At 37.4% G+C, this 72089-nt stretch overlaps 1 pseudogene; it reads right to left on the reverse strand.

Moving 5' to 3' along the window:
• Positions 1–3657: 3657 nt before the first annotated feature.
• Positions 3658–48557, reverse strand: LOC125121931 (eukaryotic translation initiation factor 3 subunit E-like; annotated as a pseudogene).
• Between the last annotated feature and the right edge of the window lie 23532 nt (positions 48558–72089).

Here is a 72089-nt window from a genome sequence, read left to right on the forward strand (position 1 = left end):
TGGAAAGTAGACAGATAATACATTGGTGTATTTACTGTAGGAGGTGGGGTTTCCATGGTGAGAAGCCTGTACGTGTGAATCCCCAGAAGCTGATGGTATTGGAGTTCAAGGTGGGATTGAGGGATTGAGAAGAAGGAGAGTGAAAAATACTGGGGAGGAAGGGTCAGATCAGGCTGAACAGGACAGTTCTTGTTGAAGGGTCTGGCTTCAGTTTTGCAGGCGCTAGAAAGCCAAGATGTGTGTTTAGAAAGGTAATTATGTGATTGGATTGTGAACCTTAAAAAAAAAAAAAAATCATCCTGGCAGCTATGCCCTGAGAAAATCAGTTCAAATTGTTTATTTTTTCTTCTAGGTTAAGATCTGCCCAAGGATGAGAACTAGGTTTTACTCAATTCCAGATGTCTAATGAGAAGAGAAGTGCCTATAGCTGACATGCACCCCCCACGTTAATGGATAACATATTAAAACAGGAAATCTCTTCTACTTGCCACTAAACTATGTGTCAAGGTCATCATTGAAGGTCTAAGCAGTGCAGACCTCTTATCTCCAGCTAGACAGACCATTGCCTTTTTAAAAGATAACTATCATACCATGGCTTATTACCAAATCAAACAATATTTCTTGGGAGCCTTCTCTGTAACAGAGACTTTTTCAAGGGCTGAAGACACAGGGAGTGAGAGAGATGAAAGAACCATTCACACAGCACTCGTAAACAGGAGACAGTGACTAATTCTATCATTCTTTAAAGAATAATTGAGCAGCTGTTCTTATACAAAATTAACGATTTTTTTAATGCATACACTCCTTAGTGTTGTTAGACCTTGGTCCGAATGATCTTCGCCTAGCATGCCTATTCATCTAAAGACCAAGAATGCCTCTTTTCCCTGGCCCAAGCACAGCCTTTAATTAGTTAGCCTCTGGATGTGCTAATTTTGATATATTTTGAAGTAACTTGATGGATCTTGAAAAGTAACACTCTGGCTTGTTTTCATAATTAAATTTGTGGCATCTGTTTCTCCTGCAAATATTGTGCTAACCTAAAACCTAAGCAGGGAAGAGAAAATAGAGCAACTTCTGTTTAGAACCATTTTCCTTAGAATATCAATTAATAATTCACTTATTATATCAGAGTGAAGTTTGTTCCAATATATTATTAATGAATTACTGTGTTTTGTGTTGATGCGCAAAACCTGTCTCCAGCAATTACAGAATATCAGAGCCCTAGTATAAGTTATAGTGAAGGCCACATGGGGTGAAGACTCCTATAGTAATATATATTTAGATCCACGATCATGGGGAAATTTTTTATTAAGCAGTTAACTGTGTATGACAATGTGCAAGAAAAGCACAGAAGCCAGTGTCTGTGCTCTCGAGTGCTGGATCCCAAAATTTTCTGTTACTCAATAAATACTCTGAGCACCATTACAGATACTGTACTAAAGCTTCAGTAGGAATACAGATCCGTCTTTGAGTTGCCTTCAATCCGATGAAGGGAAACAATGCTTAGAACATAACAGTACTGAAGTGTGACCACTTTGCCCCCCCCCACCTTCCTAACCTTAGCCATGTAGGTGGTAATTTCCCTTGGTAGCTGGGAAAGCCTGCAGGAGACCTTATTGCCCAGCTGGATGCCTCACCTTAGCATCTCCCAGGCATGTCCTCCTCTTAGCTGTGGTTTTCCATAAAAGAGCAGTAATTACCATGTACAAGAAGTCAAGCCGTAAGACCATTCTCTATTTCTATCAACCCACCAAGTCATAGGCAGGCACAATAAGAGGCTTCTAACTATCCAGAGCCAGCAAGATAACTTGAACAAATTATATAAAACATGACTCTTGACCATCTCCCAGATGAAGGGAACAAACTTTAGCTGAAACTTCTTCACTTAGTTTACTATTGACATTTCCATGTGGCTTTATATTCTAGAGCATCTTATTAGCTTTTTGTTTTTGCACATAGGTGTACAAGTAAATGGTGTGTGGGTGAGAGAGAGAGAGAGAGAGAGAGAGAGAGAGAGAGATGAGTTTCATCACTGAGAGAAAGAGTGTAAAGAGGAATTAACTAAGAGGAGAGGATGCAAACAACCATTCTGAACAAGCTACAAGGAACAGATCTGAGGAGAAAGAGGAGCCAGCAGCAGATGAATGCAGCATTTGGAGAGAATAAAGGGAAGGGAAGAGTGTGTGTCACAGCCCCATGTGCAGAGGTTGGAGAGGGTAGGTTGTTTTCTGCTGTGTCAGGTGGTTTGAGAGAAATGACACAGGAAAATATGCCCAAAGTTTTAGTTTCAAGGGGAAGGAATAATTCCTAATGTTGGCACCTTGATGCCTCAAAGCCAAACAAACAAATTAGACTTATAGCCCTAAGAGAGACCTTCACCCTCTGGCTGTCTTCTTTCATTTTCAAGAGACAAGTCAGGATAAAAGAGACAAGTGAGGTTTGAAACACTGGCCTCAGGGAATTCAAGACAAGGCTTGCACATGTGGGAGCAGGTTGGATCTGGGCAGTCCTAGAAGAGGTTGGGTTTGTGATCATGAATAGAATTATCAAACTGAGTATTGATGAGCGACTCAGTGACTGAACAAAGGCAAATGAGGTGCAGTTGTATTTTCCAGGAATGAGTATTTCCTGAAGGATCTACCAAGGAATGTTGGCCTTGTCTTGATATTTATTAGCCTAGAAGGAGGAAAAATGTTCTCCATCCAGGAACTGATTAGCGCAGGGACAAGACAGTGTCTTCATTCTAGTCCTCATTGAATATTGGAGGGGTTTCAGACATGATGTGAGGATGGCACAGTATGAAAAAGTAAATGGGCTCAAACTTCCATATATTTAAGGGACCTAAGATTTGAAGAGGCAGGTTCTCCTTCGCTGATTTTATTTCTACTCCCCATCTGTGATTTCTGGAAGCTCCTCAATATTTCTCTTTCCCTGTGAACTGATGCAAAGATGGTTTTCACTGTGTCAGTGGAGGGAGTGGTTTCACTCCTGTGGGGACTCAGTCTGCCCTTATGTGATGGAAGAAGAGTCACAGTCAGCCTCCTTCACAACTACTGCCTCATCAATATCAGCCTTGGGGCTTCCCAAAGCCCCAGCCTTTATGCATTTATCTCTTCCTGTTCCATGTCAATTTCAACAGTAGGGGATGCCCTGGGGCTAGAAGAGACACAAGATCCAAATGAATCAATGTCCTATAAGCCAAGTGCTCTGCCTGCAAGCAAGGCAGAGCAATTATTACCCAACACGGGTGCCCTGCTGCTTCTCAAGGACAAGCAGGAGAAGTGAATCCATCACAGCCCTGCCAATTCGGATGCATTTTAAACTGCAGAGGCCTCTTTCATTTGTGCTTGGCGTCATTCTCAGCATTCTTTCAAGACTGGCAATTTGCATGAAGGGAAAGAAGAAGAAAAAGCACAGGGATGATGGCTTTGAAATTGAAATGGAGACAGGGATGAAACTGCTCTTCTTGAGGAAAGACACATTCTGTGTGAGAGTTTGGGGAGGGGAGATTTCTAGTTAACTGTAATCTTTCAGCCCAGCCTGGCACTGATAATTCAAGTGTGTATATGTGTGCGTGTGTGTGTGGCTTTTCATATTGAGAGCTAAAAATCACAAGTCCTGGAAATGGCAACCTGCAGAAAGAAGAAAATATGGTCACTAGCCTGCTGGGTGAGACTCTTGATCTGCTCCCAGACCCGTGGGATCTGGGAGACTTCCAGGGCCTACCTCAGAGAAGCCATGGTGGGTTTTCAGAATGTAGACCAAGAGGACTGGGGAGATCCCAGCAGTGCTCATGAGATCTTTGGGTTGAGCTTGAAGCAGAAAATCCTTGGGAAACCTCCCTTTTGAACAGTCAGTTAATGAAAATTAGAATTGGATAAAAGGATGGAAATAAGATATAAAGGTTATAATTGTGTGAAGCTGGAGTCATAGTCCAGAGGTGCTAAATTGAACAGAAATTAATGATCTTAATTCAGTCTGAGCTGAAGTAAGGTTAAGGCACCAAGACTCAGAGAAATTAAGAAATTAGAACCTTGAAAACTTGGACAAAATTTAAGTGCCCCAACTTACGATGCCAGAAATGAAGGTGGGCCAACTGCCACGTGATGCTCGCAGGAGTGTTTGCAGGCCATGTGCAGATTATGGAAAGGAGACAGGGTCCTATACTGCAAAATACTCTAGACTGAAAATGCTGAAACAGGCAATAACTGTCATATTTTCAAAATTTTATTGAAATATAGATGACTTACAATAACGTGTTAGTTTCAGGTATATAGCAAAGTGAATCAGCCATACATCTATATATATATTCTTTTTCAGATTCTTTTCCCATATAGGTTATCACAGAATATTGACTAGATTTCCCTGTGCTCTATAGTAGGTCCTTCTTGATTATCTATTTTATATGCAGTAGAGTATATCTGAAAATCCAAGCTTCCTAATTTATCCTTATCATTGACTATCATTTCACTATAAAATGTCTAAATTTCTCTCTCCTTTCCATTAAATAGTATGTAAAGTGAGAGAAAATAGACTTTGATAGGGATTCTGAAGATGGGAAAAATAGTATTGTTTTCTCTTTTCTAGATGGGCAGTGGGGTTTAAGTGTCTGTTGTACAGTCACCAGTCAAATTTCTAGGATGTTAAGCATCATGAACAGGATAGTGTGGTATGTATCACCAGAGCCATCTTCCATGGTAGATAGCAGGGATGAAGAACCATGGTATTTGATTTCAGTCATTAGGGTATTGGTGGTAGGGGTGGGGTTCACAAGAGCTACCTCTATTGGCAGAACAGATTAGAAAAATTTTCTGCTATGGTCTGAGGTTGCTCTGGTGGCTGCAGTAGGAATTCTGGCCTGTTAGAAAAGAGTAGCTCAGATTTCCTGTGCAGCTATGTGAAGGGAAGGACCCTCTCTGGATCTTGATTGTCTTCCCCTGACAACAGTGCCCTCCAAAGGTCGATCAGTCAATTGCAGGCACATGGGATTATTCCAAGATTGAAATTCAGGTGCTCTAAATTACGTCTTTTTAAAAAGTCGAATATTAAAAGCCATGGGGTCACACTTAGAAAATTTAGCAAAGTATAAAACAGAAAAAATTGCAATCACCATTTAGAAATAACAACTTGGTATTTAAACAAATATTTCTTTAAACCTATGTATGCTTTCCTTGTATATAAGCAGTCATACATGCTTAAATTTGTATGTACTAAGTGTTGTGGTCCGTGTGTGTGTTGGAAAAGAATTTTCAGACTCAGAGCATGGAGAACTGATCCTGAACATGTGGTTGTGTCTGTTATTACAGCCCAGGGACAAAGGAGAGGGGTGAGGTCTTATGACACACTTGCTGACCCGCTGATTGGTTAGGGAAAGAGGGGACTCACCATACACTTGCTGGCGTTTTGGGTGTATATTTCCCCTATAGGAGTGGGGTGAGGAGTAGGCCATATACTTTTCCTAGTATAGGGCAGGTGGGCCGGGTTGCTGAAGGAGGGAGGGTGCTTAAAAACTTTACAACAGTTGTCATGAGACTGGTGGGGTTAAGGTTCTGGTAATTTTTATCCCAGTCAGAATTTATCTCATTGGAGAGGCCTTGAAGTCCCACATTAAGTTGGGGTTGTGCCATTCTTTTCGCTCAGAAAGTATCTTTTGGTGAATGCTCTTTATACTTAGGGAGAAAATAAAAATTGTAGCATTTGACAAGAGCTATACTAGAAGTAAACAGGGTGCTGTAGCAGTATGTGAGAATGTCCAGCCCTGTCTGATTGAAAGTTGTTAATTTAAAAATAAATTATACATTGTAAGAATTCTAATGGATTAGTTGAAACTGTTCAGGTCAGGGATAGGAGGGAGAAGACAACTTTTGAGTGGCAAGAGTAAGTTGTACAGTGTTACAAAGCTAAACCTTTGTTGAAGCATGTTAGAGAAACTACTTGACTGAAGTATAGTGTAGGGGTTGATATGGAATGGTGAATGAATTAAGAGGGAAATCAATTTAATGGAGTGTCAGATACCCCTGTGTGGTCAAAAGTTTGTGGAATCTGTGTATAGTTAACAGAAATATTGTCTTAAAAATCCAAAACTTGATGGGAGAGTGGTTGTCAGTGAAAATGCCAAACTAAGAACCTCTAAGAACCCAGAAATGTGCTTCATAAAAAGCAACAAGAAAACTGGAAAAAATTGTCAGAATAATGTTTAAGAATTCTGAAAATTAAACAAAGTCTTGCAGCAGTCCAGGGAATGTTTATTCAAAAAAAGTGGCCAAATCAGGAATGAGAATGAAGTGTGTGGCATTTTAACTTGTAAATTTTCATTCCACAGCTCCACGGTAGCCTTAAAGATGAAGAGCCAACAATCATGGCTAAACCAGCAGAACTGCCACTGGAGGAGGCAAAATGGAATTGGTCCTCCTTCAAAGCCTCATTTTCAAGAATTCTTACTATTATTGTCCTCTCCTGCAGTTCCCCTTCTTCAAGGCTGCCTTATTCTGTCCTAACTTGGCACTCCCCCAATGGCAATAGCCTCTTACTTGGCATATTTGTTTAAAAAAGAAGTGGCAATTCTTGAACATTACAGATGCCTTAAACAGTGATGGTAGTTTGAACAAATAATTGCTACCCAAGAATCTTTAAAGGAAAAACCGGGAAATGAGATATTCCTAGGAGCTTTTAAACATCTCTACCACTTTACTGGGACTCAGAAGGCCACGTGCACATGTGGGGTAATGCATTTGCTCAGGGCTTTGCACATGGTCAAAAGGTGCCTGAGATATTCTCAGCTTGCACTTCTGCTGAACTCAAGGCTCTATACAAGCAGGAAATAAAGGTAGAATTGTCAAGTGCATGACTTAGTGTTTAAAGGGTGCCTTAAAATAGACACATACAGAGCTGATTGACAAAGACTGGGGGACTTGCTAAATCCAGGTATTTAAGGAAATTTCCACCCAATCATTAGGTGACACTAAGAGACTTAATTATACATAGACTATAAAGAATACTGACTTCACAGATTAGTTCAGGAAAGTTACTAAACAACAAAAAAATAGCACAACAATAAATAGAAATAACAAATCATGAGTAGAGGAGAGAATTTTATTTCCAAAGTTACTACTACATGTTATTTAAAATGACCTAATTCAGAAAAAAAAGGAAGATTAAAAAATAAGAAAGCACGACAAACAAAAAACCCTCATTGAATTGTACATATTATTTATATTTATTCTTTGTCTTTTTTTTTTTTTGTCTTTTCTAGGGCTGCACCTGCAGCATATAGATGTTCCCAGGCAAGGGGTTTAATTGGAGTTGTAGCCTCTGGCCTATGCCAGAGCCACAGCAATGCAGGATCCGAGCCATGTCTGTGACCGACTCCACAGCTCACGGCAATGCCAGATCCTTGACCTACTGAGGGAGGCCAGGGATCGAACCCACAACCTCATGGTTCCTAGTTGGTTTCATCAACCACTAAGCCACAATAGGAACTCCAAATTGCACATTTTAAAAGCATGACTTGTTTGGTACATGCATGGGTATAAATATACCAATGGAAACTACCTCTTAGGATGTCCAGGACATTAGAAAATTAATAGACAAAGATTCTCAATCAGCCTTTTTAAATACATTCAAAGAAATAAAATAAATTATATCAACAGAATAAAAGGAACGTATAACTGATATCTAATCAAAGTGAGCATATCAATGAAAGGGTAGGAATTATAAAAACAAATCAAATAAAATTAACTAGAGTAGAAAATTAAAATAATTGAAATGAAAAATGCACTAAAGGATATCTGTAGCAGATTCAAACAGGCTGGAAAATGATTCAGAAAAGTTGAAAATAGATCAACTGAGATTATCTAGCATGAGGAACAAGAAGAAAAAGAAAGTTGACCCAAACCTCAGAAAACTGTGGGACTATCAAGCGTACCAACATGCAAATAATGGGAATCCTAGACAGGAGAGGTGGGGCAAGGAGAAATTCAATAAATAGTGGCAGAAAACTCCAAATTTGATGAAAAGGCTAATCTGTACATCCGATAAGCTCAACACATTCTACATTGGGTAACTTCAAAGAGCGCTATGCCTAGACAATCAATAAAACAAAGGAGAATCTCTAAGCAAAAAAGAAAGAAATGGCTATTCCCATATAAGGGCTCTTCGATAAGATTACCCACTAATTTCACTTCAGAAACAGGAGGCCAAAGGTAATCAGATCATATATTCAAAGTGATAAAAGTGAAAGAATGCTAACAAAACCTTCTAGATCTATCAAAACTCTCCTTTGAAAATGATGAATAAATTCAAGCACACAATGACTTTTTTAAAAAACAGAAAATTTGCCAGCAGCAAACTTTCCTTTGAGCGATAATAAACGGTGATCTTCAGGATGAAATGAAAGAACAGTAGATAGTTCTTAAAGTGACATGAAGAACCCTCTAGCAGGGGGGAAAGTTGAGTGAGAATCAAACCTCATCCTACCAGCCCTAGCAGGGCAATTCTTACAGAGCACTATACTTCTCCCTACCATCTCCACTCTCTGGTCATCTTTGTAAGAGAGCTGAAAGAAGAAGGCAGAGCTTTGCCTTGTTTGGCCTCAGCTGGGAATATGCAGGTTGGGTGACTCAATCCTTGTGCCATCATAGGCATGTCCTCAAGTCACCACAGAATAGCCACTACTATTGCTTTTGGAGTTACAAATATATTTTAGCAAGCAGAGAAATTTGCAAGTATACAGTCCATAAATAATTAGTTGCCTGATAATAAGCCCCCCAAAAGGTAAAGAGAGATAGCTGGATAGGAGAAATGTATTTATATTCTTCTGAAATCATGGTGATATTTAAGCAAACTAGATTGCTATCAATTAAGATAATAATTGTAATCTCCAGGGAAACCACTGAGAAAATAATTAAACAATAATAAGAGAAAAAAGTAAAAGAATGGCAAAGTAATAAATATGATGCAATTTTATTTAACCCAAAATAATATAATAGTAAAAGAATATAGAAATAACAAAAACAAAAGAAAAATGGTGTAAGACATACAGTTAACAAATAGCTAGCTACGTGGCAGATGTAAATCCTCCCTTATTGGTAATTACATTAAATGTAAATACATTAATTATTCCAATTAAAAAGGAGAGTGGAAAAGGGATTAAAAAGAAAACAAAACTTGATCAAAACTAATTGTTGCCTACAAGAACCACACTCTAGATCCAAAAACAAATACATTGAAAGTAAAAGGAGTGAAAAAAGATATCCTAGGCAAACAGTAACCAAAAAAAGAGGTGGAGTGTCTATACGATATTAGGAAAAAAAAATAGACCTTAAAACAAAACTTATTTATTAGAGATGGAGAATGAAACTTATAAAACTTGTGTAATTTTTGAGGAAGATATAACCATATCAATGTGTACCTAACAAGAAAGCCCCAAAGGAAATGAAATAAAGACAGAAAGAAGTAGGTAAATAGACAACTCGGCGATGAGAGATGGAGAGTTTGATGCCCCACATTCAGTGATGATAATGTGTTAGATAATGTTAGATTTCACAAGGATGGATGAGCTCTAAACTTGCTTTCATCCTCGGGGTCTCTACTCATTTCCCAGGTCCTGCCTCAGCAGCTCTTGCACAAAGTCAGACCTTAGTGGCACTGATTTTTCTCCAGCATCCATTGGACTTTTGTCTTGACTCAAAATATTTTTGGTTCAGTCACCATAAGGTATCTTGTCTGTGCTTCTCAGCCAAGAAAATGAGCTCCCTGAATAGAAAGCTTGTTTTGGAGCATAGCTTCTAGGGTAAGTGTATGTTTTCAAAACACATTGGAAGAATGGAGTGAATATCCATTAATTTTTATTCAGTTGTCACTAAAAGGTGAGAAAGCCTGTGTTATATAAAGATTAACACAAGTTTGAAGAGATAATACTAAGAAGTTTGAAAACAATTCTGGAAATAGGCATTAACTTTTAGGGCTTTAGTGGCTGTAGTGTAGGCCTGCAGCTGCAGCTCCAATTTGACCCCTAGCCTTGTAACTTCAATAAGCCACAGGCGCAGCCCTAAAAATAAAATAATAATAATAATAATAATAAGGGATAAATAAACTGTATTCTCCAGAAATTATTGACAATAACTTTACTGCAACTTCCCTCATCTAACAGTTGGTGTTTTATTTAAATTCCTCCATATCTTTTTTTTTCAATAGCTGTGAAGTCAGAAATTAATAAATGAAAATATAGGGGAGAGGCTATTTGCCTTTTTTCTTCCCAGATGAAAATTTACAAAGCTTTGTTTTCAAAAGTAACGAGAGTTGAAAAAAACAGATGTAAGAAATCTTATAGAAAAATAGAGTGATATAAAAAATTTCTGTAATTCTCTTCATCAAAATCACTTATGAGTGTTTGTGTGTGTGTGTGTATATGTGTGTGTGTAAAACTCAGTGACAAATAGAAAGGATTTTATACCTAATTGGATTTAAGTGATAAAGGATAAGGGTTTGAAACAGCTGCACGAAGAATAGAAACATTATGTTTACTTGGGTAATAACAAAACAGGTCAACTATAGATGAATAAAATTTCCTTATCTTTTTTTTCCCCATGGTTTATTTCTCCTTTCTGTTGGTGATAAGACCTGCCATTCTTCTCCTAGACCAGTTTTTGCAGACATTTTCAGTGGAATATAGTTAGTGAAAGGAAACCAAATCAGTTTCTGTATGGGGAAGGGTTTCAATTGTATTGTAGATAGATTGGGAAGAAGGGCAGGTGAGATGGACAACACTGCATTTATCTGCCAATCATATTTAATCATTGTGGGCCAAGGGGCAGTAATTAGAGCTCTGATTTGTTTTCCATCAAAGACTACTAAGAGGGCATCCCCATTGTCCAAAGATAGATGGCATTTTGGTGTGTGTGTGTGTGTGTGCACACGTGTGCGCGCACGCACACGCATATGCGCATGCAGGAGCTCACACATGCATTCTGTTTCACACCGTGTTTTTTGTTTGTTTATTTCAGAATGTTTGAAGATACTATGCGTAAGACATAGGTTGAGTTTCTGAATGCTTGACAATTGCAGGGTTTTAATGAAAAGCAATGCAAATTATATTCATTCTTTCAATGACAATTTATTGAGCAATTTTTTCTTTCTTTTTTTTTTTAAAGCTAGTTCCTTGGTTCTACATTCTCTCTCATAATACAAGGGAAGTTTTGGCCCAAAACTGCTATATAAAACAATATATTCCATTCAGAAAACTTTATTTTTGATAAAGGATTGGTGGAAGCGGCTCTTTTGCTTCTCCATCTCATCTGTCTTCCTATCCTCTTGTTCCCTAGCAAGTAGAAAAGAACTCTGCTTGTAGTTCCTCTTAAGTGCTGAGGAAAGGGAGAGACAGGGGTAGCCTGAGGCAGAGGAAAACTAGGAAGAGAAGAAGCCCTCAGTGTATTCAAGAGCATCCAATGCTATGACATCCGGCAGCACTGAGGACTGAGGGGACTTGAGTGGTCCACCGAGAGCTTGACTTTCCTTCCAAGGATGATACCTGGGGTGTACAGAGCGTGTTGACTTCCAAAGCATATCCCTATCTCTTCCCTGCTGTCCTACTGGCTGTGAGCAAGGGGATGGGGCTGCGGAGGGGAGATCTCGGGCCCCTTGAGGCCTGTGCCTGGGACAGAACCCACAGTGGCCCCTTTCCATGCTGTGCAGCCCGAGGTCATCAAGTTAGGGTTGCAATAAGGAAAAGTCTTTTTCTGAGCCTTTGCTGCAATCTGAACACTGTGCTAGAGACTCAAGAGGCATGTCATCCTCACTCTAACCTCACGAAATGTGAGTTTCGGTCCCTGTTCTGACTGAGGAGGCTGAATGTCAGGAGGGTCAAGTAAAGTGCTCAAAGTCATGCAGCCAAAAAAACCCCAGGACTGAGACCCACACTTGGACAAGCCTGTGTATTTTGATTGTTTCATGCTGCTTTCAGTAAGCAGCCTGGGTTTCTGCTGAAAACCATCGAGTTTGCAAAACTGGGAAATATAGATGAGGATTGTAAAATTTTTGGACAAGTGGTAATTCTTCTCCGAACTATGTGAACTTTCCCAACATTAGGGGGTTTTGAAGGCATCATTATATACATATGCAAGTATTATACATGCATATAATGTATACTTAGTGTATATTTATATTATGCAAAATTAATCTGCATAACATACACCTCCCTATAATACACATATAATAAATGTAAATATACATGTACACATGCACACAGAGACATTGCTGATACCCTGACCGGCTGTCCCCTCTGGCTGACCAGGGAAAGCCTGCAGAAAAAAGTTCAGTAAGTTTGGAGGGTCAGAGCAGCAGCAGGGGGAGGTGAAGGTGTTCACTTTGGTTAAGACCTTAACTGGTGGCTCTGGGTGTCCTTTGAAGCAGGAGATAGATGAGTCCCAGGCTGAGCTGCTGGAATCTGTTCGCTGTGGGCAGACACTTCAAGATAAAGAAGAGGCAGGAACAAGGAGGAGCTGGGTCCTGCTTGGATAAAAGATAGAGAGACCACATATTTCTCATTCTTAAGGTCAGGGAGACCTCCCATTCCACACATGGGCAGAAAGTTCCTCAGGAGTCAGAGAAGGGAAGGGAGACAGGCACATCTTGTCAACTTTCCAGAGACCTTTGTGTTAGAATCCATTCTGGTTAAAAGATGCACATGCACAGGGAAAGCCCTGAGTCCGGCCAAAGCCAGACGAAGCAAGATGATTGGCCAGAGGAAGCCCAGAAGGACTGCCCCCATGCAAGTGATTTGATCCACCCCCAAGTGCATGGCACTCTCTTCCTCTCTGTCTCTGTCTCTCTCTCTCCTAGCTGCCCCTCCTGCCACCAGAGCCTTCCTGTTCTTTCTCCACACCTATTTCCTCTCCCTTCTCTCTTAATAAAGAGTTATTTGCCTCACACCTCTCAATCTCTTTGCTGAACTCTTTCTCCAAAGGGACAAGTTCTGGGGACCAAAATCATGTGATTAGGGTTCAGCATTCTGGCCCCTACTGAAACACTACTACATCAAAAGTTGTGTGTCTGTGTCTATGTGTGTTGAGGGCCATAGCAAGGAGTCGAGTAAATGCAGATTCCAGAGGCCTCCAGTAACACAGAGGATGATGCTTAAAGTTGATTTGTTAGGGAGTTTGCTTGTGGAAATGCGTTAAATTAGAAAGGTGACTACAGAAATGCAGCCACACAACTTAATATTACATGTGAATGTCTCCGAAAGTTAAATCAGCACTTTCCTTGCCTTCAGCATATATTTGAAAGGAGCTCATGCCCTTTCAGAGCAAACGCATAAATTTAAGCAATAAAGCAAAGATATCTTTCTAGGAGGACATAATATATAAAGACAAAAACATCAGCTATAAATCAATGCATATTGATTTAAATAAATAGGATCATTGCCCTCTGGTAAACCTAGCTCAGAGGCTGAGCAGAGTGGATCCTCTGCTCAGAAACCTAGTGGCTTTTTGCATTTCTTTTTTTTAGTTTTTTTTTTTTCCCACTGTACAGCAAGGGGGTCAGGTTATCCTTACATGTATACATTACAATTACATTTTTCCCCCAGCCTTTCTTCTGTTGCAACATGAGTATCTAGACAAAGTTCTCAATGCTACTCAGCAGGATCTCCTTGTAAATCTATTCTAAGTTGTGTCTGATAAGCCCAAGCTCCCGATCCCTCCCACTCCCTCCCCCTCCCATCAGGCAGCCACAAGTCTTTTCTCCAAGTCCATGATTTTCTCTTCTAAGGAGATGTTCATTTGTGCTGGATATTAGATTCCAGTTACAAGTGATAGCATATGGTGTCTCTCTTTATCTTTCTGGCTCATTTCACTCAGTATGAGATTCTCTAGTTCCATCCATGTTGCTGCAAATGGCATTATGTCATTCCTTTTTATGGCTGAGTCGTATTCCATTGTGTATATATACCATGTCTTCCGAATCCAATCATCTGTCGATGGACATTTGGGTTGTTTCCATGTCCTGGCTATTGTGAATAGTGCTGCAATGAACATGCCGGTGCATGTGTCTCTTTTAAGTAGAGTTTTGTCCGGATAGATGCCCAAGAGTGGGTTGTGGGGTCATATGGAAGTTCTATGTCTAGATTCCTAAGGTATCTCCAAACTGTTCTCCATAGTGGCTGTACCAGTTTACATTCCCACCAACAGTGCAGGAGGGTACCCTTTTCTCCACAGCCCCTCCAGCACTTGTTATTTGTGGATTTATGAATGATGGCCATTCTGACTGGTGGGAGGTGATATCTCATGGTAGTCTTGATTTGCATTTCTCTTATGATCAGCGATGTTGAGCATTTTTTCATGTGTTTGTTGGCCATCTGTATATCTTCTTTGGAGAAATGTCTATTCAGGTCTTCTGCCCATTTTTCCATTGATTGATTGGCTGTTTTGCTGCTGGGTTGTATAAGTTGTTTATATATTCTAGAGATTAAGCCCTTGTCAGTTGCATCATTTGAAACTATTTTATCCCATTCTGTAAGTTGTCCTTTTGTTTTCTTTTGGGTTTCCTTTGCTGTGCAAAAGCTTTTCAGTTCGATGAGGTCCCATGGGTTTATTTTTGCTCTAATTTCGACTGCTTTGGGGGACTGACCTGAGAAAATATTCATGATGTTGATGTCAGAGAGTGTTTTGCCTATGTTCTCTTGTAGGAGTTTGATGGTGTCCTGTCGTATATTTAAGTCTTTCAGCCATTTTGAGTGTATTTTTGTGCATGGTGTGAGGGTGTGTTCTAGTTTCATTGCTTTGCATGCAGCTGTCCAGGTTTCCCAGTAATGCTTGCTGAATAGACTTTCTTTTTCCCATTTGATGTTCTTGCCTCCCTTGTCAAAGATGAATTGACCATAGGTGTCAGGGTTTATTTCCAGATTCTCTATTCTATTCCATTGGTCTGTCTGTCTGTTTTGATACCAGTCCCACACTGTTTTGATGACTGTGGCTTTGTAGTATTTCTTGAAGTTTGGGAGAGTTATGTCTCCTGCTTGGTTTTTGTTTCTCAGGATTGCTTTGGCGATTCTGGGTCTTTTGTGGTTCCATATAAATGTTTGGATTGTTTGTTCTAGTTCTGTGAAAAAAGTCCTGGGTCATTTGATAGGGATTGCATTGAATCTGTAGATTGCTTTGGGTAGTATGGCCATTTTTAGAATATTGATTTTCCCAATCCAGGAACATGGAATAGCTTTCGATTTCTTTACATCTTCTTTGATTTCTTTGATGAAAGTTTTATAGTTCTCGGCATAGAGGTCCTTTACCTCCTTGGTCAGGTGTATTCTGAGGTATTTGATTTTGTGTGGTGCAATTTTAAAAGGTATCGTATTTTTGTATTCCTTTTCTAATATTTCATTGCTGGTATACAGAAATGCAACTGACGTCTGAATGTTAATCTTATAGCCTGCTACTTTGCTGAATTTATGAATCAGTTCAAGTAGTTTTGGGGTTGAGTCCTTAGGGTTTTGTATGTATAGTATCATGTCATCTGCATACAGTGACAGTTTGATCTCTTCTCTTCCTATATGGATGCCTTGTATTTCTTTGGTTTGTCTAATTGCTGTGGCTAGGACTTCCAAAACGATGTTGAAGAGCAGTGGTGAGAGTGGGCATCCCCGTCTTGTTCCAGATTTGAGTGAGAAGGCTTTCAGTTTTTCCCCATTGAGGATTATGTTTGCTGTGGGTTGATCATAAATGGCTTTGATTATATTCAGGAATGTTCCCTCTATCCCCACTTGGGCGAGGGTCTTGATCATGAATGGATGTTGGACTTTGTCAAATGCTTTTTCTGCATCTATTGAGATGATCATATGATTTCTGACTTTTTCTTTGTTAATGTGGTGTATGATGCTGATTGATTTGCGTATGTTGAACCATCCTTGTGAACCTGGGATGAACCCCACCTGGTCATGGTGTATAATTTTTTTGGTATGTTGTTGGATTCGGTTGGCTAAGATTTTGTTGAGAATTTTTGCATCTATATTCATCAATGATATTGGGCAATAGTTTACTTTTTTGGTGGTATCTCTGTCTGGTTTTGGAATGAGGGTGATGGTGGCATCATAGAATATCTTTGGGAGTATTCCTTCTTCTTCAACCTTTTGAAAGAGTTTAAGGAGAATGGGCACCAGTTCCTCTTTATATGTGTGATAGAATTCGCCTGTGAAGCCATCTGGTCCTGGACTTTTATTTGTAGGGAGTGATTTTATGACCTATTCAATTTCATTTCTAGTGATCAGTCTGTTCAGTTGGTCTGTTTCTTCTTGATTCAGTTTTGGCAGGCTGTAAGATTCTAGAAAATTGTCCATATCTTCCAGATTGTCAAACTTGTTGCCATATAGTTGTTCATAGTATTCTCTTATGGTTTTTTGTATTTCTGCTGTATCCGTTGTGATTTCTCCTTTTTCATTTCTAATTTTGGTTATTTGGGTTCTTTCTCTCCTCTTTTGAGTGAGTCTGGCCAGGGGTTTGTCCATTTTGTTCACCTTTTCAAAGAACCAGCTCTTGGTTTTATTAATTTTCTCTATTGTTTTTTGAGTCTCTATTTGATTGATTTCTTCTTTGATCTTTATCATTTCCTTCCTTCTGCTGACTTTAGGCCTTTTTTGTTCTTCTTTTTCTAATTCGTTTAGGTGGAGGGTTAAGTTGTCCATTTGGGATCTTTCTTCTTTTTGGAGAAAGGCCTGTATTGCTATAAATTTCCCCCTGAGTACTGCTTTTGCAGCATCCCATAGCTTTTGAGCGGTTGTGTCTTCATTATCATTTGTTTCAAGGTAGTTTTTAATTTCCTTCTTGATTTCCTCATGGACCCATTGGTTTTTTAGTAGCATGTTGTTTAGTCTCCATGCAGTAGGTTTTTTCTCTTTCCTTTTCCCATGGTTGATCTCTAATTTCATGGCATTGTGGTCAGAGAAGATACTTGGGATAATTTCTATGCTCCTAAATTTATTGAGATTAGCTTTGTGTCCCAAGATGTGGTCGATTCTTGAGACTGTTCCATGAGCATTTGAGAAGAATGTGTGCTTTTTTTGGATGTAGTGTCCTGAAGATATCAATTAAGTCTAACTTTCCTATTGTTTCCTTTAGGATCTCTGTTGCTTTATTGGTTTTCTGTCTAGAGGATCTGTCCATTGATGTGAGGGGGTATTAAGGTCTCCCACTATGATTGTATTCCCATCAATATCTCCCTTTATGTCTGTTCATATTTGTTGTATGTATCTGGGTGCTCCTGTATTTGGGGCATATATGTTGATGATAGTAACATCCTCTCCTTGGATGGATCCCTTAATCATTAAGGAGTGTCCTTCTTTGTCTTTCTTTATGTCTTTTGTTTTAAAGTCTATTTTGTCTGATATGAGCATTGCGACTCCTGCTTTTCTGTCTTGTCTACTGGCGTGAAATATTTTTCCCCACCCTTTCACTTTCAATCTATATGTATCTTTTGTCCTAAGGTGAGTTTCTTGTAGGCAGCATATTGAAGGTTTTTGCCTTTTATCCACTCAGCCACTCTGTGTCTTTTGATTGGGGCGTTCAGTCCTTTGACATTTAAGGTGATAATTGATAGATGATTATTTATTGCCATTTGAACCTCATGTTCCAGTTGATTCCATGGTTCTCCATTCTTCCTTTCTTTTTTTTTTTTTTTTTGGTTGGATGGTCTCCTGTTATTATCTTCTTGAGTGTATTTTTTTTTCATTTTTTGCAAATGCAATATTTGGTTTTGGCTTGTGGTTGCCCTGTTTTTTAAGTATGCTAACCCCTTCCCATAATTGTGTGTTTTAGCCTGATGGTCCTGTAGGTTCAAACACTTCATTACTATATTAAGATTAAGAAGAGAAACACACAAAAAAAAAACAAACAAAATGGGTTATTTTCTTCCTAACATCCCTTGCCCACATTTTATGGTTTTGATGACTCTTTTTTATTTTTTTATTTTTAATTTTATTTTGTTTGAGTCCTGTTCATGATTAAATCTGTATGCTGGCTTATTTGAGTGACTGCTCTCTGATTGTGGTTTCCTCAGTTCTAGTTCTTCCTCTTCTTCTTCTTTTTTTTTATCTTTTCTTTTTTCTTCCCTTTTCTTCCTTTCTTTTTGGTTTAGAGAAGCCCTTTCAATATTTCCTTTAACCTGGGTTTTGTGTTGCAGTATTCTTTAAGTTTTTGTTTGTTGGAAAAAAATTTTATTTCCCCTTCTATTTTAAATGATAGTCTTGCTGGATAGAGTATTCTAGGTTGCATATTTTTTCCTTTGAGCACTTTAAATATCTCTTGCCATTCCCTCCTGGCCTGTAGTGTTTCTGTAGAGAAGTCAGCTGATATTCTTATGGGGGTTCCCTTGTAGGTAACATTCTGTTTTTCTCTTGCTGCCTTTAGGGTCCCCTCTTTATCACTAACTTTTGCCATTTTTATTATGATGTGTCTTGCTGTGGGTCTATTTGGGTTCAGTTTGTTTGGGGCCCTCTCTGCTTCCTGTATCTTGAACCCAGCATCCTTTAGATTTGGGAAGTTTCCAGTGATAATTTCGTCAATTATATTTTCCATCCCCTTATCTTTTTCTACTCCTTCTGGAGTTCCTACTATGCGTAGATTGGCCCACTTTGTATTATCCCATAGGTCTCTTATATTGCTTTCCAGTTTTTTGATTTGGTTTTCTGTCTGTTGACCGGATTGAGTGATTTCCATTATTCTATCTTCCCTATCACTGATTCGTTCTTCTGCATTATTCATTCTTGTTTTTACCGCCCTTAGTTCCGTTTGCTTCTCTGCAAATGAATGTTCTAGTTTTTCTTGGCTCCTCCTTATATTTTCTAGTTCCTTGCTGAGGGTGTCTGCATTACTATTCATATCTTCTCTTAATTCCTTCAGTATTTGCACTATTTCTCTTTTGAACTCCAGGTCTGTCAGACTGCCGAGATCTGTTTCCTTGTTGACTGTTTTAGGTGAGTTCTCCTGTTGGTTTGACTGGGGGTGGTTTCTCAGCTTCTTCATCTTGCTTGTTGTTTTCTTTCTCCTGAGGGAGTTGTACTCTCCATGATCAGGCAGTGTTTGCTTGTCACTGCTGTGGAATATTTCCTGAGGGCTGGCGTTGTTGGTCAATCTTTTTTGAGGCAGTGTGGCTTTTCTGGAGTGTTGATGGGGCTAACAGTGTTTCTTTGAAGCAAAGGAGGACTTCCTGAGGGCAGACAGGACTGGGAGGTCCACACCACGATGGTAGCAGATTTCCCTTGGTCATGCAGAGCTTGCTCTGGTGTTTTTAGGGGGTTGGCGGTTGCCTTGGGGCAGCCCGACTCAGAAAAATCGTCCGGGAATAAGGCAGATCTATTCACTGCCTGGCTAGGCTTGTTCTAGGTTGTCTGGGCTGCAGGCCTTTTCTCGGGGGCTTGTGGTGTTTGGTGCTACTCTGCGGAAGTGTAGCCCCTCCAAAGGGCAAGCAGGCCTGTGCAGGGACAGCCCCTGTGGTGGTAGGCTTCAGGCAATGTTGAGGCCAGCGGTCCTGGATGGCAGGCAGCCCCAGGTTCGGCGAGAGTGTAGGGGGTGGCAGGGGTGGGGGGAGGGGATGCACTGGGAAGCACAGCTTTCAGCTAGCTAGGGGGCCTGTAAGCTTGCTGTGGTGTGGGGGGTATTCTATGGGGACCCACCCCTTCTTCCCTCCCCAGCACGGGCAGCAGACCAGGCTCTTTTCCCAGGTTCCCTCTGATGCGGCTTTCCACTTCCCTGCCCCTAGAGTATTGCTCCCTTCCTCTGGAACAGCTTTGTTTTCTATTCTCCCAGGCAGTCCTCTGCCCCGTCAAATGTTTTCTAGACCTCCCAGGCAGTTTCCACTCCGCCCCGACCCCCCATCCCGGGGACTATCCTCTGGAGCCTAGGTCTTCGGTGCCCAGCCCCCACCCAGGCGTCTCAATTTTTGGTGACTGTGCCCGTAGTTCAGATGGTCCGTTCGGTTCTTGATCAGCTTTTCCATACTCCAACTTACTGCTACACTCTTCTCTGCATCTGGAGATTCCTCCGGTTCGTTTGATCTTTACCCCGTGTAGGTGACTTTCCAGGGTGCGGGATCCCTTTCTCCTCCGCAGTTCCCTTTCGGGAGCGCCCGATCCCGCTCGGATTCACCTTCTCTCACTCTCCTCTTTTCTCCCATTCTGCCCCGTAATGTCACGAACTTCTTGCCGTTATTGGAGTTTAGGTTCCTCCTGCCAGCGATTGGTTGCTGTTCTGTGCGAGTCATTTATTCTGTAGATGTGCTTTTTTTTTGTTGTGTTTGTGGGAGAGGGCGAGCGTGTCCCCCTACTCCTCCGCCATCTTTTCCTCTCCTCGCTTTTTGCATTTCTAAGCAGAAACTCAAAGGGGCATTTCCTCCAAGACCTGTTGCCTCCTGTACTATCTTAATGGTTTCAGATTTTATCCAGCTGCTATGAATATGCCAAAGAACGCTGCACAGAGACATCAGGGATCGAGATAGAGCTTTGCTGAAAGGCATCATGTCTGTTGTAAATCAAAATGAGGTACTAATGAGAAGCTCCCCAGAGGAATTAAGGCAGTTGCTCCAGGAAGTACAAACCAGGGGTATGTCTGTGTCACTGTTCTGCTTGTCCCAAAGCCAGCACCACACCGGCTCCCAGTGTGGTCCCAGATATCGTGATAAGAGATTTACCTATATTAATTTTCAATTAAATCTTTATGCTAACGACCTGATGAGGTAGGTTATTATTATAACCCTCTTACACTGTGCACCTGGCCAGCAAAGTCAAAGAATATATTGTGACATATGACCACTTCATTCACAAACCCAAAAGTCACCCAGCTCCCGACAGGAAGGACCTGCCATGAATGAGACTGAGGTCTGGTGTTCCAGTGTGAATCCTCATTATTACCAGCTCTGGGGTCTGTCATTGACTAGCTGGATGCTCTTTAGCAAATCTGTTTTTGCATCTGGGCCACAGACACTTTAACTGAAATGTAAGGATGTCATTTTCTGGCTCAAAATTTCCCCATATGTCCTTGATTTGGGAAAAAAGATAAAACCTAGCAGCAGGGAGGCTTTGGGGTTTTGGAGCAAGAGACTTAGATTCAGACCAAGCCTCCCTCCTTTCCAGCAGTGTGGGATTAAGGCCCTCTCTAGACCCCACTCTCTGCCCTGTGAAATCGTAGCATGAAAGCCTGGTTGTCATCTGGGTTGACAGTGCACTTAACCATGGCCTCTAGATGCTAAAAGGAGATCAGTGACTGTATCAGAGTTTTGAAGGGCAAGCTCAAGTGAAGGAGCTCAGGCCTTGCAAAAAGCACATTTAGGAGCAAAGAGAAACTTCCTCCAAGGCCACCACTTGCTCCCAAGATGTACATACTATTGTGACAGCTGGACAACAAAAAGCTTTCCATCGATGCCACTGGTTCCAGAAAATGGCTGGTCACAGAGAATCTTCTGCCTCTAATATTTAGTAAAACTTCCTTTTTCAAATTGTTTCCGTATAGATTTCTTGCCCCTTGGGGCCAACCAAAAACTGCCAGATGAACCTGAAGCCCAATTACAAAGCTTCCCTGGTCCTAAAACCCTGGATTAATAGAATGCTTGACCTTCAGTGTTTCACTTCTTGACCTTATAAAATTAACTGTTTTTAGACATCTTTAAGACATAGCCAAAACAAAAGTGAGAGTAAATGGGCTTCCTCACCCCAAGTTTATGAAGCAACAGACTTTGTTAATTTTGTCTCAAGCTTGATTTTGCCTCTGACAGCAAGAAAGGCTTGACTCATAGCAGAGGAAAAAAAAAAAAAAAAGTTCACTATGTGGATGCTCTCTTTCCTATTGTCTAAATAAATAAGCCAATCTGTAGGTCAATAAACAAAGCCAAACACCACCCATTTAAGCTTTCAGCACATTGCAATTGATTAGTGTGTTACCTACCTATGTCTCTCAAAACAGCAGATACCAGATACCAGAACATTTTAACCAGTGGATAATTAGATCAATGCCTCATCTCCTTGTCTCTGGACTGGTGGTGATTACTGCCCATAGCAACGCCTCAAAGCTGTGCCAAGTACTGAACTAAGTACCTGGACCAGGTACTGAACAGGGCATTGTTTTTAATCTACCTGAGATGATGGGCCTTTTGTCAGTCACAGAAATTGACATGTTAGTCTCCAGTGTTTCCAGATCTTCTAAAGCTTTCTCAGTTGAGCAGAAAACTTACCTTTCATGCAAATTCCATTCTATAATGAATTCCACCCAGACATTCATTTTTATAGACTTTTTTATACAAACACTCTGCAAAGGTGTTTCAGATTGTGCCATATAAATCATAATGGTTGGTTGATGTTTTTTTTTCTAGACACTTTGTCTTTTCTCATACCTCTTCTATTGTTATTAAATCAAGAGAATGTTTACACATTCTGATGGAAATAACACCAAAAAGACAGGATATCTTTGTGTATGCTAAGGGCCTGGCTAAATGAATCATTAAGATCCAGCCTTGTAGACACATTCACAGTGCAGACAGATATGGAGAAGATAAAGTTTAGAATATACATATGTAGATTATGCAAATAAACCTGCACAGCTGAAATAATATCTTTGGAGTCATAAAAGGTTAAATACTATTTGTTTAATTTTATTTTTGAATTGGAGATTTCACGGGTTTTTTGGGAAACTTCTACCTATTATAAAATTTTAGAACTTCCTAGCCCGCATTTGTCAAGGGTGCACATGTTGGTAAGATAAAGAAAAGTCTGTAAATTGCACTGGCCCTTTTTTAAAATGTGGGGTCAATTAAATTTGCTCTTAAAACCTTCCAACTAATTTGTCCTTGGTGCTTTTGTTTCCCCATTAAAGCAAAGTGATCAGGAAGACTTCCTTTAGCACATAACTTGGAAATTGTGATTTTTTTAAAATTTTTATTTATTTTTTTCTTTTTAGGGCCCCACCTGCAGCATATGAAGGTTCCCAGGGTAGGGGATGAATCAGAGCTGTAACCTTCAACCACAGCAACACAGGAGCCAATCTATGTCTGCTACCAACACACGGCTCATGGCAATTCTGGATCCCCAACCCACTGAGCAATGCCAGGGATCGAACCGGTACCCTCATGGATAATAGTTGGATTCGTTTCTGCTGTACCACAAGGGAATTCCTGGAAATTGTGATTTTAAAAACCAGATGGTCCTTTTAAAAAGCCATTTAACAATTTGAGGGAAAAGCACCATGGCAGAACAGTGCACAGGAATGTACTAAGGCATGATTAAACTGGGCCAGCTAAAGAAAAAAGAAGAGGAAGATGATGGTGGGAAGGATGGGTAAGAGCCACAGGCAAGATATAGGATCTCAGGGATAAGATCAATGTATGTACTTCATTTTAAATGCCATGAAAAGCCTTCAGCGTGTATTGTAAGATTTTCACTAGGAAATGTATAGCACCCATTGGAGGATTCAGTTCAAAAGAAGTCAGTGGAGGTTTTTTTGGTTTTGTCTTTTACAGTTATGGAAAGAATCAGCTAGGACACAATAAGAGATGTTTGGGCAAGTTAAGAACCTGACATAGAGTCTATGAGTATGTAGGTTGCATCTTTGGCCCTACTCAGTGGGTTAAGGATCCGAGCGTTGCCACAAGCAGTGGTGGAAGTCATAGATTTGGCCTCAGATCCTGAATTTCTGGGGCTGTGGCAGAAGCCTGAAGTTACAGCTCCAATTTTCCCCCCAGGTTGGTAAGTTCCATCTTCAGCCTGGGAACTTCCATATGCTACACCTGCAGCCCTAAAAAAAAAAAATTAATTAAGAGAGAGATTTATGAGATTCCAGACATTAGCCCCTATGGCATCTTTTTACTAACCTGTGTCTGAAGGTAAAAATGAAGCAGTAAATGTTGTGAGAGTGAACTAGACCCAGAGACTAGGAAGAAAGTCCTCCAGCCAAAGCTCTGCACCTAAAGGAACATAGCTACCCAGGACACACAAACAAGAGGTAGCAAGGTCATACATGTCTCAACCTCTCAGTTCTCTTCTCTCTCTGGTGCCAGAAAGTATAACAGCCTCAGTGGTGCAGTTTGTTCAGGTCAGGTTCACCAGGTGATGATTATAGCAGGGATGGGTGAGAGGTGGTGGGTGGCAAGTATAGACTAACCACACATGGGTTTTATATGGGACTCATAGAAGAAAATGGCTTTGATTTTAAAAAAATTCTTGACCTAAAATGAACAATGACTTTCTGAAATATAAAATGACTTGTGGTTTTATTTGAGGCACAGTAAACTAAAGAAATGTGGGAATAGTGATGTGAAGCCAGTGGAATAAATTCTGTTATCAGGGTGTTTTTTTTATCCCAAACAGGCAGCATTATCTTTGAATGTAAGCTCATCAAAGATAGATGAAGAGAATGTTCAAGAACTGAGATACAGAGTTCCCCTTGTGGCTCAGCAGGTTGGTATTTGGACTTTATCTCTGTAAGCTTGTCAGTTGGATCCCTGGCCTCCCTCAGTGTGTTAAGGATCTGGCATTGCTGCAAGCTGCAGTGTAGGTCACAGATGCAACTCAGATCTGGTGTTGCCAAGGCTGTGGTGTAGGCCTGGAGCTACAGCTCTAATTTTGACCTCTAGTCCGGGGAACTTTCATATGCTACAGGTGTAGCCGTTAAAAAAAAAGAAAGAACCGAGATGCACAAAATCTCTAATTGTATGCTGATTGTAAAGCATACAGTCATTTTAAAACCAGACTGAATTAAATGATTTGATCAGGTCTAAGAATTGCAGATTTCTTGTCCCTCCACCCCAACACATTGAATATTTTTATCACCTCTCCAAATAATTCTGATGCAGAGTCATATTTGGGAATCACTAACATAGCATATGAACGGCATGTTTTGCCAACACGATCAGCTAGGATACATGCTGGGCTTTATTGATGCTGTATTTTTTGTAGTGCTCACTTCTTTGAGTCTTTTTTCCTTTTTGTTAATTAGAGGTAATGACATTACTTACATGGTTATTACAATGAATTAAAATTTGGAATGTAAATTAAATGGCATATACTAGTTACCTGTAAATATTAGTTACTACCATGTCTACTAGTATTAAATTATAATAAATCAAAACAATAAAGTAGACAGAAAATTAATTCTTCTGAATTTTTTGCATGGTTTTCTTTCTTTCTTTCCTTTTTTTTTTTTTTTTTTTTTGCCATACCACTGCTTGCAGAATTTCCCTAGCCATGGATCACACCTGCACCACAGCAGTAATCAGAACCATAGCAGTGACAATGCTGAATCTTTAAGCACTTGAGCCACTAGGGAATTCTTTGCCTGGTTTCTCATGATAGATCTCTGATGGAAAAAAAAGATTTGAAAAATGGAATGAAATTACTGAAAACATACTACATAGGACTGATGGTAGTCAAAAAAATACTTTCCAACAGCTTGCCCCAGGATAAAAGAATGTCAAAAATGTCATAATGTACATTTTTAATTGATGACTTAAAATTATGATAAACATGTTCAAGTCATTAGAAAATGATATTGACCTAAGGAATGAGAACAGCACTCAGGAAAATGGAATAGATCAATAAATCATATTAGGCAACTACAATTTAACTTAAGATATATGTGACTTTCAATACTTGCATCCAAAAAATCAACTACATACACACCAGAGGTGAAATTTTGATAAACAATATAATTTGAACACAAGTTTTACCAAAATTGAAATAAAATCTAATTTCTTTATTAGGTAATACATTTCTAAAAAAGAACATGTGTACAGTAAACTTCATATTATGATAAAGTTTTGATCAGATATAAAATGAAATGGGTTTATACTACCACCTCTTCTATTATAAAGTATACTGAAAATCATAGATTATGGAATAAGAGAAGAAAAATAAGTATATGAGGATTGAAAAAGAAAAATTTTCAAATTGTTATTTGTTTAAATGTGAAAAATTCAGGAAATTTTTCACATAGTCCAAGAAAATGGACTACTTGAAATACTGGAGCCAATTGGATGTCTTTTAGTCAAGATGTCATGTAATAAAGTGGGATTCTTTTAGCCTCCATTACTTGTCAAAGAATTCATTGCTCTGGAGAAATGATAACATTAGTAAGAAATATCACAGGTGGCAACGTGGGTCCTTATCAACCATATATATATAGTCTATATGTTCAGCTAGATATAAAATAGTGCAGAACTGTAAAAAGTATGCTGAAAATTACCAATCTGTTAGTAAGGGTGTTCTCTTTACATTTTTAGCTTTAGTATCTTGGTGCATCTGTTCATTCTTCTTTGTCTTGGTTTGTGTACCTTACTCACAAATTTTATGTGATATCAAAGAGGAGGAAATGAAAAAGTCCTATGATAACTTTCTCCAAATTAATTTGTTACTGAGTAATAGGAACATGCATCAGAAATAAGTGAGGGTTTTATATTTTCTTAAATATTTATTCAAGTATGTAGGAGAAAAGTTTTCATTAATTTCCCCAATGATTATCATATCTCTAAATTCATATTCATTTTTACTTGTTATCAAATCTCTGACATTCTATCATTATCTAGACTTTTATCTGCTCATTTATTCATTTCTGCCATGAAATAATTAAATCTGGAATGATTAATGAGAATATGTATTCATTTTACTGTAAATAATGCATCACCAACAATTATTAATTCACCTTTTTAGGACTTAGTTAATGTGATCTAAACTTTCTTCTTTTTTTTTACTGTTAATTTTCACTGAACTCTGTCTCATTTTAGCAATTAGTAATGTTTATTTATGAATTCTTGAATTAATTAAAAAAATCCATCTCATTAAGAGATGTTTCATTTAAAACTTTTATGTTTAATAGTTATTAATCCAAATTTGTAGTATAATGTTGTTTAATCAGATATGTGCTGCTAATAATCATAATGATAGCTTAATCCAGAAAGAAAATATATGCTTAATGCTTTTTGATCTAAGAAACACAAAGAAACATAAACATCTAAATTTAAATATATAGACACATTTTATGGCAGATTGCATAAAAGGTGATAAGTAAAAGATTTTCAAGGATAAAAATATATTACATCAGTGAGAAATAAGGAAGAAAAACACAAGCTTAAGGAGCAAGTAGAACACAATAAAATGTATGACTTTTGAAAGGCTTTTCACTTGTAAATAAGTGGTTGTAGGTGCCTAATTGTTATGGTGTTTCTACTTCACTGTATACATTTAAAAGCCATATATAACTACTTTTATTCTAAAATGTCAGTATTTCAAAACATCAACATTTACAACTACAGTATTCAAACATGAGGAAAACAATTTAAATCAGCTTAAATTTTGTAAATATATTCATATTTTTCACATTTTCTTTAAAGGTTATCATAGCAAAAACATGAACAATCACTCAACTGGGCCATTTGTCAGTTCCCTTGAAAACTGAGACTTGACTTTCCATAAAGTATTTTCCAGTCACCTTTAAGGTCAAGTCTATGACACCTGGGATAAAGGAATGGAGAACATCCATACAAGCCTAGATGGCAGGTTCCCAGGCAAAGGGAGACCTGGACCCAATTTCAGGGGAAAATACTCCAAAGGAAAAGACATTTCACCATGAGCCAGAGACTCCAGGCAGTGGATTTGGGATGCGGCAGAGGTGGGAGCTGAAGCAGATGTTGCTTTTGAAGGGAGCTCAGCCTATTGGGATCCACCCAAGCTGTGTGAAGTTCCTGGGTAGCTTCCCAGCCTCAACCAGTTCCTCCAGTTTCTAGGACTCCTTCTCATCAATGAGGAAAAAGACTCTTGCCCTGCTCTGCTGACCACTAGCTATAGCACAGCCCTTGCACCCTCTTAGGTTCCTGCAGCTCTAAGAGTGAGCCAGGAGAAGGGTACAGTCACTGCATTTCTGCCCTCACTAGCTCTTCAGAAGCCTGGTCTTAAACAGCTGGAGATGCAGGTTGCATTCCCAGCCCAGTGCAGTTGGTAAAGGACCTGGCATTGATGCAGCTGGGTATGGGTCATAGCTGTGGCTCTGATTCAGTTCCAAGAACTACCATATGCCATGGGTGTGGCCATAAAATTAAAAATCTTTAAAAGTATTTTAGACATGCTAATGAAATAGAGCAGGACCTTATGGTTTTCCCCACCATGTCTCTGCTTGCCTTTTCTCTATAGAAAAACTTCAAAGAATAAATTCAACCAAAGTGAGAAAATGCAGAAGCTAAAGAAAGCAGTCAAACAAAACCAATCAAGAGTTTAGTCACTAAGCAAAGTCAGGGACCTTTAGTTCCTCCTCAAGGTCTATAGATCATATTCAGATCCATGTCCTGTGAACTGTCTTATAGACATTGATATCCCCATCAGGTGGAAGAAGTTAGCTACTTGAGGACCAGACTGTTGACATGACGTAAACTTCCACAAGTCTGAGAAGTGGCCCTGGACCTAAAGACTGGCTGTTCTTAAACAATGAAGACCACCACACAACAAATTTCAAAGGGACCCTCAGAGCTAACTGTACTCTTGTGCAGGTAGCCCCCTCCTCTGCCTATAGAAGCTCTTGTCCACTGATTGTCAGGGGGAACCGGTCCTTTGACATGAATCTACCTTCTCCCAGGGTTGCAGGCCTCTGAAATAAAGTTACTTTCCCTTCCTACCAACACTTGTCTCCACACTATTGGCTTTCCAGTGGCACACAGCCTGACCTGAGTTCAGTAACCTAGGGGTCCAGGCACACTACGTGACATCAATTCAGTGAACGCATGCTCCATCTGATCTGACATTACACTGAGTCTTTAATTAACTTTAAATAAAGTCATCTTGGTAACAAGGAGAAGGGCTAGGAAATTATAGAAAAGATAATTTTTTCTTCCAAAGATGTTTTATTTTACATAACAAAGATCTTTAAAATAATTTAAAAACATTTCATCCTAAAATTATCTTCTCTGAATAACATAGATTTCTACTTCTTTTTCTTAAACCACTGGCCATAATTTAACCCATTTATCCTTTCACTTTCCTTTGAAGTTTTTTTTTTAATTGGCATATAGTTTGCTTTACAATATTGTGTTAGTCTCAGGTGTACAGCAAAATAATTCAGTTATACATATATCTATTCCTTTTCAGATTCTTTCCCCTTACAAGTTACTACAGAGTATTGAGCAGATTTCCCTGTGCTATACAGTAGGTCTTTGTTAGTAATCTATTTTATATAGTTTAGTATATGTTAATCCCAATCTCTTAATTTATCTCTTTAACTACTCTTGAACTTCAAACAGCCCTAATATAGCATAGATACATTTTTTTTAAGTTATCATGGCAGACAGATACACACCAAAGGTTTTCTTTCAGGACTTCATAAAGTTCAATTTAATGTTGTATCAATTCTTATTTAAATTGTTTCCAGTCCTCCACATAGTGATTATTGACACACCTATGCTCCAGGTTTTATCAATACTAATAAAACCTCACATATTTGTAAATTTATTTCTATAGACATAATTTAAACATAGTGTAGTAGGGGTAAGCTAATCCATTACCATATTTCTTCTACAGAAACCATGTGGGCAGTGCAGATGAAAAAAGGATACCTCCACTGTTGCCTGATCTCCCGGTAAACTGCTACCTGAAAAAGCCCAGCTTTCTATTTTTGTCAGACTGAGATAACTTATCTTACATGGTATTTTGTTCAGACTCTATTATATCACATAGATGCATTACAGTGTAATTTATCCATTTATATGTCTGCCTTCTCCATCAGAAAGATAAATTCTGAGAAAAAGGACAGTGCCTGACTCATTTTAATATGCTCAGATCTTGAATGATTGTAAGTGCATAGACATAGCCCGTAAAACTATAAGTGAAAAAAATGAACAGTAGCTCAGGGTTTTCTGTCTAAACAACTCCATGTATGCCCCTTCTCACTCATGTTCCTTCTGAAAAGGGAATGCTTTAACTTAGTCACCCTTTGAGGTTGGGCTATGAGAAGCAATGTCTATGTAGGTAGAAAGTTTGTCTCTGGAGTGTCAGGATTGGCCACTCTAAAATAGCTACCACTTCCTCTAAGGAGTCTCCTGAGCCCGCACACTGTGGAGAAGTCTAAGGGCATGAGGAGGATCAGGTAACTCAACAGTCTTGATTAGACAGCCAGCCCTCGGCTGGAATGAGACAGTGGCAGGGTGAGTGAGGAAGACTGGGTAAAAATGTAGAAATAGAATGAGGGAGACAGACCTGGAGAGAGAACATTCATCTGGGGATGATTCTATAGGAGAGAAAGGATGGTGCTACCGTGGAATTAAACACTTGGTTCATCTCTCTGGACTCTGTATATATTTGATGGGTTTGCCGGTGTTCTGCTCATGGGCTGTGCCTGCTTGTCATTCTGGGCATTCGTGGGGTGGTGAGTATAACTATGAGAATCACAAAATGAAACAAATTATAGTTGAGAGCTACAATAAATGAAGATTGTTCACAGATAAGATCCTTATTTTATAAAACATCAAGGGCTATTAATTCACCAACTACCTATTTCACTAATTCACTAAGTCGCCCATGTGACATCTCATTTCTCTGGAAAACAGTACCATGTAAAGGACTCTTCCTATGCATTTCTCCAGTATAAATGGCCCATAAACCACCCCTGTTTACCCACTGCATCTCTCACTCCCACTTGGCCCATTGACCTCAAGCACTGACCAGAAATAAGTGACTTCAGCAATCCTGGAGGGTACTTAAGTAGCATGAGAAATACAGTCTCAGGATGCTTGATTTTCCATAAGGTTCTAGTTAGGATTTGGTTTTCTTCCTTGAAATCTAAGTAGTATATGAATTTTACTATAATATAGTCAAGAATGATGCTCATAAAGAATTTTTTCTGTATAAGGCATATATCAGTCAACATAAATCAAATGAAAAAAGAACATGAAAAGGCAAAAAAGAGAGCAAAAGAGTGTCACCAGAGTGATAAAATTTATTTTATCAAACACCGATCATCTAAATTGTAAAGGATTCAATGAATTAGTATACAATGAGCTCTGGTAGATAGAATAGAGTAACAATAATTAAAACTATAGTTTTTAAAAAATATGTGCGCAAATCACTTTATACTTCTGCCTAAATGTAAAGAAGATTCTGTTTCCCATACACACTTTGCTACAAAGAAAATAGAATGGTATGTAGTTAAAAGGGAGACAAATGCAACAAATGCTCTTCACGGGCCAGAAGATGGAAAGAATAATGACAGTGGATCATTAATCTGGGGAAAAACAAAACAACAGAGATAACCATCGCTGATGTATTGGAGGAAGTACTGATGGAACAGAGAAGGGCATACTTTAAACTGTTAATTTGGTCCAGGAAGCTGACTTTGTGTTTTCCTTCTCTTTCTGCCTTTGCTCTTAAGAGCTGTGAGGCCACAAGCATAAGGGGCCATGAAAGAATGCTGACATCTGGGCTGATGTGAGACTCCTGCTCAAAATAAAGAGGTGAACTACATGCTGACCCATGGCCACCCTGCAGGCAAATACTACCCAGGTCCCCAAGAGGTGAGGCCCTCAGAGGCTCTGAAAAACATGGAGGAGTTTTCATAATGGATTCTCACAAAATTTTGATCATAAAGCAGTTAATAATGATATTGTTACATGTGGAAAATACTCTGAGGCATTTGGCCCACAGGAGGATTTTTATGGACAGAAAAGGTGACTTTAACAAATTAATTCTGTTAAGAAGTATTTATTGCAAGCCAAATGTGTGTCAGCCACTCTAAGAGACCTTGTGGGTAATATAGTTAAAAATCTGTAATCTTGGGGCTTACATGCTAATGAACTAATAGAGGTTGTCATGGGCCAAAATCCATTACTTAAAGAAATTATAAGTATATATGTATATGCATACATATACATGATACTTTTCAATGTTTGTCATTGCTAGTATTTTCTCTGCATTAAATTTATTTCACCAATTACTAGCACTCATTGGAGAGAAGCATTAGGGGGAGGAAATATTGTTAGAAATAAGTTTTCAGGATAAAAATTTTAACGGTACATTAAGAACATTAATTTGTATTCCTGATTATTTTCTCTCTTTTATTTATTTTATTTTTTATTGGTATTTCCCCAATAAATTTTTTTACTACTGCTAGAGCATGGTGACCCAGTTACACATACATGTATACATTCTTTTTTCTCCCATTATAATGCTCTGACATAAGTGACTAGACATAGTTCTCAGTGATACACAGCAGGATCTCATTGCTAATCCATTCTAAAATCAATAGTTTGCATCCATTATCCCAAGCTCCCAATCCATCCCATTCCCTTCCCCTCCCCCTAAGGAACCACACATCTCTTTTCCAAGTCCATGATTTTCTTTTCTGTGGAAGGGTGCCTTTGTGCTATATATTAGATTTCAGATATAAGCGATATCATATGGTATTTGTCTTTCTCTTTCTGACTTACATCACTCAGTATGAGAGCCTCTAGTTCCATCCATGTTGCTGCGAGTGGATTATTTTGTTTTTTTTTTTTTTATGGCTGAGTAGTATTCCATTGTGTATATATACCACTTCTTCCTAATCCAGTCATCTGTTGATGGACATTTGGGTTGTTTCCATGTCTTGTCTATTGTGAATAGTGCTGCAATGAACATGCAGGTGCATGTGTATTTTTTAAGGAAAGTTTTGTCTGGCTCTAGGCCCATGAGTGGGATTTCTGGATCATATAGTAGTTCTATGTATAGGTTTCTAAGATACCTCCATACTGTTCCCCACAGTGGTTGTAACAGCTTACATTCCCACAAACAGTACAGGAGGGTTCCCTTTTCTCCACACCCCCTCCAGTACTTGTTATTTGTGGCCTTACTAATGATGTCCATTCTGACTGGTGTGAGGTGGTATCTCATGGTAGTTTTGATTTTCATTTCTCTAATAATCAGGAATGTTAAACATTTTTTCATGTGCTTGTTGGCCGTCTGTATATCTTCCTTGGAGAAATGTCTATTTAGGTGTTTAGCCCATTTTTCCATTGGGTTATTAGCTTTTTTGCTGTTGGGTTGTAGAAGTTGCTTATATATTCTAGAGATTAAGATCTTGTCTGTTGCATCATTTGAAAGTATTTTCTTTCATTCTGTAAGTTGTCTTTTAGTTTTCTCTTTGGTTTCCTTTGCTGTGCAAAAGCTTGTCAGTTTGAATAGGTCCCATTAGTTTATTTTGCTTTGATTTCTGTTGCTTTGGGAGACTGACCTGAGAAAACATTTGTAAGGTTGATGTCAGAGGGAACATTCCTTAACATAATCAAAGCCATTTAGGCCAACCCATAGCAAATATAATACTTAGTAGAGAAAAATAGAAAGCCTTTCCACTAAAATCTGGAATAAGACAAGGATGCCTACTCTCACCACTGTTATTCAACATAGTATTGGAAGTCTTAGCCACAGCAATCAGACAGAAAAAGGAATAAAAGGCATCCAGATAGGAAGAGAAGAGATAAAACTGTCACGGTATGCAGATGACATGATACTATATATAGAAAACCCTAAGGACTCAACCCAAAAACTACTTGAACTGATCAACAGATTCAGCAAAGTAGCAGGATATAAGATTAACATTCAGAAATCAGTTGCATTTCTGTATACTAAAAATGAAATATTAGAAAAGGAATACAAAAATACATTACCCTTTAAAATTACACCACAAACAAATTAAATACCTGGGTACACACCTGACCAAGGAGGTGAAAGAGTTATATGCTGAGAACTATAAAACATTAATAAAGGAAATTAAAATGTAAAGAAATGGAAAGATATTCCATGCACCTGGGTTGGAAAAATTAATATTGTAAAAATAGCCCTACTACCCAAAGCCATCTATAGATTCAATGTAATCTCTATCAAATTACCCATAACATTTTTCACAGAACTAGAACGAACAATCCAAAAATTTATATGGAACCTCAAAAGACCCAGAATTGCCAAAGCAATCCTGAGAAACAAAAACCAAGCAGGAGGCATCACTCTCCCAGACTTCAGGCAATATTACAAAGCCACAGGAATCGAGACAGTGTGGTACTGATACCAAAACAGACATACAGACCAATGGAACAGAATAGAGAAAGCAGAAATAAACCCAGACACCTATGGTCAATTAATCTTTGACAAAGTGGGCAAGAACATAAAAGGGGAAAGAACAGTCTATTCAGCAAGCATTGCTGGGAAACCTGGACAGCTGCATGCAAATCAATGAAACTAGAACACACCCTCACACCACGCACAAAAATAAACTCAAATTGGCTGAAAGACTTAAATATAAGACAAGACACCATCCAACTTCTGGAAGAGGATATAGGCAAACATTTTCTTTCTTTCTTTTATTTTATTTTCCCACTGTACAGCAAGGGGATCAAGTTATCCTTACATGTATAACTTACAATTACATTTTTTCCCCACCCTTTGTTCTGTTGCAACATGAGTATCTAGACAAAGTTCTCAATGCTATTCAGCAGGATCTCCTTGTAAATCTATTCTAAGTTGTGTCTGATAATCCCAAACTCCCGATCCCTCCCACTTCCTCCCTCTCCCATCAGGCAGCCGCAAGTCTTTTCTCCAAGTCCATGGTTTTCTTTTCTAAGGAGATGTTCATTTGTGCTGGATATTACATTCCAGTTATAAGTGATATCATATGGTATTTGTCCTTGTCTTTCTGGCTCATTTCACTCAGGATGAGAGTCTCTAGTTCCATCCATGTTGCTGCAAATGGCATTATGTCGCTCTTTTTTATGGCTGAGTAGTATTCCATTGTGTATATATACCACCTCTTCCGAATCCAATCATCTGTCGATGGACATTTGGGTTGTTTCCATGTCCTGGCTATTGTGAATAGTGCTGCAATGAACATGCGGGTGCATGTGCCTCTTTTACGTAGAGGTTTGTCCGGATAGATGCCCAAGAGTGGGATTGTGGGGTCATATGGAAGTTCTATGTGTAGATTTCTAAGGTATCTCCAAACTGTTCTCCATAGTGGCTGTACCAGTTTACATTCCCACCAGCAGTGCAGGAGGGTTCCCTTTTCTCCACAGCCTCTCCAGCACTTGTTATTTGTGGATTTATTAATGATGGCCATTCTGATTGGTGTGAGGTGATATCTCATGGTAGTTTTGATTTGCATTTTTCTTATAGTCAGCGATGTTGAGCATTTTTTCATGTGTTTGTTGGCCATCTGTATATCTTCTTTGGAGAAATGTCTATTCAGGTCTTTTTCCCATTTTTCCATTGATTTATTGGCTTTTTTGCTGTTGGGTTGTATAAGTTGTTTATATATTCTAGAGATTAAGCCCTTGTCAGTTGCATCATTTGGATCTATTTTCTCCCATTCTGTAAGTTGTCTTTTTGTTTTCTTTTGGGTTTCCATTGCTATGCAAAAGCTTTTCAGTTTGATGAGGTGCCATGGGTTTATTTTTGCTCTAATTTCGACTGCTTTGGGAGACTGATCTGAGAAAATATTCATGATGCTGATGTCAGAGAGTGTTTGCCTATATTTTCCGATGTCAATCTCTTTTATTTTTTTTTGTTTGTTTGTTTTCTTTGAATTAGAAATGATCACTATTACCATATTTCAGTAAAGGAAAACCTTAATCCAGTTTGGATAAGAAGAGTCTAAGAACTACTAACATAGGAAAATTATTGAGTCCATCAGGGCTTGGTGAGCAAGAAAGGCAGTTATGAGAAATAAGTAAATGTTAGGAAGCAAAATTTGAACTTTCTAAAAATAGAGTTACCGTATGATCCTGCAATCATACTCCTGGACATATATCCATAGAAAAATATAATTTGCAAAGACATATGCACTCCGATGTTTATAACAACACTGTTTACAACAACCAAGACGTGGAGGCAACCTAAATGTTTATTGACAGATGAATGGATAAACATGTGATACATATATACAATGGAATGCTACTCAGCCATAAAAAAGAACAATATTATGCATTTTGAAGGAACATGGGTGGACCTAGAGATGATCATACTAAGTGAAGTAAGTCAGACAAAGATAAATATCATATGATACCACTTATACATGGAATCTAAAATATAAAACAAAGGAACATATTCATGAAACAGAAACAGACCCACAGACATAGGAAAGGGAAAGGAAGGAAGGGCAGAGATAAATTAGGAGGTTGGGATTAACATATACACACTACTAAATATAAAATAGATAACCAACAAAGACCTGCTGTATAGCACAGGGGATTCTACTTAATATTCTGTAATAACTTACAATGGAAAAGATTTCAAAAAAGAAAAAATATATATAAATAATATATATATACATATACATTTCTTTTTCAAAAGAAAATATATTCAAAGAATATATGTATATGTATGTATATATATATATGTATATATATATAACTGAAACACTTTATCACTTTGCTGTACACTTGAAACTAACAGAACACTGTAAATTAACTACATTTCAATTAAAAAATCTGAATTTGTAGGCAGGAACTAAGGGCTAAGGCATTCCTGGGAGGGGCTGGGGACAGTCCTCAGAATCCATGTGGGCAGTAGAGCCAGGTCATGACAGGAACACTGAGAACAAGAGGTTGAATGTATGGTGTGCAGCCCAAGTCCAAGGTTCAGAGGCTGGTATAGGAGTGGGGCTGCACTAGGAAGATCCAGGGACAGGGAGGGAACAGAGGGTTAAGACCAGAAGCTGGAGAAAGAGAGTCATTGTGTTGTTTTGAGAATGGAATTGCATAGGGTGATCACAACTTGCCACCTGTAATTATTGAAAACCTGGTATACTAGTCCGGAGATGCATCATAAGTGTAAGATATAAACTGGGTTTCCAAGATATAGTACAAAATATGTAAAATAATGTAAAATCAATACAGTTATATTTTTACATGCCAAAGGATAATATTTTAGATCTGTTGGATACACAGTCTTACTTTTTTCTTCTAAAGTGGCTCCTAGCAACTGTGAACTTGTGCACACTGTTTATATTCCTACTTGATGGGGCATAGGTTTGGACAATTAGACCCTCCATGTACCCCTGTCAGTAAACACAATTTAAATGTATCTTCATCATGTATTTTTAATGACATATCTCTATAAAAAGATGACATTTGCTATGAAGATGGTATATGTTATAAAAATCCAGGAGTTCTCATTGTGGCTCAGCAGTTAACGAACCGGACTTGCATCCATGAGGATGCGGGTTCGATCCCTGTCCTCACTCAGTGGGTTAAGGATCTGGCGTTGCCATGAGCTGTGGTATAGGTTGCAGACATAGCTCGGATCTGGCGTTGTAGTGGCTATGGCATAGGCCAGCGCTATAGCTCCGATTGGATCCCTATTCTGGGAACTTCCCCATGCTGCAGGTGTGACCCTAAAAAGACAAGATAAAAAAAAAAATCCAGTGTATGTTATGGATGGTATATGGTGGATGTGTGTATATGTGTGTGTGTGTGTGTGTGTGTGTGGTATATGGAGAAATGGAACATTTCAACAGGTAAAATAAAAATAGAGATGGAAATTCTTACACTTTATTCCAGCTCTAAGTGGATCATGTGATAGATTCTTTTGGAAGTTAAAAAAGTTATATTTCTTGTGTGGATTATACTATGTCAGCTAAACAGTCTTATATGGATGATCGAGCCAGGCTTAAAACACCCAAAAGAAAGAATCCAAACTGAGTGTTTACTTATCAGTACAGTTTAAGTCATATTTAATTTTTTATTGGGTGGAAATATAATGCTATATTCAATCTATATCATGTATGTATAAATACTAACAATATAAATAGTAAATTAACATAAAATAAAATATGATTCTTACTTCATTTAACACATATATGGAAAATCAGAGTGCTGATATCAGGAAAAATATAAATATGAGACTAATGCCCACCTGTTGGCTGATTTCTCTTATGCTGAAGAAGAAAAATAAGAAAAGATCAGAAGAAAAAAAAAACACTTTAGAGGATATGCTGTATAAGCCCTGGTTTATTAAATGGGAATAAATGCCCAATTATTTTCAATTACATAGTAATATCTCCTAAGCACATGTTTTCTTTAACTCATGCAAATTAGGATTATAGACACTCAAAGCTGAAAGGAAAATCAATACTCACCACTTCCACCCTTTAAAAGAGGGCACATCAAAGCCGAAAATTCCAATTATGGCCAGAAACACAGGGTGTAAGGACAGGGGGAAAAGACCCTAGCACCAGGCCCTGACAGGCTCTATTGCAGCCAACATAATGTCCTGAATTCACAACCATAGCACCCTTTACAGAGACAGTTTTGTTTCAAGTTTGTTTTGTTTTGAAAAGCTCTTTTTTTGGTGGGGGGACATGCCCAGGGCATGTAGAAGTTCCTGGGCTAGGGATTGAACCAACGCCACACCAGTAACCTATGTGGCTTCAGTGACAATGCCAGATCCTTAACTGCTTGGCCACCAGGGAACTCTGGTTTGGCTATAAGCTATGCTTCATTAGTCTGCTTTCCTCTTTCACATTAGCAAGATCTTTATACCTCATAAATAAAGACATTATTTCCAAATTCTTACTAACCCAGAGTCAAATGTGTGCTGTTTGAATGACCTTAATTTCCAAACTGTGTACGGTCCAAGTTAACAGGATTTTACTGAATGTCACAGCAAGGGAAACAGCTCCCAGTTTAGCAAGCCCATTCTCCACACTCTTCACGCTTTTCCTTTTTGTTGTGATTAAATGAAACATTATGAATTCCCCAACTAACTTCAATATGTTTTTATGATAAAGTATGCTATTATGTTGAAATATTTATCTTACTCATTGTAACAGTAATGATATGGGGAACACTTAATATTCTATTGCACTTTCCCTGTTGATATTCTAGATAGAGTGGAACAGATGTTCATATATCATAAACTGTATTTAAAGTGCACATGTGCAAGCATCAACTCCCTGGTGTGTTAAAAAGCAACATAGCATTTTTTAATATAAAGATACTAAGAAAGAACAAACAAATTATTTGGTGATTACGGCTTTTGCTATTGACAGGCAAAATTTTATGTTTACCTTTATTATGAAGAAGATTAAAATTATAAAATGAAGAAATTATTAAACTATTTTTGGTTTTTGTATTTATTTGAAAACATCTGTAATCATGTCTATGTACTGTTCAGAAAGAAAAAAGACTTCCAAATATTACCTTGCTGGTTGGTTTCCAAATTTTATGATCAAATTTTGTAAGAAAAGAACAGGCTACTACAACCTTCGTGCTACATTTTAGCTTGGCACACACCAGAAAGAAGATCAACTTTGCAAAACACTTGCAGAATTTCCCCAGCATCCAAAAAATTGCTTAAATCCTTGATAGTTAATTATCCTTTGAACAAACCATATTATATTAATTTTAATTTTTAAATGTTACATGTTACATTTCTGTGAATTTGCTATTTAAACTTTGAATAATTTGATCTCTATTCACATGATCTCATATTACAATTTTTAGAGCATTTAATAATCAGTGCATTCTGACAAACGTACTGATGTGATGAACAGGAGATTTACTGATACAAGATTGAGTGGGACTAGTTTTATAATTAGGCCATTTTTTAAATGAATATTTTCTGCTGTAAAAAAAAAAGTGTATTTCTTTTTACAAGTCCCAGCTTCTGGGGATTCTGATGAAGCAGAGCTATGCAATGAGCGAGAGGTTCCAGATCCTTAACCCACAATTATTTGTAACAATTCATGTATTAAATGTGAAGAAAAATAAATAAATAAAATAGATTTTTTCAGGATCAGATATTATTTAATAATTGAAAAACATGTTTTTTTAACTTTGAAAAAAAAGAAGAAAAAAAAGTAGTACGCATTCATAGAGCCATGATCATAATCACTTTGATATATTAATGTAGGTTATAAGATGGTCATATCAAAAATATGTATCAAAAATCTTATTCATTAGGAGAGAAAATGATGGAAGGTAATATGAGAAAAAGAATGTATGTATATGTATGACTGGGTCACTTTGCTGTACAGCAGAAATTGGCACAACATTGTAAGTTAACTGTACTTTAATAAAAAGAAAAAACAAAATCTATTACAGGTAGAAAATACCCTATTTACTGCCTGTGTCCAGAAGATTTTTCAGACCTTAGTGGCAAGAACGGTGGGGTTTTTTGTTGTTATTGTTGTTGATGTTATCCTAAAAGCCCTAAATATTTTGAAAAGTGTCTATTTTCCTCTATTTTTTCATTGTTGGGAAGTTGTGAGCTATTTTTATGCCCTATCTTTAACATTTCCACAATGAGGCCGGCCCCAAACCTTTATCATTCTAAACTTATGATAGATTTAACTAATTCTTCAATTGTGTTTAACTTTAAAACCTGGGCTAAATATGATGAGAAAAGAAAACCAAAAGGGCATAATGCATGGCACTATCTCTAAGGTACCTGCTGAAGAACTCATGCCTGTGGCAGTTCTCCCAGGCTTTGCCATGACACAGCCAGTGTGGCAGGAAGCCTCTTCCACTCTATGGCATAATCATGGCACTAGGAAGCCACTGCACACAAGAGAGATGGGTTGCCAGAAGGTATAAGACTAAAGGCTCTTGTGTGTTTAGGAGCAGAAAGAATATCCTTTGTAATCATTTTCAAGATGAAAGAAAAGATTTGGTTTTATACTCAGATATAAAACTTCAGAAGTCCTTCCCTCTGAGAAAAGAATCACCATAAGAGGGCCACATAGGCTGCACTAATTAGGAGTTGTATAGCCTAAGGCCATCTCATTAACTGCTTTCTGCCTCTTTTTTTCCTAAGTAATAAATAAATAAATAGTGCCTACTTTCTAGAATTCTTATAATTAAATCTGGGCCAATCAATAAGCCATATTTATTATTATTAAGGGTATAACAAGATGTTGTGATCTTTACAGGCTGCAAAAGATCCTGATGCCCACGAGGACAAGCACAGAATAGGAGAACCTGACTGTCCACTGCTTTTTCATTCTGATTCTTTAAACCTCTGTTATTGCCACAGCATCTAAAATTTCATTGCTCATGGACCTCTGACTTGTAAGAAAGGCAACTGAGTGCCTGGCAAAGAGGCACAATACTCCAGATATAAAGCAACCTATTTAAACATCTACCTTTTTCTTTCCTTTATCTCTTCAGCTCTGTAATGTAAATAACCCAAGTCTTGGAAGCCTATTCCAGTTATTTAATATTTCAATTGTGTTTACTTTAGACACTTGGAAAGAAGATATTCCTCAATTTTATGTGAAAAAAATTAGCTAAAATGTCCCACTTTGGGACCTGTAGAACCTACCAGTTAGGTCTTGAGATTTCCACTTGCGGCTACTGCAAAGCATAAATTCACTGATGGGAATGCAAACACTAGCAAATATTGGGTTGAAATGGTACGTTATTAAGAAACCCTGGGAGAATTTTCTCAGTGAAAAGGAAAGCAAACCAAGGAAATTGTTGAGAACAAAAAGATGCTAATCAATGGGGTAGGAACATAGCTCTATGCTTTTGTGATACCTCAGGAAGCAGCTATGCTGGAAGCAGACCTGGGATGTACAAAAAGTGAAAGCAGGGCATAATGTTTCTGTCAGAAAGAATGTAGAAAGTGTTATTCATGGGCTCATATTTTTGGTTTTTGGTTGGCTCTACCTTGGCATGTGGAAGTTTCTGGGCCAGTGATCGAACCCACGCAACAGTAGTAACCCAAGCCACTGGAGTGGTAACACCTGATCTTTAACCTGCTGAGCTCCACAGGCTAACTCTTGAAAGTGTATAACTAAGGGCCTTTTTTTTTCTATCTGCTGAACAAAAATGTTTAATATGGCCATATAGGAGCTAATAGGTCATTATTGTGAATATTGCAATCTCACCATATCTATAAAGTCCTAGAAACTTCTTGACAGTCTCCTTGCCGCTTGACAGATGATTAATATAACCATTTGTTCATTCATGCACTAATTCATTCAAATTTTTAAAAAGTATGTGTAGCATGTTCATCACTAGGGATAAGAAAGTAAAAAAAAAAAAAATCACTGTTCTCATAGAACTTACCGATCCCAATGTAAATTCTCTCTTTTGTAAAGAATAACAAAGGAAAGAAAAAATTCAACAAACCCTTGGAAATCAGTTCTTGACACTTTTTTTTAATATATTTTTCTTGTTCACTCTACATTCTCTGTTTTTAAAAAAAGAAAGAGTTTTTTCTTACAGTTAAAGTGGGGTTAGGCATTTTTGGATAGAAGATCACAGAAGTAACATGGATCTCATCATGTATCATCGGTATAAGCCATCAGCAGCACCTGTGCCTGTTGATATTGAACTTGATCACCTGGCTAATGTAGTGCTGTCAGGTTATTCCACTGTAACATTACCTCCCACCCTCTCCCTGCATTTTTCAGACTTAACTCTTTGGAAGAAGATCTCTATATACAACCCATATTTAAAAAATAGGTAAATTTTTAAACAACTGTTTATTGAGGGTCATTTTGTTTAACTTTGAAATGGTTAGTAATTTTTCTTACTATCTGTTTTTGCTAGTATTTTTACTTTTAATTACTAACTTAATTTCATACTATGGTCAGAAAACATAAATTGGATTATTTCAGTTTCCTTAAATTGCTGAGATTTGCTTTACAATTCCTATAGGAAAATTTTGATAAATGATGTATGCAATCTTAAAAATAATGTATACTCTCTAATAGTTGGATGCAAAGTTCTGTGTATGTGAATTACACAGATTTGTTATTCTTGTTCAAATCTTCTAAGTCTTTAGCAAATTTTTATTTGTTTATCTTATCAAGGAGGCTATGTTAAGATTATTTTCAGCCTTTTATGGAAAAAAATTAAAAATAAAATAAGGTAGTATTGGATTAGAATCCAAATTTAAAAATAAATATCCATGAATTCATATTGATATAAATAAACAATTGAATAATAAACAAATAGGGGACAAGAGACAAATTTATCATGAAGAATTCCAAATAATTGATGTAGGTATCTCACGCTCAAGGAATGGGAATGTAACAAACATACACAACTGATAAACACTCCCTCAGGCAGGTGGTCAAGGTTATTACCCATAAGTCATATTTACAGTAAGTACCCTTGATAAGATGTGATGCAAATGCATTTTACTTTGGTAGTCTTCTTCCAGAACATTATAACGCCAGCCTAACCATGAGGAAAAAACAACAGCAGCATGTCAACCAAGGAGTTTTCTACAAAATACCTGATAAGCTCTGCCCACACTGTCAAGTTCATCTCAAACAAAGAAAATCTGAGAAACTGTCCTAGGCAAAAGAAGCCTATGAGATATGACAATCAAATATGATGCAGTAATATGGATGGGCTCTTAGAGTAGAAAATAAGGGGGAAAACTAAGGAAATCTGAATACAGAATGAACTTCACTTAATAATATATCAATATTTATTCCTTATTTTAATTAAGGGAAGATAATAATAAGGGAATTGGCAAATGGGGCATTTGGGAGCTTTTCACAATATCATCACAAGTTTTCTGTAAACCTAAAAATGTTCTAAAATTAAGGGGTATTTTGTTTTTGTTTTTTTAAATCTGTTTTTTAGCTGTTCTTCTTACCAGGATCCCTCTTCTGGAAACTACTTTGTCATTACCAGAAGTGGGAATGGCACTGCACATGACTTACCTTTGTCTATTCCCTCTCCCTGTGTTAATTGCAAATTTGCATTTGCACCTATGCTGCAGTCATGAGCAGGTGATCAAGAAACACTATGAGGATGTAATTGTTAGATGATTAGGATAAAGCTGCAACAGATAGGCTGACTGCTCACCTCAAAACTTTCTAATACTTTAAAAGAATAAATCTCTTAATTGTTTAAGCCACTGATGCTAGTTTTTCTGCTATTCAAAACCAAATTGAATCCTACTGGATCCAGATACCACCAATTATTTGCTGAGTGTGTTAATCAACAATATGTTAATATTTATCAGAAAGAAACACTTGACATTATGGATATCACTTAAATTTGTGCAGTTTTCTGCATAGTAGTGAAATGGTTCTGATAGTAGATAATAAATAATGAAGAACATCTCTATTGTCAAGAAAGTATATGAAATACATTAGAAAATGCATGAAACATTTATACTAAGCAAATGAATTATAATCAATAGATCTATGTCTATGGATAAGGTAATTAGTATCTTCAAATCTTAGTTTCTACATAATGTCAAATTAGGATACTTACTATTTTATGGGAGTTTTTGTGAAATAAAATGATGAAATAATATATATAAAGCAATTATAATGAGAGTCATCAAACAAATGTTTCTCTTTCTCCTCTGTTATAAACCATCTAGTAAAACTTCTCGATTTTTATCAGGCTCACTTAAGCTACTGAAAGGTGAAGAGAATGTTAACTTCTTTTTTTTTCTATGTTTAAGGTGTTTATTTTGCCCTTATCTTTAATGATCATTAGTAGAGTATATAGTTTTTTTGTTTGTTTTGTTTTGTTTTTTAGGTAAACCTATTTATTTATTTAATTTTCTAAATAATTTTTTTATTTTCCCACTGTACAGCAAGGGGGTCAGGTTATCCTTACATGTATACATTACAATTACATTTTTCCCCCAGCCTTTCTTCTCTTGCAACATGAGTATCTAGACAAAGTTCTCAATGCTATTCAGCAGGATCTCCTTGTAAATCTATTCTAAGTTGTGTCTGATAAGCCCAAGCTCCCGATCCCTCCCACTCCCTCCCCCTCCCATCAGGCAGCCACAAGTCTCTTCTCCAAGTCCATGATTTTCTTTTCTGAGGAGATGTTCATTTGTGCTGGATATTAGATTCCAGTTATAAGTGATATCATATGGTGTCTCTCTTTATCTTTCTGGCTCATTTCACTCAGTATGAGATTCTCTAGCTCCATCCATGTTGCTGCAAATGGCATTATGTCATTCTTTTTTATGGCTGAGTAGTATTCCATTGTGTATATATACCACCTCTTCCGAATCCAATCATCTGTCGATGGACATGTGGGTTGTTTCCATGTCCTGGCTATTGTGAATAGTGCTGCAATGAACATGGGGGTGCATGTGCCTCTTTTAAGTAGAGTTTTGTCCGGATAGATGCCCAAGAGTGGGATTGTGGGGTCATATGGAAGTTCTATGTGTAGATTTCTAAGGTATCTCCAAACTGTTCTCCATCATGGCTGTACCAGTTTACATACCCACCAACAGTGCAGGAGGGTTCCCTTTTCTCCACAGCCCCTCCAGCACTTGTTATTTGTGGATTTATGAATGATGGCCATTCTGACTGGTGGGAGGTGATATCTCATGGTAGTTTTGATTTGCATTTTTCTTATAACCAGCGATGTTGAGCATTTTTTCATGTGTTTGTTGGCCATCTGTATATCTTCCTTGGAGAAATGTCTATTCAGGTCTTTTTCCCATTTTTCCATTGATTGATTGGTTTTTTTGCTATTGGGTTGTATAAGTTGTTTATATATTCTAGAGATTAAGCCCTTGTCAGTTGCATCATTTGAAACTATTTTATCCCATTCTGTAAGTTGTCAGAACTAGAACAAACAATCCAAACATTTATATGGAACCACAAAAGACCCAGAATCGCCAAAGCAATCCTGAGAAACAAAAACCAAGCAGGAGGCATAACTCTCCCAGACTTCAAGAAATACTACAAAGCCACAGTCATCAAAACAGTGTGGTACTGGTATCAAAACAGACAGACAGATCAATGGAACAGAATAGAGAACCCGGAAATAAACCCTGACACCTATGGTCAATTCATCTTTGACAAGGGAGGCAAGAACATCAAATGGGAAAAAGAAAGTCTATTCAGCAAGCATTGCTGGGAAACCTGGACAGCTGCATGCAAAGCAATGAAACTAGAACACACCCTCACACCATGAACAAAAATAAACTCAAAATGGCTGAAAGACTTACATATACGACAGGACACCATCACACCCCTAGAAGAAAACATAGGCAAAACACTCTCTGACATCAACATCATGAATATTTTCTCAGGTCAGTCTCCCAAAGCAATCGAAATTAGAGCAAAAATAAACCCATGGGACCTCATCAAACTGAAAAGCAAACCAAAAAGAGAATGTTAACTTCTTTGTAGTAATAGCAGCTTTTTTGAAAATCAAACACAGCCAATTTTATTCAAATTCTCTAAAATTTATACTCAATATGTTATTTCTAAAATATTTCATCTTTAAATAATGGCTTTATTATTTCATCTTTCTTTTACAGTTTTTACACTTTCTTTACAGTTCTTCAATAGAATCCAGCATGCTGAGTTGACTATTAGGAGCCTCTAACCTACTATTATTTAATTTTTTTTATTATAGTGACTTAAAATGTTCCATCAATTTTGGCTGTACAGCAAAAATTCAGTGTATGTAAAACCCAGTTATGGATTTACATACATTCTTTTTGTCACATTATCCTTCACCATGTTCCATCACAAATGGTCAGACATAGTTTCCTGTGCTATACAGTAGGATCTCATTGCTTATCCATTCCATATTCAATTGTTTGCATCTACTAGCCCCAAACTCTTTTGATTAAGTTTCTTCTTAATATTCATGGACAACATCTAGCTTCTGAAAGAGAAGCTTTTGGTCTTTTCAGTCAGTTGCTGATGGATAGGGTAAGACTGTGTTGTTACCCACAACCACATGACCTAATTTAGAATCAATCTTAGCATCCAGTCTTGAATTTCTAATCAAATTTACAATACATCTTTCAGAAGGATATGAAAAAAGTCTCAAGTATGAAAAGATGAGCATTTTTCAATGAAGTCCTCAAGATAAGCCACCAAAAAGAAATCATCCACTAGCACTGATTCACATTCCCTCAGTTTTTTCTGAGCCCCATCAATGTCAAGATTAACACATAAGCATTCAACAAACTCTGCAATCGGATTTCCATATGTGTAAGATTCCTGTTGGATCATTTTGACCAGATCTTTTAGCACCTACCAGCATTTTCAAACATCTTTATTATGACTCCTGTGGTCAAATAGCAGAGTACATGTGAACATATCATCTGAATTGCATTCAGATAATATGGCTGGTAAAGGAAGAGATTAATAATGCCATCACATCCTTTGAGGTGACTGAAGAAAAAAAACAGAGATGGGTGAATAAGCCATGTTCATTGCTGAAGAGACTGAAGTGGAGAACTTACAGAATTATTATTTATGGTCTCTTTTAGTTGGTTAAGGTCTTCCATGGCTGCAACCTAATTCTGCATTAAGATTTCAGAAGGCAGTTTTCCCCAGAGTGATCTCAAAGCATTTCTATCTGTTGCTGGAACCAACACTCTAAAGATGTGAACATATTCTTTTTTTTTTTAATTATTGTTATTTTCCCCAACACTCTTTTTTTCCCACTGTACAGCATGGGGACCCAGATACACATACATGTATACATAATTTTTCTCCCATATTCATGCTCCCTTGTAAGTACCTGGACATATTTCTCAGTGCTACACAGCAGGATCTCATTGTTAATCCATTCCAAAAGCAATAGTTTGCATCCATTATCCCAAGCTCCCAATACATCCCACTCCCTCCCCCTCCCCCTGGGCAACCACAAGTCTATTCTCCAAGTCTGTGATTTTCTTTTCTGTGGAAAGGGGCCTTTGTGCTGTATATTAGATACCAGATATGAGTGATATCATATGGTATTTGTCTTTCTCTTTTCTGACTTATTTCACTCAGTATGAGAGTCTTTAGCTCTATCCTTGTTGCAAGAATTGCTGGGAATTCTGGACAGCTGCATATAAATCAATGAAATGAGAACACACCCTCACACCATGCAGGAAAATAAACTCAAAATGGCTGAAAGACTTAAATATAAGACAAGACACCATCAAACTCCTGAAAGAGAATATAGGCGAAACATTCTCTGGCATCAACCTTATGAATATTTTCTCAGATCGGTCTCCCAGAGCAACAGAAATAAAAGCAAAAATAAACCAATGGGACCTAATCAAACTGACAAGCTTTTGCACATCAAAGGAAACCAAAAAGAAAACAAAAAGACAACTTACAGAATGGGAGAAAATAGTTTCAAATGATGTGACTGACAAGGGCTTAATCTCTAGAATATACAAGCAACTTATAAAGATGTGAAGATATTCTGCTGCTCCAGAATAATTTCCACATGCGTACTGGAATTTTACATACCTGTAGAGTGTATCTAAATATTCCTGCCTAAAACCATGCTTGTCTGCCAGGTAATCAAACAGCATCCAACCATCTCTGGTTGGTTTCATTTGCCTAGTAGTTTCTGGATCTTCAAGCATCTTCACAATTAGTTCCATTTCTGCCAGTAGCTGTTTCAGTTGTGCAACAATAGCGATTCTTTTTTTCTCTCAAAGCATGAGAAATATCATCAGAATAAAGGTTTTTGTATACACCCATAGCAAAGTCCATCTTTCACTAAGAAGATCTAATTTCCCTTGTAAGAATTTTTTCATCATGTATCTCCTTGATGGAGAGAAACTTAAGCAGTGGAAAGGCTAGATGCCAGCCCAAAAAGTGTGCAAATTAAGTAAAGTCGTGCTCAGCCATCTTAGCTGAGCAAGAAAAAACAGTAAAAGTAACTTTTTAAACCATGTTCAACATGTCTGTTTCCTTGCTAGAAACATCTGTGCTAGTTATAAAGTATAATTAATCCACAGAACACATTTCTATAATAGATGCTGTTATACAATTTTTTTGTGTGTTAAGAAACTGGATCTTAGAAACACTTGACAACTCTGCAGTGATTTATAGTTAGTAAAATAACAAGTATGAGATTAAATGTCAAAGTTCTATCTTCAAGTCCGGTATTTAGTATTTTTTTCTATATTATACCCTAAATATCCTAGTTAGAACTCGTATTAAACTTAAGTAGCATTTTTAACTCTTACCTTCCAATTTAGATACATTTTATTTATTTTTCTTATCTGATTGCTGTGGCCAGGACTTCCAATGCTATGTTAAATATAAGCGGCAAGACTGGGCATCCTGGTCTCATTCCTGAATTCAGAGGAAAGGCTTTCAGTTTTTCACTGTTGAATATGACCTTAGCTTTGGGTTTGCTGCAAGTAGTCTTGATTATGTTGAGATATGTTCCCTCTAAACCCTCTTTGATGAGAATTTTTATCATGAATGGATTTTAAATTTCATCAAACGCTTTTTCTGTGTCTATTGAGATGATCCTTTTGTTAATATGATGTATCACACTGACCAATTTGTGAATATTGAACCATATGTGCATTCCTGGAATAAATCCCACTTGATCATGGTATATGATCCTGTTTATGTGTTGTTGAATTCAGTTTGCTAATATTTTGTTAATAATTTTTGCATCTATATTTATCATAGATATGGACCTATAATTTTCTTTTTTTCCTCTTTTTTTTTTGTAATGTATTTTGGTTTTGTTATCCATGTAATAATGGTGGACTCACAGAATGAGGTTGACAGTGTTCCCCCCGTCCTAAATTCTTTTAGAGTAGTTTGAGAAGGATAAGTATTGGCTCTTCTTTATATGTTTGGGAGAATTCTCTTTGAAGAAGTCCAGTCCTCGATTTTTATTTTGCTAGGAGTTTTTTTCTTACAAATTCAATTTTATTACCATTGATCAATCTGTTCAGATTGTCTACTCCTTCTGAAGCTGTATGTTTACAGAAATTTGTCCATTTTTAACCACCAAATTTATACTTGTGACACTTTTGTGGCCATTTTTGGACATGCGCAGATCCTCAAAATTTTGGTTTTCATCCTACACGTACCATCCCAGCTGAGATCAAACAGGGCAATGCTGTCTTCCTGCTTCAGCTCTTATCTGTAAACAACTTTCCTTTTTTAAATCTACTTAGTGCCAGGTTCCCCCCCCCCAATTTTTATGCTTTTTTTTGTGATTTCTCTGTTTAAAATGACCTACCAAAAATAGTACTTAAGTGCTCTCTTGTGTTCCTAAGTACAAAAAGGTTATGATATGCTTTCAAGCAGAAACACATTTTTTTTTAAAAGTACATATTGACAGGTTGATGAACATATGCCTGGAGGCTGGCAGGAAGCCAACCCTGTATTTCTCCTAGGGGTAGTAGTTCAGTATTGGTGAATTCAATGTTTGTGGCAAGATGATAGGACAGACTACTGTGAATAATAAGAAAAGTTTTCTTCTTCACTTGAATGACACAAGCACCTCACACTTTATGTAAAACACTGAACCCTATCAAGATATTCCTATCCTATAGATCTGAAAACAGTACCATTTTTCTAATAGTTATTTAAACCATAACTATACTACTCTTTTTTGATTTTTCAACATTTTCTGCTTTTCACACCCAATTTGGTACCTAATCCTGTTGGTTCTATCTGCCCAATTTGTATAGACTATGTCCATTCCTCACCAACCTCATGACTACAATCTCTAAATCAAACCCCTGCATTTCCTTCTCTTAACTCCAGGTAAAACAATTCCACCTAAATCAAGTTCTGAAGTTAATGAAATAAATGTGTTAATGCTCCTACCTAAATCCTTTTTATATTCCCATACTTTTGAATTAATTCCAAAGTCTCTGAAATGGTTTGTATTTATGTAATGCTTTTGTTCCTCACCCCCTGTCCAGCTACTTTAATGCCACTTTCTTTCCTGTTGCCCTCACTTCCCCCACAACAGCCTTGTTAAGATACTGTTACCTCTACTGGGAAGTTCTCACCTAGTGCTCTCTGGGTGGCTAGTACTTTTCCAGTTGTGATCATGTCGCACTCTGTAGATAGCTCAGGCTGTGCTATTGATAGACTGCATTAAAGATATCCAGTCTGTACCTATCTCTCCCACTGGAGTGCAAATCCTCATGGACAACATCCCAATTCTCCCTGATTACTCAGCTCCTACCTTAGAGTCTGGCCAGTGATGGCCTCTCACTAAATGTCTACTGAGGAATACTGCCAAAACACTCAACACAAGTATGGTAAAAATTTCAAAAGTGTATTAAATAACCTGCTTTGGGGGAAAAGGAACCATAAGGGGAGCTGATTTTTTTCTTTTTCAAAGCATGATATTCACTCCCAGACATGCTTCTTGCTTGTTGGTCTTCTAAGCAGATTGCAACCTCTCTGTCTTATTCATCAGTACCAAGACAGGTATGGCAAAAAGTCTATAGCATCAATACTTCCCCCAAGGAAATGTTAAGAGAAGTCAGGTGAGACTGAAAGAAAGACATGAAGACTCTACTGACTAGCAGAACCATCTATGGCAACCAGAGTTTGACCAGACCTGTACTTGAGAGGGTGTCTTTGAAAATCTGAGAAAGTGACAGATGTAAAGGGCTGAACTAAAATTCACCTCCTGGAGTTCCCATTGTGGCATAGCAGAAACAAACCCGACTGGGATCCTGCATTGTCGTGAGCTGTGGTGTAGGTCTTAGACACAGCTTGGATCTGGCGTGGCTGTGGCTGTGGCTGTGGTGTAGGCCAGTGGCTACAGCTCTGATTAGACCCCTAGCCTGGGAACCTCCATATGCCACAGGTGGGGCCATAAAAAGACAAAAGGCAAAAAAATAAAAAATAATTTAAAAAAATTCAGCTCCTAAGAAATTAATATCCTCCCTTTGTATAATAACATCCTAGTTTAAAAAATATTTCCTTGGAATCCCTTAAGTTGGTTTTCCAAGCACAGTGGCTAAATCCTCTAAGTTATATAAAATAGTCCCTCTGTGTGATGGCTCATTTGAGAAATTGTATTCACGTGCTCAAGTAGCTCCCATGACCCCACTCAAAAAGCTAGGCATGGTATTTCTAAATTCACTCCTTTTTCTTTATTAAAGAAAATACATTTCAGTGCAAGTAAATGGCAGTGATGCAATTAGAAAACCTCTCACATTGAAAAAAAAAATGTATCCCCAAGCTTTGGTACTTAAATAATATTGGTAACAAATTATTTATGATGCAACTCACAATAAATCACCACACACAAGTCTGGGTAGAAAATGCACTGAAGACTGAGCAACTATGCAGAGAGCCGCCCATCCAATCTTTTTCTCTTAAACACACACACACATACATGCACTCACATATATGCAGACATTCACACACATACACACACTTATTTGATTAACTCTTTTGTACAAGGGCATCATATCAAAACACACTCAGTATAGAGACCATCTTATGGAGATAAAAAAGTAAAAAAATAAACAAAAGTGCTGATAGACATAGGTAGATAGGTAAATAAATATGACATAGTTTTAGTGATAGTTGAAGGGCTTAAGCATTTATTTGCAAACATATCATCTATTCCATTATTCTGTTCATTCATAAAACACAGAAATGATTAGACAGAATGTATAAAAATATCATTTTAAAAGGCAAGGTAAGTTAACTTCATGTTGGAAATCACCCCCTCATCTTTTCTGCTGGTTTCTGCAACTCAACTCACCATGAATTTTAGTCCTCTCTGTCCTGATTTATTTATTTATTTATTTACATTTTATGGCCACACCCATGACATATGGAAGTTCCCAGGCCAGGGATTGAATCCAAGATACATCTGCAACCTACACCACAGTAACAGCAATGCCAGATCCTTAACCTGCTGTGCCTGGCAAGGGATTGAACTTGCCCCTCCACAGCTACCTGACCCTCTGCAGTAGGATTCTTAACTCTCTGTGCTACAGTAGGAACTCCTCTTTGTGATCCTTTAAATCAAATTCCCCAGGAGTTTTTTTTGTCCCCACTTATGGCATGGAGAAGTTCCAAGGGCCAAGAATCTAACCCCAGCCATGCAGCCACAGCAGAGACCTGAGCCACTGCAGTGATAATGATGGCTCCTTAGCCCCTAGGCCACCGGGGAACTCCTCCAGTGAATTTTTTCACTCCAGTTGAGCAAAGCACATATTACAGAGCTATCTTCTTATCATGTACACAGTCATCACAACCATTAGCCCAGCACCTTTCTCTTCCAAGTTGTCCACCAGCCCTGATTTCCTCTGGATTTGTCAGGGGGTAGGGCAGGGAGAGGCTAGATGAGGAGGCAGCATACGGATGCCCAGGGGAGGCACCACTAGCTGTGTCCACATGGCCAAGTGGCCAGTAAAATTTGCCAGAGTAAGATATACTGCCCATGGAAGTTTCAAACAGCCACAATGTCTGGACCCCAACACCCTCTACATTAATCTTCTCCATGTGTGCTGTAGTTTTGGAACAGCTGTGAATGGAAAAAAAAATTATATATGTTAATAATGTGTATATGAAGATTTACATGCCTTGGTTTCCTAAAATTATGTTGTTTTTATATTGTGATATTTATGATATTTAACAGCTTTTAAAATTTGTGAATGTTGGTTTTTTAATTCTAATTTGATATACTCATGAAGTGTATATATATTTATATAAATAAATGTGTATATATATTTTTAATTAATTTTTATGGCCCCACCTGCAGCATATGAAAGTTACCATAGTCAAATTTGAGCTGAAGCTACAGCCTACACCACAACTAGAATAATGCCAGATCTGAGCTACCTCTGTGACCTACACTGCAGCTTGCACCAACACCAGATCCTTAACCCACTGAGGGAGGCCAGGTATCCAACCCACATCCTCCTGGACATTATGTCAGCTCCTTAACCTGCTGAGCCACACAGAAACTCCTGTATATTCTTTTAAGAGCTACTTCCTCCTCAGAAAATTAAACCTCTGGCTTCAGAAAGCCTTGGTCCACCACTGGCTCCCAAGTGTGTTTGGGTCCCCTAAAGTATTCAGCACCCACTATGACCTAGCTAGGTGAGTGCACTGCTCCCTCTTGGGCATAGACCATATGAAGAAAAGCTCCTCTGGACCCTGCAGAGTTCCTTTGCCTGCCTTCTTGCTCCATCTGCTTTCTATCTCCTATTTTGGCTAAGCTGAGTGTAGGTTGTGGTCACCTTTCTCCTGTTAGGTCAGAATCACTGCCCCTCTGTTCCTGGTGTTCAATTTGGGCCTCTGTGAACAATGTGGGTGTCCTTTGGAACTGGTTGGAAATGTGAAATCTCAAACCCTACTGGGTAATAATCTGCATTCTGAAAACAACCCAGGTTTGGCAGGTACACCATTTGAGCTTAAAAGTGCTGCTCCTGATAATGTGCACTCAACCATTTGATATATGCCAACACTTGCCCCATGTCAGTAAATATTCAAACTATTTCATATCTTTAATTCTCAGTTTTATAGTAGATCATGTGAAATATTTGTTTATATTCTAGTTACTTGGTGAATAAAATTAGTAATAATTGTTAAAATGTATTGAACACTTACTATTGGGTTGAAGCCTATGGGATTTCCATTTCTAAAAATCTGTTGTGGTAAAATACACACAACATAAAATGCACCATCTTAACCACTGTAATGAGTATAGTTCAGTTATGTTAAATGCATTCATGGAAGTTCCCATCGTGGCGCAGTGGTTAACAAATCCAACTAGGAACCATGAGGTTGCGGGTTCTATCCCCGGCCTTGCTCAGTGGGTTAAGGATCCGGCGTTGTCGTGAGCTGTGGTGTAGGTCGCAGACACGGCTCCGATCCCATGTTGCTGTGGCTCTGGTGTAGGCCAGCGGCTGCAGCTCCAATTCGACTCCTAGCCTGGGAACCTCCATATGCCGCAGGAGTGGCCCAAGAAATGGCAAAAAGACAAAAAAAAAATGCATTCATGATGTTGTGCAACCATGACATCTCTTTTTACCCTGCCAACTGAAACTCTATACCCAATAAAAAATGTCTTTCATCCTCCTTCCCCAGGCCCTGGTAACCACAAATTTTTCTGTCTCTATGATTTTGACTTCTCTAAGTACTACATATAAGCAGAATCACACTTTGTCTTTTTGTGACTGGCTTATTTTACTTAGCATAATATCTTCAGGATTCATTTATCTTGTAATGTATGTCAGAATTTCCTTCCTTTTTAAGTATGAATAATTTTCCATTATATGTAAATATTCCATTTAAACAACATGGGTTTGGACTGCATGGGCCCACTTATATGCCGATTTTTTTTCCAATAAATATACAGTCAGTTCTCCTAATATATGAGTTTTGCCTCTATGGAAACTAAGCCATTTTATACTAAAGACTTGAGCATCTGCAGATTTTGGTATGTGCTGGGACTCCTGAAATCAGTATCCCATGGATATGGAGGGATGACTTATCTGCCACATTTTGCTTATCTGTTAATTTTTCAAAGGATACTAGGGTTGCTTTCATGTTTCAGCTGTTGTGAATAACACTGCTATGAACATAGGTATGCAAATATCTCTTTCAATTCTTTTAGGCATATATTCAGAAGAGGAATTACTAAATCATATGATAATTCTATTTTTTAATGGAATTGACATACTATTTTCCATAAAGGCTTAACATTTTACATTCCCACTAACAGTGCACAAGGGGTCCAACTTCTCTGCATTCTCAGGCCTATTTGTTTTAAATGATCAATAGATAGATATAGATAGAGAGTAGCCATTCTAATGGGTGTGAGGTGGTATCTCACTGTAGTTTTGATCTGCATTTCTCTAATAAGTAGTGACGTTGAGCATTTTTTCATGTGCTTATTAACCACTATATATCTCTTTGGATAAATGTCTATTCAAATCCTTTGCCCATTTTTTCTAATAGAGTAGCATTTTTTTGTTGCTAAGTTTTAGTTTTACATATATTCTGGATATTAGTATCTCATTAGGTTTATGATTTGCATTTCTCCCCAAATTTGAATCACGTTATAGCATCTCTACAGTTTCAAGTAATTTCAATAACTCAGCCTTACTGTCTTTGCATCCTCAACTAAACCTTGTAGAAAACTATCAGTCATGAAGTAAGTATGAGATTAAATTTAACTTGATCTGGGCTGGCAGGATAGTACTGTAGCATCATATCCATTTACCAAGGTCTTGTGGCTTACCAATTCCTCTCTATTTATGTGCATCATGGTAAAGGTAATTAATAAGTCAGAATGTCTTTCTCAGTGAAGATCCACCTTTAGCTTTGGCATATGGGTCATTAAAAATGTTACTAATTTCCATTTTGATTCTTTCAATTTAACTGGCAGTAATAAATTGAAATCTGATTTTATGTTCATATGGAGGCTCAAGTGAGTCATATTAGAAATATTAAGTATACTTAGAAATTTAATGTAGGAAGGTTGCCTTCCAGTAACTCCTTTCGAAAATGGAGATTCAATAGTTTCGAATAATTCTTAAGTTTGGGGGTTTAGAATGTCTTTCTTTCTCTATCACTATTCTGTCTTTCATCTCTCAGGCCATATTTCAATTGAAAACCATTCCTTAGTCATAGCTAGCTAGCGATACATGTACAATTACACTGAATATGTACATACATATGAGCTTATGTGTACTGAATATATTATTGTCAAGTGCCTAAAATTATTCAATAAGTAAAGGCCTCACCAATATAGATGAAAAATATAAACATAGTGTCTTTAATTGGCATGCATTTGTGTGGAAATTGTTTTATATGTTTTATATATATGTATGTGTATGTTATATATATATATATGTGTAGATCTCTCTCTCTCTCTATATATATATATAGATCTACAATATCTCTCTATATATATCTCTCTCTCTAGAGAGAGAATTGAAAATAGCCTCTGAATATTCAGGTTCAGATTTGGCTTATATATGTGAAATGCTTACTCTCAGCCAAGTCCCACATTATCTCACCAGCCTGTTCCCTCAGCATATCCATGTTTTTGACTGAAAGTCTTGATATGGATCATCTGATAATCCCCTTTTTGTTTATATTTTTAATACTAATCACAATACATAAATATAATAACATTGCCTAAAGGTAAAAAAATCCATATTTTTGGAAACCTAGGCATTTATTTCTAGTATAATCCTTTGAGAAAATTATTGATAGCATGAATACACAAAACTTGACCATAGCATAGTTCTGGCCCAGCATGTTTTTCAGATAATGTCAAATTTGAAAGACCCATAGGGAGATCTTTTGCTGCAGCTTCTGATATAAAATATCAAAAACTTTCCTAAGACCTTTCCTCTGGTCCATCTCTAGATTATAGCAGTCCCATATATTGAAATCAGAGCTGTGCAAATCAAAGAAAAGTATACCCTCTATGTATTTTTAAGAGGTATCAAAGAAAGTTTTTAAGACCTTTGCTTGCATATATCATGTTCAGTAAAATTCAACAGAAGTTCAGTAAAATTTTGTATAAATTCAGTAAAACTGCAATGTCTTTGAAGTGCTTGGAAAAACAATTAATTCTATTACAATTAAATTTTTTTCTTCTTTATGTTCAAGTAACTGTCCTCAGTTTGAGGTATAACTTCCAGCACCATTTTATAAGAGACCTAATTATACTTTTTGGTTGAGTACAACACAAATATTGAGATTTTGCTCTTTTTTTGACCATGCCTGTGGTATGCAAAAGTTCCTAGAGCAGGGATTGAACCTGTGCTTCAGAAGTGATCTGAGCCACTGCAATGACAAAACCAGATCTTAACCCACTGCACCACCAGTGAAATCCTCGAATACTATGCTTTTGAGGATCAGAATAAATCAAGCTTTAGAGCATGCTGAGGTATATTTCAGCACTTTTTATACAAAAGGACTTACTAAATTAATAAGGTAAATTAATAAGGTATGAAAAACAGTAAAAAAGATTTATCTAAGGTAGGAAACCAACAACAAAACTTACAAAACAATTTCCATGCAAATACATGCCAATTAAATACACTGTGTTTACATGAGGTTTCGGGAGTGATCCCTGGTCTTGCTCAGTGGGTTAAGGATCCGGCATTGCCATGAGCTGTGGTGTAGGTCACAGACACAGCTTGGATCTGGCATTGCTGTGGCTGTGGCATAGGCTGGTGGCTACTGCTCCAATTAGACCCCTAGCCTGGGAATCTCCATATGCCATGGGTGCTGCCCTGAAAAGACAAATAAATAAATAAACAAATAAATAAATACACTGTGTTTATATTTTGCAGCAATATTTGTGAGGGCTTGGAGTTCCCGTCATGGCTCAGTGGTTGATGAATCCAACTAGGAACCATGAGGTTGCGGGTTCGATCCCTGGCCTTGCTCAGTGGGTTAAGGATCCGGCACTGCCATGAGCTGTGGTGTAGGTCACAGACATAGCTTGGATCTGGCGTTGCTGTGGCTCTGGTGTAGGATGGAGGCTACAGCTCCAATTAGACCCCTAGCCTGGGAACCTCCGTATGCCACAGGAGCAGCCCTAGAAATGGCAAAAAGACAAAAAAAAAATTGTGAGGCCTTTGCTTATTGAATAATTTTAGGCACTAGACAATAGAAATGTGCTTAGAAATAATAAAATTATATTTATTTGACAATATTTGATGATTCAAAGTAAACATTTTTCCATACTTATTTTAAATAGTTAAACATTTATGTATATTAATATATTCCCCCCAAAATACATTTTCATGCCAGTGTCATAAGATATGGTGCTTAAAAATAAATAAAACACCTCAAAAATATAGGAAGAGAATGCTTAAAAACATTCTTTCATAACGGAAAAGCAAGACATTTTTATCTAACTCATGGATGCTTATTTTTGTATGGATTTCATGAAAAGATCTAGGTTAGCCTGGAATTTTACTAGGGCCAAGCCTCCTTAGGTCCAAGTAGCCTCTACCAGAAAGCAGGTCTTCTCAGAAATGGAAAGCCTCAATGTCCATTCAGTGGTATGTGCAGGCAGTGTTTACAAATCAGGCTGGGAAGGTTCGGACAAGCTGCCCAGGGCTAAGTGTAAGAGGAACCATATGGTGAATGTTGCGTAAAAGTCAGAGAAAAGCTATGTTGTTGATGGTACTGTCATTCCTCTTGTATTTTTACTCTTCTTCCCATGGAGAAGAAAAGAAAACAACTTAGGAACTCTGGAAAGTTATTTGATTGACTTTACAGGAAGGGCTATGTCACAGGTTTCTCCTGAGAATGCCAGGACATTTAAATAAGACCATCTTTCACTGAGGGAGAGACATTACATTCCACCATGTGTGTGACACAGAGGACAGAGGACAGGAATGTCACCATCACCTTCTTACTTAAGCAGAGTAAAGGGAAGCCGCACAAGATCAATTCTGGAAGCCTGATTAGAGAATTAAAGCTTCAGACTGCCAGAAGACCACAGGAATATTTGGGGCAGCTTCTCTTAGTGTTAAAAAAAAAATCAACTGCATAAATCTGAAGATCAAATTGGCCTTCCCCAACAGCTCATGAACCAGGCAGCATCCTGTTTCGTCCAGCTCCAAAGCGCTACAGAAAAAGAAAGGTTTTAAAAGCAGAAGAGTCGCAAATAAGGTCACAGACAAGAGAAAGGGTTATTTCTGGGAAGGTCACCTTCCTTCATCATTGCTGGCCAAGACTGACTATGTAAAATGACATTCCAAACAGAGGCTGAAACTGCAGTCACATCTGCATCAAGTATTGCTTTGGTGATGTGGGTTTAGCATCAGTGACTCCATTTGAAGTCTATTGTTTGTTTGGTTTTTTAACACTAATTTATAACATTTTTGGAGGGTAAAATTATTAATGCTGTTAGGTATGCAAAGGCAAGAGAGAGAAATCAGTCTGGTCAAACAAGTTTGGAGGTCCTAGCCTAAGATAACCTTTTAAGGTTTCAGAACACCAATAATCAGATTAAAGATCTAGCAATCAGACAGAAAATAGGCTTGTTTAAATTTGTATGTCCGGCATGTCTTAAATTTAGAATCTCTGACTTTGTGTAACTCAGACTGTCTTAAATTTGGTATCTCTGACTTTGTGTAACCCAGCATGTCTTAATTTGGTATCTCTGACTTTGAATATGTTTAATCTTAAATATACGATTTGGGGACCTATGTTTTGGGGAAACCTAGTTTTTTAAGAGCTGCTTCACTTGAAAAATATGTGTTAGGAGTTCCCGTCGTGGCGCAGTGGTTAACGAATCCGACGAGGAAACATGAGGTTGCGGGTTCGGTCCCTGCCCTTGCTCAGTGGGTTAACGATCCGGCGTTGCCGTGAGCTGTGGTGTAGGTTGTAGACGCGGCTCGGATCCCGCGTTGCTGTGGCTCTGGCGTAGGCCTTTGGCTACAGCTCCGATTCAACCCCTAGCCTGGGAACCTCCATATGCCGCGGGAGCAGCCCAAGAAATAGCAACAACAACAACAACAACAACAAAGACAAAAGACAAAAGACAAAAAAAAAAGAAAAATATGTGTTAGAATAAGCCTGGAAACTAAAATAAACCCTGATCTAGGGTTATTAAATAAATTTAAGAAATTGTTGGCGTTCCCATCATGGCGCAGTGGTTAACAAATCTGACTGGGAACCATGAGGTTGCGGGTTTGTTCCCTGGCCTTGCTTGGTGGGTTAAGGATCTGGCATTGCCGTGAGCTGTGGTGTAGGTCACAGACACGGCTCAGATCCCACATAGCTGTGGCTGTGGCGTGAGCTGATGGCTATAGCTCTGATTAGACCCCTAGCCTGGGAACCTCCATATGCCATAGGAGCAGCTCAAGAAAAGGCAAAAAGGAAAAAAAAAAAAAGAAAGAAACAGTTAACTGCTAAGTTTGCATTACATTAAAGGAGTGTGATAAATTACATACTTTAATATTTATATTTTTTTCTATATTTTTTAAACATGATAGAATAGAATCACCATTTGGGACAACTAGTCATGGACAGTCTAACTATAGTTAAGATATTGGGTAACAATATTTTAATAGAACAGCACATCTAGGAGACAGATTCTGAAATGCTAGCCTTACAATAATAATTTATATGATTAAAATATTTACAAAGCATTATGACCTTTGCAGTTTTGAAACTGTTCTGAAATAATATGCCCAGCCCAAAATAATATTTAACCACTGTGTTCAACCAAAGCAAGACAACAAATTCTCATTATTTGTTAGAATTGAATAGTATAAGAGGTTCCACTTTCACAATACTACAAAGAAGATTAGATCTGAGAAAATTGCTCTGCCACAGAGCCTAGTGATTTGGACAACTCACTTTAATCACTGGGTCTTGTCTCCTGTGCAGATGGGAAGATAAAGTGATGCCTGGAGAATTGGAGGTGACTGAAGTAGGGATTTTCAATTATCCCTTCAGTTTCCATGTTCTTCCAAGATGGGAAAGAGGCAAGAATGGACATGGCTATTATTTCAAATATAGAAACTGAGGGCAAAAAAAAATTTTTTTTTGTCTTTTTGTCTACAAAGAAAGAAATGTAGTCAGACTCTCTTTCTTTAAGATTTTGTTTCCAGCTATCCATTCATTCTAATAGCCATTCATTTCTTACATTCTGTAGAAAGGGAATTCTTTAAAAAATTATTTAACCATCCGTACAGTCTAAATACATTTAATGGGACAATCCTAATAAAGGTCACTGGATATGCAATGTTACAGAAAGCATGACCTCCCAGAAGCAGCTTCTGGGTGAGAAACCTCAATTAGAAAGAAAACAGATATATACACACATATATATATTATATATATATAATACACACACACATATAACATATGCATTTATTTATATGTATACATATAGGCAGACACACACAGAAACAGAGAAAAGCATAAATTAAAAAACAACAAGAAGTTCCCTCATGGCTCAGTGGGTTAAGGATCTGGTGTTTTCTCTGCTGTGGTGCAGGTTCAGTCCCTGGTCTGGGAACTTCCATATGCCATGGGCATGGCCAAAAACAGACAAAAAAGCATTAAAAAAAAAAAAAAACAGAGAAAGTCTTCTTACAGAAGTTTAGAAGTTTGTAAGTGGAATGATGCTCTTATCCCACCCACTGGATTTCAGTTCCTCTTGCGGCAGCCCACACTATATGCCTTGTATCTACTTAGCTCCAACCACCCAGGACCGAGAAGAGCCCTTGCAATAGGATAGATGACTAAAACACAATACCTTCGAGTTGATTACTTGATTTTACAACATGACTTTGAATTTTTTATTCACTCACACGTGTTCATTCATTCACTTATTTATAATTCCTCATTCCATTCATTTGCAATTCACTCTGCTTAGATACTAAACTGCAGAACAAAGTTAAAACAATGAGAAGGTTGAAGCCCTCACAGTCATCAAGGTTCTGCTCGTGATTGCTTTTGTTATCTCTGCTAGCAAGAAGGCTGCAAGGAGATGCCCACGTGGGTAGCAGGCCTGGGGAATCAATATGCCTTGTTATCATTTATTCCCAGCTGCACTGCAGCCATTGCCCCAGCTGCCAAGCACTTTACCCTCCTGGGAGATGCTCAGAGAGGTTAATTAGTTTACAGCTGGCCATAATTAGGATCAAAAGGTGGCAAGAAAGGAACTCTTAAGCATCCTGACAGAAAGCATATGCAGAGGTAAAGCTGTCAGCTTGAGCAAATTCCAGTGTTTTAACTATAAATTAGACATTTAAATTTTGGAAGTTTTACATAAGTCTTTATTTCTTTGGGACAAATGCCCAGAAGTGCTATTGCTGGGTCCTATTGTAGTAGTATGTTTAGTTTTCTGTGCAACTGCCAGTTTTGCAAAGCAGCTATAACATTTTACCTTCCCACCAACAATGTATTAGTGATTGTTTCTTCACATTCTTCGTTTGTTGTAACACCTTTTTAAAAGTTTTATTTTGGCCATTCTTATAGGCGTTTGGTTATATCTCATTATACTTTCAATTTGGATTTCTTTAATAGCTAATTATGTTGAATATTTTTTTCTTGTGTTTATTTGCCATCTGTATAACCTCATTGGTAAAATGGCATTTTAGGTCCCTCTGCACATCTTCTAGTTAGACTTTTTTTTTTAAGCTGGAGTTTGTATTAAGAATTCATTATGGGAGTTCCTGTTGTGGTTCAGCAGGTTAAGAACCCAACTAGTAATCATGAGGATGCAGGTTTGATCCCTGGCCTCACTCCATGGGTTAAGGATCTGGGATTGCTGTGAGCTATGATATAGATCACAAATATGGTTCAGATCCTGCATTGCTGTGGTGTAGGCTGGCAGCTGCAGCTCTGATTTGACCCCTAGCCTGGGAACTTTCATATGCTGCAGGTGCATCCATAAAAAGAAAAAAAAGAAGACTGTAAAAAGTACTTAAAAAAAAAGTTCATTATGTATTCTAGATTCTAGTGTTTTGTTGTATTCATGGTTTGTAAATATGTTCTCCCAGTCTATAGCTGGTCTTTTTCTCTCTTAATACAGTCTTACACAAAGGTTAATTTTAAGATTTATGCAACAAAATATAAATTTTCCTTGTATGAATCATAGTTTTTGGCATCGAATTTTTGTATAGCCCTAGATCCAGAAGATTGTCCCCTGTTTTTCCTGTGTTTTTTTGTTCTTTTCAACATTTTTATGCATTTAACACTTAATTCCATGATTCATTGTGTCTTCAATTTTGAAAGAAGCACGGGATTTAAAAAAAAAATTTTTGGAAGGAGTTCCCTTTGTTGCTCAATGGGTTAAGGGTTAGGGTGTGGCCATAAGAAAAAATTTGGATGTTGTAGATGGGAATACCAAGGGAAGATGTAATTATGAAGGGTAAGGGCCTCCTGGGAATGTGACAGTCTTGGGTGGTAGTGGCATCAAGAAGGAGACTCCCAGGCACTCAGGTGGCCATGACCACCCCTGAAACTGGGAAAGGGGTGGTTTCTCTGGACAGTGTCCAGGGCTTCAAATCCCAGTCTCTTCATGACCAAAAAGGATCTCAAGGGGGATCACAATAAGAAAGAAAGACTGGGGCCAGTTCATTCATAGCAACAATCACAGTGGCTACCACCCCTTTATCATTCACCATGCGCCCAGCACTTAATATTTCATTTAATCTCCACAGCAATCATGAAAAATGGAGGTCGCTGACACCATTATACAGACTTCAGAAATAAGATGACAAAAGGAGAGCTCACTTACTCTAAATCAAATCCTCATCAGTGGATAAACTAAATTCAGACACATGAGTTTCAGTGACTATTCATTTAACTCATCTAGCTTGTTTTCCAGAAATTTGGGGCACCAGCAGAGAAAGGAAAATGAATGTCTTGAAAGAAAATTCCACCAGTTTATGCTGAGTCTCTCACAAAGGCCAGTGATCTAAGTAAACAACACTGCTCTAAGAGTTTCTTCAGTTGGCAACCCAAACTATAGCAAAATGTAAATCCCAGAGCTGGGAAAGGAAATAACCTAGATATGCCCTTAGTCATATTTCCTGATCTCATTCACGTAGATCTAACCCCTTCCCAACACCTTCCCTCACTGCCATTTATAAAAGCACTTCAGGCCTCTTTATCTCCCCCCATTTCAAAATTTTCTTTGAAGTTCCCATTGTGGCTCAGCGGAAACAAATCTGACGAGTATCCACAAGGATGTGGGTTTTATTCCTGGCCTTGCTCAATGGTTCAGGGATCTGGTGTTGCCATGAGCTATGGTGTAATCACAAATGTGGCTCGGATTCTGCATTGCTGTGTCTATGGCGTAGGCCAGCAGCTGCAGCTCTGATTTGACCCCTAGCCTGGGAACTTCCAAATGTCTCAACTCTGGGCCCAAAAAGCAAGTCTTCCAAAGCAATGTAAGCTCCATGAATGAAGATATTTGAATGTTTTGTTTACCACTCTACCCCTAGCACCTAGGACTGTGCCTGGAGCAGAGAAGCAACTCAACACATACTTTTCAATAAATGATTTTGTGAATGGTTTAATGGATGGATGAATGATGAAGAAACTTCTTATAAATGGGGAAAAAAAATCTCCCAGAAGTTAAGTAATTTGCACAAGTTTCATCCTTAGTAAATCTAGAACAAGAACTGCATCCTCACCAACATCCAGGACACCAGGTCTCCACACCCTCCTCCCAAGAACCATGTGGCACTTGCCAACCTCCGTGCAGTGAAGGAGTTCATTGGCATTTTTCTGATATCCCACAGCATGATTCAAATGAACAAATTAAGAGTGATTCATGATGATCCCTTATTGAAATCATTGAGCTCCTCAGAAGCTATGCCAGGTTAATACAAGAATCGATTCATAGACTTAAATGAAAATAGTCATACCAGAGGCCATTATATTAGCTCTTGGAATACATTTACCAATATGCATCAAAGCTCTTTAATATGTTCTTAATCTGGGATGCGCTGATTTCACATCTGGAAATATATTCTAAAGCATTCTTATACAATAAGATAGAGGTATATGCTAATTCATAACCATGAATTTTTTTATGAAGAATGTAAGTGCCAAATAATTCTTACATCAGTGGAATATCTTAATGGCACATGAAAATTCTTACATGATAAATTAATTGATTAAGAGTAATTGTATATACAATACACTGCCACATATTACATATGAAATACTGTACAATGTAGTATTAATGGTGACTGTGTGTGTCAGATTCATGTTTTATAGAAAAATATGTCTTTTTTATTAATATCCAAGTTTTTAATGCATATGTTGTTTTATATAAAATTTGCAGATAAAGCAGAATGAGACAAAAGCAAAACTAAATAAATTCACAAAAATTTCTTCTTATCTAATCCATTATTGGTTATGTTCAGTCCATAATTCACTGATTTGATGAAGACAACCAAGTATGAATTATCTTGTAAAATTAGCAAATCTGATTAAGAACCAACACACAACCATGGTTAGCCCTTGCTGTAGACTGAATGCTTTTGCCCCCTCAAATTTATATGTTGAAACCTAATCCCCAAAGTGATAGTGTTTGGAGGTGAGAACTTGTAGATGTTATCAGGTTATGAGAATGGAGCCCTCAGGGTGGGTCTTTTATAAAAGAGGCTTTGGAGAGCTTTTTTGCTGCTTCTTGTCATGTAAAGTTGTAGTGAAAAATTTGCTATCTATGAATTATGAACTGAGTCTTTACCAGATATCAAATCCACTTAGACCCTGATCCTGGGTTTGCAGCCTCCAAATCTATGAGAAATAAAGTGCTATTTTTCATAAATCTCTATTATTTTGTTATATTAGTCCTCATATTTACTTACATTCATTTCTTTCTTTTTTTTTTTTTTGTCTTTTTGCTATTTCTTGGGCCACTCCGGTGGCATATGGAGGTTCCCAGGCTAGGGGTCGAATCAGAGCTGTAGCCACCGGCCTACACCAGAGCCACAGCAACGCGGGATCGAGCCGCATCTGCAACCTACACCACAGCTCACGGCAACGCCGGATCATTAACCCACTGAGCAAGGGCAGGGACAGAACCCCCAACCTCATGGTTCCTAGTCGGATTCGTTAACCACTGCACCACAACAGGAACTCCACTTACATTCATTTCTAATTTTCCATGTAATTGGATTTCCATTAGCAAGCTCTGCAGGTGTGTCCAGGGGAAAATTACAGAAAAAAATAAAATAAAATCAGGACTTCTACATGATAAAACGAAGCTTTATGCAAACCCTAGTTTCTTTTTTGCTCAACCTGTGAAACACATTCAATATTTCTGAGTTAGATTCTGACATGGCAAAGTGGCTTGATAGAGGGGTGTTAAATTAACAGTAGGTCAGATACGTTAAACCTACAGAGAAGAATAATTTTAGAAGAACAGGTCTATTGAAATAGTACCAGAAGAAATATAGACATTGACAAGAGCAAATCAAACCCGACCTTTCAAACATCAGCAGCGAAAAGGAATGTAGACTATTTATGAGGCTTTAAGCAGAATAATCCCTGGGATGAGAAAAACAGGGGAATTTGAAATAAATAAAGTGTACTGTTTAGAGTTTTATTTCTTCTCCAATATTTGCAGTTACATGTTTGAACATTATAACTCAATGAAATAGATCATGAATTTACCTGGGATTACATAGGAGGGCCATTTCAAGATAAGATACTCAAACACTTGTTGCAAAAATAACAGCAGAAGTTCAAAAGGCATCTGCTTTTGGTTAGTCATCCTAATTAGAAATACATATAAATTGACTTATAGAATGACTGAAAATCTTACAGGTAAGCGAATGCAGTTCCTAAACATCTACTTTTTTGGGTGTGTGCATCACCACTCTTTTTAAATTGAATTTTTATTTTATATTAAAGTATAGTTGATTTGCAATGTTGGGTTAGTTTAAGGTGTACAGAAAAGTTATTCACATATATATATATATATATATATATATATATATAATATGAGTATGTATATGAGAAATATATACATATATATATCACTCTTTTGAACTGTTTTTCTCTGACTACAGTATTAGATGTGTCAGTGATGCTCCAAGATGGGCAGAGGAATACAGAGATAAATAAGGCAGATTTCCTGCCCTCAAGGACTTGACAGTGTAGTGGGGGAGTCAGACAAGAAAGCAGTTATAGAAGGAGGCAGATGCTTTGATCATAAGACTCTATGAATGAAGTGGCACCCAATGTAATTGAGATGAATTAAGGAAGTCTTCCTAGAAGAGGAGGCAGTTGAGCTGAGATTGAAAATTCATCTTGACACTGGTATGAAAACTAGTAAAACTGATAGAGGGAATCTCTGGCAAAAAAAAAATGTCTAGTGGAGATTTTGTTAGAATTATTCCTCAGAATTTAAAATTTCTTATGCTTTTAACATACACATTTGAATTAAATTTCCAAAATTTGAATGCTAGTATTTAGAAAATGCAATTGATGTGATTTAATTGTCCAGTATCCTGTGACCTAAATTAGCTTATTAGTTGTATTGGTTCTTTATCAACTGTTATGTACCTTTATGAACACATTCATGTTATCTGAAAACAAAGAAACTTTTTCCCCTTCAATTATTTGTCCTATTATTTTTAACTTGTATCTTATTACAGCAGAACCTTCAGGACAAATGTAAAATAAAGTATTAAGAGCAGGTATTCTTGCATTTATTCTGATCATTAAGGCAAAATATTTAATGTTGCACTATTATTCAGCATGGTGTTAGATGTAAGTTTCTGCAGATGCTCTTCATCGCATTAAGGAAAGCCTCTTCTATTTTTAATTTGTTGAAAAGTTTTGTTGTAATAAAGTGCTGGCTTTTATCAAATGCCTTTTTTTGTACTTACTGACATGCTTATATGACATTTTTCTTTTAATCACTAATGCAGAATATTAAATTGTTTGATTTTTGAAATTGAAACTCTTGCATTCTTGGAGTAAGTCTTGCTTGGTTATTACATATTATCATTTTTATAAATACTTTGACTCGATTTGTAATATATTAATTTAAATTATTTTCATCTATATTCATGAAGAATATTGACCTGAATTTTTCTTATGTTTTATTTTTGTGGTAATTTAGTGCTAATTTTTTTCTGGCCTCAAACATTTTGGAAATTTTTATCTTTTTGTCTATTTTCTCAAAGAATTTATATAGAATTAATGGTATTCTTTCCTTAAATATTTGGTAGAATTTTTCAGTGACTATCTAATCTGGGAGTTTTCTTTTGGAATAGTTTGAAACTACAAGTGCAATGTCTTTAATAGATGCAGGAGTATTTAGTTTATTTCTTCTCTAGCGAGTTTGGTATGTATACATCAAGAAATTGGTGAATTTCATCTAAGTTGTCAAACTGTATGATTTTTGAGAAGACAGGCTGAAAATGATTTCTGATTTTCTAATGTAGGTTGGCCCTGTGAATTGCTTTTAACAAATAGGATATGGCAAAAGGAAAAGTTCCAGTCCCATGATTAGGTGAGATGATATAAGACTTGCTAGCTGACTCATCTTTAGCTGACTCCCTTGACAGCTTCGAAGGAGTCCTTCAACTACAGGAGAAGAAAACTACCAATAATCACATGAATGATAAAGGGGCTGCCTCCCTTTATAAAACATTGATAAAGTCAGCCTTGGCTGACTCCTTGATTTCAGCTTCATAAAACTGCACGCAGAAGACCCAGCTAAACTTTATGAAGTCAACCTAACCCTAACTCTCTTGTACCTCTGACCTAAAGTAACTGAAATAAAATAAGTATCTTGTTAAGCTGCTAATTTTGTGATGCAACATAGGCAATTTATACATCTGCTAAATTCACTTAATATTTCTAGTAGATTTTAAATAAATTTCTTAGTCCTTACTCGAATAATGTATTAGCTGTGAATGGAGCTTCATTTCTTGTCTTGCAATCTGAATACCTTTATCTTATAAAATTGGTTATAACCTCTAATGTTAAAAAGTAGCAAGAATGTTTACTTATACCTGACAATATAAAATCGTGATTTTTGTTGGTAGATTTTTTTTTTGTCTTTTTGCTAGTTCTTTGGGCCACTCCCGCGGCATATGGAGGTTCCCAGGCTAGGGGTCGAATCGGAGCCGCAGCCACTGGCCTATGCCAGAGCCACAGCAACGCGGGATCCGAGCCACATCTGCAACCTACACCACAGCTCACGGCAACGCCGGATCGTTAACCCACTGAGCAAGGGCAGGGACAGAACCCCCAACCTCATGGTTCCTAGTCGGATTTGTTAACCACTGCGCCACGGCGGGAACTCCTAGATATTTTTAACATATTTATTTTATTTTATTTTATTTATTTTTTTAATTTATTTTTTTTGTCTTTTTCTTGTTGTTGTTGCCATTTCTTGGGCCGCTCCCACGGCATATGGAGGTTCCCAGGTTAGGGGTCGAATCGCAGCTGTAGCCACCGGCCTACACCAGAGCCACAGCAACGCGGGATCGAGCCGCATCTGCAACCTACACCACAGCTCACGGCAACTCCGGATCGTTAACCCACCGAGCAAGGGCAGGGACAGAACCCCCAACGTCATGGTTCCTAGTCGGATTCGTTAACCACTGCGCCACGGCGGGAACTCCTAGATATTTTTAACATATGTCAATTTTTATGAGGTTGAAGAACATCCCTTCTTTCCAAAACTTATTAATTTTTGTGTCATGAATGTGTGTTCATTTTGTCAATTGTTGTTTTCTACCTATTTTAATATAATCATATGATTTTTCTTTTTTAATCTCTTAATGTGGTGGCTTGTTTTTAAATCGGCCTTGAATCCCTCAGCTTAACTCTACTAAATTATAATGAATTTTGTGTTACATATATTCATGGGTTTGAATTGCTAATATTTGGCTAATTTTTTATTCTGTATATGAAATATGTCTCTAAATTTCTTATATACTATCCAGTTTTCATATATATATATATGTATATATGAAATATATAAGCTTGATATCAAGGTATTACTGATCCCGTTAAATGCAATCAAAAGTGTTGCATTGTTTCTGTATTATGAATGAAATTTAGGGGAAATTTGTTTTACTGTTTCTCTGACTCTTAACAATATGAACTATTCTAATCCATGGACATAGTATTTCTGTTCATTTATTTAGATTTCCTTTAATTTCTTTCTACAATGATATATGATATTTAGTACACAAGACTTGCACTTCTTTTATTAAATATATTTCTAAATGAGTTTTGACACTATTGCAAAAGGAATTCCTAATTTTATTTTTAGGCTGTTAATTGCTGTTATATAGATATACAGTTAATTTTGTACATTGATCTTGCATTTTGCCACCAGGATGAATTCATTTATTAGGTCTAACATTTCTTTGTACTTAGATTTTTTTATTGTTTACAGATTATGTCACTTGCAAATAGTTAACTTACTTTTTTTTTTTTACAATCTAAATCATTTTAAAAATCATTTTTCTTGCCTAATTACTATGCATAGAACCTCCAGCACTGTGTTGACTAGAAGTAGTGAGAGTTGATACCTTGTTTCTGATATATATGGATAAAATATTTTGACTTTGACCACTAAATATAATATTATCTGTGGGTCTTTCATAGAGGTCTTTTATTAGTTTGATAAAGTTTTTCTTCTATTTTTAGTTTATTGAATTTCAATTTTGTCAAATTATTTTTTTCATCTATTGTGACAATTATGGTATTATCTTTGTCCTTTATTATACTGATATAGTTTGTGATGTTGACTGATTTTTAGACGTTAAACATTGCATACTTGAGGTAAAGCCTACTTGATTACATTGTGTATCTTTTTTAACATGCTGCCTGGATTATGTTTGCTACTGTTTTGTAGAATATTTTTGTGTCTACATTTATAGGGAATATTGATCTGTAGTTTTCTTACACTTTTGTGGATATGATAACAGAATTATACTGTTTTATAGACTGAATTGTGATGTGTGTCCTCTTTTTCCAATTTTTGGAACTATTTGTGAAAATTGCCATTGATTCACCTTTTAATTTGGTAGAAATTACCAAAAAATCATCTGAGTCTGGAGAGCTTTAAAATAGTCAATTCAGGAGTTCCCAGTGTGGTCCAATAGGATTGGCAGTGTCTTGGGAGCACTGGAATGCAGGTTCAATTGTTGCCACAGATGTGGCTAAGGTTCCATTGTTGCACAGATGTGGCTTAGGTGGCAATTACGGCTATGATCTGATTCCTGGCCAGGGAACTCCATATGGCAATTAATTAAATTGCCAATTTAATCTTCTTACTTGTTATATATCAATTTAGATTTTCTATTTCTTTGCGTGTAAGTTTTTATAGCTGTGCCTTTCTAGGAATGTGTATAGTTTTACTGTTTCTCTGACTCTTAACAATATGAACTATTCTAATCCATGGACATAGTATTTCTGTTCATTTATTTAGATTTCCTTTAATCAGTTATTTTTAGACAATTTAAGATCTTAGATTAGCATTATGTGCTTTATAGCAGGTCTTATAATTTTCTATTTCTTTAGTCACTTGAAAAGTTTTACTTTATAATATTTGATACAATTAAATTATATATATATATAATTTATCTTTAGTCAGATTTACCTATTCCATAAGGACAACAATCGTAAGTTATTTTTGTAATTCCTTCAGCTTACTTAATACCTGTTGTAATATAGATTTTCAATTAACTGTGGGTACTGTTATCTTCATCACCACCATCATTACCATTATCATCGACATCATCATCCGCAGAAGCTCATTATACAGGTTAAAGACTACACAGTGTGACCTTAAGGAGTTACTGCTATAGGCTCTAGATAGCAAATGCATTTTATTTCACTACCACACATAATTAGCTGATAGCAGCTACCTGTGTCGCCAAAACTTGAAGTATTGAATTTTACCTCAATAGAGAATAGTGCTATGCCTCATTA

Source organism: Phacochoerus africanus, chromosome 3 (assembly GCF_016906955.1).
Source record: "Phacochoerus africanus isolate WHEZ1 chromosome 3, ROS_Pafr_v1, whole genome shotgun sequence".
NCBI lineage: Eukaryota > Metazoa > Chordata > Mammalia > Artiodactyla > Suidae > Phacochoerus > Phacochoerus africanus.